Source organism: Malus sylvestris, chromosome 5 (genome assembly GCF_916048215.2).
Source record: "Malus sylvestris chromosome 5, drMalSylv7.2, whole genome shotgun sequence".
Classification (NCBI taxonomy): Eukaryota; Viridiplantae; Streptophyta; class Magnoliopsida; order Rosales; family Rosaceae; genus Malus; species Malus sylvestris.
Genome location: NC_062264.1, coordinates 9,970,928 through 10,035,655, shown reverse-complemented (window position 1 = coordinate 10,035,655; position 64,728 = coordinate 9,970,928). Strand labels below are relative to the sequence as shown.

Sequence of the window (64,728 nt, the reverse complement as noted above, 5' to 3'; positions counted from 1 at the left end):
CGAGACCACAAAATACAACGCTCAAGGCGAAAACCAAATACTGCCATCGTTGCGGTGCGGCGACAACACTCACTAAGTGAGGCAATAGAGCTAGACTAAACTAGCTCAAAGCTAAACTAACCATAAACTAAACTAGGCTAAAATAAACTAATCCGAGAAGGGAACCACAAAACGAACACCATCCGATGGAAGGATTGGACCCTCATGTAAGGAGCATAGTGGTGCCATAAGGCCATCTCCAACCGAAGGGTCCAGAGGGCCAGAGGGCCGAAAATAGCCCTAAAACCGTCTCCAACCGAGGGCTAGGCCAGAGGGCTCTGGAATCTGGGAGGGCCCCACGGGATCGGAGAGGGCTGGAGGGCTGGAGGGCTGGCTGCTTTCGGCCAGCCAGCCAGCTCCGGGCTGGCTATTTTTTTTTTTAATGATTTCCTATTGCTGTCGGTTATAACCGACAACATTAAAGGTATTTTTTTTTAATAGTTCTACTATTAGTGTCGGTTATAACCGACACTAATAGTTTGAAATGCTTTTGAATATAACGGCTAGTAGCCGTTGGATTATTAGGCCTCTTTTTTTTTTTTTTTTAATGAATTTAAACTTCTTTTTTTTTTAATGAATTTAAACTTCTTTTTTTCCCTTTTTAATGAATTTAAACTTCTTTTTTTCCCTTTTTTTTTTCCTTTTCATATGAATCAAATTTTGTTTCATATTTTTTTTCCTATAACTTCTATTTCACAAAATTTGTTTCATATTTTTTTTCAATTCTATTTTTTTCGTATAACTTCCTAGGCCATTTATACAACATTAAATTGTAGTTTTTAAATAATAAATTATGTTTGGCCCTATGGCCCTTTGGCCCTCGGTTGGAGACGGTTTTTTGTGACAGGGCTAAAACGAGCCCTCTGACCCTCTGGCCCTCGGTTGGAGACGAAGGCAAATATGGCACTGTACTGTTCATTAAAATATTAATATCTTGGAGAATCTTGGAGGGCCAGAGGGCTAAAACGAGCCCTTTGGCCAGCCATCGGTTGGAGATGGCCTAATACAAGATGGGTCCGGCTACCACATCCATAAATCCAGCGGAGCAACAACAATGAACCGCAGGCGGCAGAGGTTCTAGATGCGACCACCGACAAGAAGCCCAAACAAAGCCACTGCCAGATTTGCACACCCAAATCGAAGCAGCACCACCAAATAAGCATTGCACTCTAATTCGAGTGTGGATTTCGCAACTTCGCAACACCAAAGCAGAGTGACGAAGCGTGGCTTTAACCCACAAGCAGTCGCAATTCCAAGCCCATATCACGTGTCATACCCCGAGGCAGGGAAGAGGCCTTGAGCAAGGTATAACCCTGATCTGGGGGAGGCGTGAAGCTAAGTCAAAATGGTGGGAGAGAAGACCCATCTGCATTTGCAGACGCACCTAGAGCACAAGCACCATAACAAAGAAAATTTTAAAAGGGCAAGGTCCAGATCTAAAGGTTGGGGGAAAGACACACGAGGGGAGAGGAAGGTGGAGGGCTGAGAAGACTGGGTTGGGGAAGATGGCGTAAAGAAACAGAAGGGGTGGATGGCGAGGTGAGGGAAATCTAGGATGGGAAGGAAGAATAGAGGGGAAAGGGAGGATGGGAAAAAGGGAGGAAGGCTAGGAGGAGAAGGAGAAGCTGCCACTGCCCCCAACCTTAGCCAAAGGCCGGCGGCCATGGAGGAAGGCTAGGGTTTGACGCTAGTTTGAGAAGGTTTCTAGAGAGAGGAATTTTATGGTTTTCTTTATCTTGGAGAGTGAAGATATTTGGTTTTTAAAGGTAGCCGCACAGGCTCTAAATTGGTCATTAGGATGAGTTTAGAAATTACAGTACCAGTTTTGCTTCACAACATCCTGAAATCGAGATACTATAACCACATAGCTTCAAATTTAAATTTAAAGTAGCCATTTCTTCTAATTTTATTTTGACAAAGGGTGAGTTTCACAGACTATGATCAGACCTTTAAATTGGGAAGTTATGAACTTTAAAATCAACAAAAGAACATTTAACCACAAAGAATTAGCAATAACCCTATCCAATTTTCCAAAGATAATAGTATGTTCTTTGTGACCATTAGTCCAAGTAAATGGTACATCAGATGTATGTAGAGAGATTAAGTTACCATTATTTAAAAATTATGCAAAATTCAGCATGAATCTAGTAATAACCTGACTACCACCGACTTTCTCATCTAGATTAGTTATGGCATTAAAACAACCAAATAACAACCAGGGTTTATCAACAGGATTAAAAGCAGTAGTCTCTTGCCAAAGCTGTAATTGGTCCTCTTTCTGAGGATTAGCATAAACAAATGTGGTATACCAAAGATAAATCGTGCTTAATTTCATACACAGACAATGAACAAAACGAGTATGAGAAAATAAAACATTTAACTCTAGCGATATAGACTTCCAAAATAGACAATACCACCAGCTTGGCCAACCGTTGGGGATGCAAAAGATTTATCAAATAAACCATTACAGATATTCTGAGGGACTATAGATAAATTATTTATAGGTTCTACTGAACAAGAAAGGTCTAAATTATGTAAACTACTTAACGATTTATACTGAGCCCCAAAACTAGGCCTTCCAAGGCCTCTGCAATTCCATAACATCAACTTCATCTATCAAATTCTTCTAGATGAGAGTTTACCAATTATTTCTTGAAAAAATCTATTTTTGCGTGCTATATTTAGGAATGGTGGCAAAAAATGGCCAAATTAATGGAGATGGCCTTAGTCCACCTCCCCCTTTTCCTTCAATAATTTCCTCTATCCTTAGTATAATTTGAAGTAGTAATGTCGCTTGTGATAAATGTTGAATTACTTATAATTATGACTTCATGTAAATTAATTCGTTGAAATGTGAAATTCCACAAAGTTATTTTTCCTATTGACTATTATTTTAGTTAGGAGAGTATCCTAATCGGATTGGTTTCACCCCAAAGCATCCAAGCCAATTACATATAATAATTTAATTTGGTTGGATTTTGACAAAAATTTCTAAGAGAACTTGACCAAATCAACGCGGAAAGATTTTGGTTAGGTTTGGTTCGAGCAATTCGGGCCCAGACTCCAACATCAAACCTGCTACATATTTTCATATTCTAGTACATCAAACCATCTTACTCCAACATATCACCAAACTTCAAAGTTTAGCAACTATCGTAACTCAAATTAAGATCAATAACTTCAATGTTCCACCAACCCTAAGTGGCATGTCCTATTTGATTTAGGTCGTTTATGAAAATTCAAAAGCGTAAGCAAACTAATTCATTATTGTTCAGTTAGATCGTTTGACTTCTTTTTTGTCAAAAGCAAACCAAACCGGCCACTAGGATTTGAAACGGCCGATTGGTCGATTCGGTAGCTTATTTGATTTAAAAAAGCTCTGAAAATTAAGATTTCTTTTTCGGTTTTGGATGTTGAAATTCTGAATTTTTTTGGGAATGGAATTGCAAGAGAACTCTCATTCCAAAAAAATCGTATTTTTTGGAATTGGAACCCCTTAACACCGATCCGATTTGTTTGAAAATAAAGCCCTAATAAGCCTTTTATACATTTGTTTGATTTTTTCTTGGTATATGAAAGTTTCAAAGGACAATACTTCATACTTACTAGCAATGGTATACATGCTATGCATGTGCTTATTAATATTTTGAAATTAAAATTTACAAAGAAAGAAAATATAAGATAGTCGCTAAATCTTTTTGATGACGACCTTGAAACGACTTTTAGTCTCTAAAAGTTTATTTTATATGGGAAAAAACGTGGAAGAGAAAATGGGGGCAACTAATATGGTTTTTTTTTTAAATAACAAGAAAATATATTAAATGGAAAACTTCTGACAAAAATCATTCCATACAAAATCAAATTGAAGAGCATAAAGAGCAAAGGAAGGAATACAATGATCCCAAATATGACATCAGTAATAAAAAGGTTTTGGCGAGAGAAGGCATCCACCACATAGTTAGCCTTTCTAAAAATATGTTTCCAATCAATGCAAGAAATTTGGTCACCATCTACTCGATATCTTTAATAATAAGAACCAGATTTCACGGTGTCGCACCCCGGTCAAACAATGACTGAATGACCAACTTAGAGTCTCATTGTACCATAGTCTTTGTATAGCCCTTCCTCCAAGCAAAAAGAAGGCCTTCTGAAAGCCCTAGCCTCCACTTTAGAAATAGTGGCACTGTCAAGATTTAAAGCTCCACCGGCAATGAGGTGCTCATTAGGTTCCTTAAGACAAATCTCATTGCCGCCTTGTCCCCAGCCACTAAGCCGTCAAAATTTAACTTAATATAACTCTAATTCAAAGGGTGCCATTTAATAATCGTGGAAATATCATCAATATTTCTTCTTAAACCTTTACAATTGTCTTTAAGATATTGCTCACCCATAGATGTAGCTAGTAACTTAGATCTCACTGAAATGGGCATAACATTTATGAACACCATATTATTATGGCCATTCCAAATTTGCCAACAAAGGAGCAAACACAAGCTTAATTCACTATGAACTTCTTTATCAATGTGCTGTAAAGAATTAAGCCAGTTTATGACTGCAGCAAAGTTAGCATTGTGAAATTGCTCGGTTTAATTGAACAAAGGTCCTAAATCGATTTGGTGACACTTCAATTAAAGAATAAATGCATTTGATCCTCCTCTTCGAAATTACAAAAAGGACACGTCTTATCACTATTAATCACAATACAACTTAATCTTTTTCTAGTCTGAAGTCTATCACGAATGAACAACCATGCAAACATCTTAACTTTAGGAGGAATATTAAGTTTCCACATCGTATTAATTAACTTATGCTTTGTAGTTTGAGTCAACGTCCCTTTTTGAATCCAAGTAGCCAATTTAACAGAGAACTTACCATTTGTATTTGGATCCCAAACTAGCACATCTTTGGAATCCTATAAGGAAATTGTAATATTATAAATTTTTCTCACAATTTCATTACTAACCACTTATGAAAGCTTTCCCCTATCCCAACAATTATTATCAATAAAGTCACTAACTTTCAACTCCCAATTAATGTTCTGATTGCCAATATTGGGTAAGAGATGGAGCAAAGGGTAAGGAAAAATCCAATTGTGGGACTAGAACAAAATGTCCTTACCATTACCCACTCTCCATCCCATACTCTTAAGAATAACGTCCCTACTTTTCAAGATACCGTTCCAAGCAAAAGAATAATTTTGTCCAATTTATTATCTAGAATATTTTCCTTTCTAAGATACTGTTTGGACCCGATTTTACATCATCGGCCCAAGCAATCGAGGCCGTTGAGTAAACATGGTTCTTAATCGTTGGATAAGAAAGTTAAGATAATTTGCTATTGTTAAGAGATAATATGATGGTTTTTAATCGTAATAATTATCTCTTAATAAATTATCTTAATTTTCTTATACAAAATAAATTATACAAATTCTTGGACTCTTCACATGGCCTAGCATGGATCTGCAAGCCGAATATAAGGGTGAATAGAAAATCCAATAAGGTTAGGTGATGGATGTCAGCTTGGTATCTAGTTGGCTGCATGGGGTTTATGGTTGAATGGGCTTGCGTACAAAGCCATGTGGAACAATGGAAAAGATTTTACACGTGGTGGTGACAAGGTGGCAATATAATTTGATCAGAATTGTTGGGATACGTGGTCTCCATGTATGCATGGGTAACTTGCAGATGGGATGAATTTGAATTGCAAATTGGATAGGCATCTGCAACGTGTGGGGGATACGGATTCTTGAGAAAAGTTGATTGTTTTGGGAAGTGAACTGTCTTTCCAATTAATTATCTTTCCAATTAATATGTTAAGATAATGATACAAATTGGAGCACGGCATTGACACTTTGACTAAGGCGAAGCGATATTATCAAAGGGTTTTTATCACAATATCCGGATGTAGAAGAGTTAGAGTGGAACTGGGAAAATCTATTTCGGCGACTGGGCATTAAGAACTCTATAAATACAAGGCTTTGAACGCTGAGAAAAGCCCCCACAAAATCAATACAAAATTGCCCTGCGCAAACTCTCACAACTTGAGATCTTTTTCTTTTCCTTTTTTCGCTGACACATCTTCCGTTGGCATCAACAGCACTGTGGAAGCAACCGGTGATATCTTAAGTCGGCATAGATAGCTCTGTCACCGTAGAGTCGGTCGGTCTCGCAGTATCTTCCGTTGGCATCAACAGCACTGCGGCGAGAACGGTCGATTACTTATCCAAGTCTCGGTCGAGAAGGGTTTTTCGAATCCTTGTTGGTCGAGGTCATCTCATTAGCCTTCTTGGCGAGGTGAGGTGTCACAGTTATTACATTCGGCACATTGCAAGCCGAATTCGGTTCGTGAACTTTGTAAGAAATAGCAGCCTTGTCTTCAGGCTCGAGAACCCAAGAGGCCGAGACGTGTTCCTTTCTCGGCCGCAATCGCAAGACGCAGAAGTCAGTAGCGCGACCCAACGCAGCATCATCAAATTTACTCCTCGGCCGAGCCTCGGCCGACGAGTTGGCACGCCCCGCAATCACCGAAGGACGTAGTTAGCTTAGAATATACTCGGCCTGCGCGCCACGTAGGCTTTGTAGTTTCTAGGGTCAACATTTTGGCACGCCCGGTGGGATCTAGTGCTAAAACTACGAAGTTCATATGATATATCAAGATTCCGATCTGGCTCAACATAGCCGATTATACGAGCTCCTAGAAGAATTGAAAAAACACAATGAGGAACGTAAAAGATCTTTTGAAGTGGAAAAAATTCTTCGTGGCCATAGAGATATGCAAAAGTCATTCGCTTGCATGTTGAGAATAAAAGCTCCTGTTACCCTGCAAGAGCAATGGGCAAATGAAGACAGGGCTAGATTTAATGCCTGGCTAGATGAAGAACATTTTCCTTACGTTTCTGATTACATATCAATTCCATTTGAAAAATGGTTAGGTTCAAAGGCCGGGGGGCAATTTTTCGCTCCGGCCACAATTAAAATTCGGCCTCGGAAAATTGTCGAGACGGCCGAAGAAGAACATGGGCCACCTGTTTTTTTGGTTGAGACTGAAAGTGTGGTGGGCCTAGAAGAAAAAATTCAAATTACAGAGCCACAAATCAACTCAAAAAATGATTCGCCAGAAAAGTGCTCCAATGACGAACAAGGCCTAGACATTGGTCTAGCCCAAGAAACCACGCCACTTGATATGATTATTGGCGATAAGGCCGATATAGAGAAATTCCATTCGGCCAAGTTATTTGGGTTAAAAGCCGAAATTGGCGAAATTATTATGCCTGGGGGGCATAATAATTGTTCAACACATTCGGCAGCCGAAAGTGGGAAATATTTCGCCAAGTCAAAAATATTTGGAGAAAATTCTTTATTTGACTCAAGGCGAACTCAATTTCAAAATTTCGTTATTACCAGATCTCAGCTTGGAATAAAGCATCGTTGGCCTCCTCCACTTTATGGTTCGGCCACTTTTGTTTTCTTTTGCTAAAAAAAAATAAGAATTTATTTTCTTCACCATTCGGCTATTCAGCCGATGCTTAAGAAGATGGTATAATTGGCGTTGCTGAGCTGCCAGTTTTCTCAATAGACCGAGCTATCATGAATAAGAATATATTTTCTTAACCATTCGGCTGATCGGCCGATGCTCAAGGAAATAAAAGGGGTAACAAGATGGTGCGGCAATTCAAAATATGATGTGTTCGGCTTAAAAGGTTGTTTCTTTAGTCAAGCCGAGAAAAGACGGACGTTTGCAGTTAGGCCTTCGTGTAGCCCGATCTTCACTCGACGAGATTGGCTTTGGAGTCGGCCGAATAAAAGAACTACAAAAAAAAAAGTTGAGGAGATTTGGATGAACACAAGTTTGTTTAAGGTTTTCAGAGGTCGTGCCCTACCCATATTTGAAATAAAGGTCTCGCAACCCCATGCGTGGATGGAGTTGACTGTTCAAAGGTTGGCTTTTCAAAAAGATTGGTAATGGTAAACGGTGGAATAATGCATAGTTAATATATATATATATATATATATATACTAGGAGACAGCAGCATATTGATGAATTATGGGCAGGCCGAGCTCCCTTTTTCTCGGCCCAATGTTTCTCGAGCTCGTTCTAATTTTTCTCAACCTGCCTTTTCTCGACCTCGGCCTAGTATGCTAGTTTCTAAAATGTTTATTTGCTGCGTTGCTGACATTGGGTTTAATATATATATATATATATATATATAGTAGCGCCATCATGCTTCTTTCATGATTGTTGACACTCGGGTCGTCGAAGATGGAGATGATAAGCTGCTCGTGCTCGACTTTAAAGTATTTTTGGCATCCCTTTGAATGATGGAAGACAAGACCCTTCTGGATGTGGCTTTGGGTATCATGGATGACAGAGCATGCAGGCCTCAATGGATGTATGGGTGCAGATCAATTCATGCCATGCGGTGGAGAGTATATATATATATAAGCAGGCCGAGCTCGGCCAAAGGTGGATTATCATTCCATAAAACCTTCTCGGCCACACTTGCTCAACTATGAGTTCTTAATAGCATGATGTGCTTTTCGTTTGCCGAGAAATTTTTCTCTTGTTCGACGATACCACGAGATTTTGGTGGGTACGAGACTTAATTTCCTTAACCATTCGGCTTACGAGCCGAATCTCAAGGAAACTGGGGGGCAATGTTTGGACCCGATTTTACATCATCGGCCCAAGCAATCGAGGCCGTTGAGTAAACATGGTTCTTAATCGTTGGATAAGAAAGTTAAGATAATTTGCTATTGTTAAGAGATAATATGATGGTTTTTAATCGTAATAATTATCTCTTAATAAATTATCTTAATTTTCTTATACAAAATAAATTATACAAATTCTTGGACTCTTCACATGGCCTAGCATGGATCTGCAAGCCGAATATAAGGGTGAATAGAAAATCCAATAAGGTTAGGTGATGGATGTCAGCTTGGTATCTAGTTGGCTGCATGGGGTTTATGGTTGAATGGGCTTGCGTACAAAGCCATGTGGAACAATGGAAAAGATTTTACACGTGGTGGTGACAAGGTGGCAATATAATTTGATCAGAATTGTTGGGATACGTGGTCTCCATGTATGCATGGGTAACTTGCAGATGGGATGAATTTGAATTGCAAATTGGATAGGCATCTGCAACGTGTGGGGGATACGGATTCTTGAGAAAAGTTGATTGTTTTGGGAAGTGAACTGTCTTTCCAATTAATTATCTTTCCAATTAATATGTTAAGATAATGATACAAATTGGAGCACGGCATTGACACTTTGACTAAGGCGAAGCGATATTATCAAAGGGTTTTTATCACAATATCCGGATGTAGAAGAGTTAGAGTGGAACTGGGAAAATCTATTTCGGCGACTGGGCATTAAGAACTCTATAAATACAAGGCTTTGAACGCTGAGAAAAGCCCCCACAAAATCAATACAAAATTGCCCTGCGCAAACTCTCACAACTTGAGATCTTTTTCTTTTCCTTTTTTCGCTGACACATCTTCCGTTGGCATCAACAGCACTGTGGAAGCAACCGGTGATATCTTAAGTCGGCATAGATAGCTCTGTCACCGTAGAGTCGGTCGGTCTCGCAGTATCTTCCGTTGGCATCAACAGCACTGCGGCGAGAACGGTCGATTACTTATCCAAGTCTCGGTCGAGAAGGGTTTTTCGAATCCTTGTTGGTCGAGGTCATCTCATTAGCCTTCTTGGCGAGGTGAGGTGTCACAGTTATTACATTCGGCACATTGCAAGCCGAATTCGGTTCGTGAACTTTGTAAGAAATAGCAGCCTTGTCTTCAGGCTCGAGAACCCAAGAGGCCGAGACGTGTTCCTTTCTCGGCCGCAATCGCAAGACGCAGAAGTCAGTAGCGCGACCCAACGCAGCATCATCAAATTTACTCCTCGGCCGAGCCTCGGCCGACGAGTTGGCACGCCCCGCAATCACCGAAGGACGTAGTTAGCTTAGAATATACTCGGCCTGCGCGCCACGTAGGCTTTGTAGTTTCTAGGGTCAACATTTTGGCACGCCCAGTGGGACCCAGTGCTAAAACTACGAAGTTCATGCCAATTGAAACGCGATCGGTAAAAAAGAAAACAGCTATGGGAAAATCAACAGCCGATTTACCGATTCAGAACGTAGGACAAAGTGTGCCACAGGCGCAGAATCCCCTTAGCGCCGGGACACCTGAGTCCACAAGTGCGACTCGCCGAGAAAGGGAAGTTAATCTCGGCGGTCAACACCGCAGTCTAGAAATCCCTAACAGGAACACTTGTGTTCTCAATGAAGGGATAGTGGAGGATTGCGACGAGGATGGCGGTGAAGGATCTGACCCACCAACAAGGTCGTTTCTTCGAAAGCGACTCGACGAGCAGTCTCGGTCAGTTGAGCAGACGTTTAGCCGAGGTATTGACAAGCTACATGACGTGATACTCAATTCCACTGAGCAGCAAACCAGACTGCTCGAAATGCTGGTTAGTAAATTCAGTGACGGCAGGCCTTTCGATCCTTTCCAACGCTTGCCACCAAGAAATAATCCGTTACCAATGGTACAGGCCGAGCCAATTCCTGCTCGGCCCAAACCAATTGACTTGGAAAAGGTCGGAGGGTCAAATAGTAGGTCGGACGGAATCGACCAGAGGGTCGAAGCAACACCTGTTGATATGACCGAGGTTCAGCGGATGATCGACTCGGCCATGAAGAAAGGGCCGAAGTTTCCTAAGTTTATCCATCCGTACCCGGCCTACATAGAAACGTTCGGATATCCGAAAGGTTTCAAGATTCCAGATTTTAGCCTTTTTGCCGGTGAATCGTCCTTGTCTTCGTTGGAGCACGTGGCTCGTTTCACCGCGCAATGCGGCGATGTTCATAGTGATTTCCATAAATTACGGCTGTTCAACTTCTCGTTGACCGGCTCGGCATTTGCTTGGTATATCAATCTCCCTCCTAATTCCATCCAAAACTGGGAGGAGTTGGTCGAGAAATTCCACGAGCAGTTTTATCGACCAGGGTTGGAGGTGTCGGTTTCTTCATTAGCAAGGATGGCTCAGGCATCAGATGAGTCCCCGATGGATTATCTTACCAGGTTCAAATCAGCCAGGAATTGGTGCCGAGTACCCTTGCCCGAAGTCGAGTTCGTCCGGCTTGCTTTGAACGGCCTCGACGTCGAATACAAAAAGAAATTCTTGGGGGCAAATGTTCGGGATATGTATGAATTAGCCCAACATGTCGAACAGTATGATTATTTGCTCCGCGAGGAAAAGATTTCGAAAACTCCGTCTCGGGGGACGATTTACAAGAATCCTACCGTCAGTTATGCGTCAACCGAGGATGAATGCGTTAGTGTGGATGCGGCTGAGATAGTAATAGATAAGCCATACGTTTGCAAGGCCTTGACTCAAGTTGACTCCAGGGAAGTCAAAAGCCGCTCGGCCACTGAAGGAACATTGAAACCGTCAAAAGTGTATACTTTTGATATTACAAAGGCTGACGCAATTTTTGATCAACTGTTGTCAGCAAGGATCATCAAACTTCGGCCTGGTCACAACATTCCCAAGGCCGAAGAGCTTAAAGGAAAGGTGTATTGCAAATACCATAATTCAAGTAAACATACGACAAACAATTGTGTCGTATTTCGAGACAACGTCCAGAGCTGGATTGATAATGGAAAACTGAAATTTCCAGAGAAGAAGATGAGTATTGATGCTGATCCTTTCCCCACAGCAACCGTGAATATGGTCAATGCATACCTACCTAAGGACAAAGGAAAAGGGAAGGCCGAAGTTGTTGCGACGCAAGACTTTCGCACTCAGAATTCTCGGCCACGTTTCATGGCCGATTTTCGTTCGAACAAACCACCTACAGCTTTAACAGGACCCGCTATTGTTAAACCTATGAGGGATTATAGCACCGATGAAGATAGTGGGACGGCGGTTTTTTGCAGTAAATGTAGAGCGAAGGTCGGCAGTGAGCCAGAGGAGAAACCATCTTCGCCTATCACAGAACGACCTACGGCCGCAATTCAGCAAAAAGCAGCCGGCGTCGGCCGACACCAAGGGGTTTTTGATAGGCTCGGCCCAAAAGTAATCAGGAGGAGACGAGTGAAGGTACTTACAAAGGCCGAGGTAACCTCCTGTGGAGGAATATGGAAGCCTTGGTCTTGGGGATGGACCGGCGATTCCGCCGTAGCCTCGGGTTCCTCGAGCAGCCGTTTGCCCCGGTCGGCTGCCGATGGGCCGACTGGCGCAGCTGCTTCAGAGGAGGCAGGGACGCCCTGGTCCTGAGAAGGAACGAGAGGTTCGGCCACCGGGATCGGTTCCTCGACCGTGCGCTTGCCACGATTAACCGGGGAGGGGCCGGTTTGAACCGCCATCTCGGGTATTGGAGGAGGTTGTCGACGAGTATGAGGACGGTGCGCCAGCGGGACCTCGTCGCTCCCCTCGCTTTCGTCCAACACAAGGACCGAGGGCTTTGGATTCTTGGGAGAAGTTCCCTCGGTCGTAGAAACCGCCTGTTGAGAGACAGGTGCCTTCTCGGCAGAGGGAGGTACAACTGATGCGCCGGCCACAGAGGCAGGCCGCGCTGGGGCCGTCTCTGCGGCCGAGGCCGGCTGTGTCTCGACCCCAGAATGGCCGGCGGCGGGAGAAGAAGCACTGGGAGTCGTCGTGTGACTGGAGATAACGTGGATCTCCCGGGCACCCTTCTTCGCCATTTGTTTGACCCGCTTGGCTGGCGGGGAAGGCTCGACAGCCGGCTCGGCCTCTTGGCGAGGCCGTTTGATCAGCACGGCCCTACCAGCGGGTTTGTCCTTTTGGGCCACGACCGATTTTTTCCCGGTCGTGGCAGCGGCAACTGCCTCCGTCTTTCTCAAAGGCCGACTACCTAAAAAGATAAAGACAACTCAGTAAGGCAACTCAATATGCAAGGTTGATGGAAAGGAAGAAAATGAAACCGGTACCTTGAGGATGAGGGGCCGAGGCCTTCTTAGGCCGGTCACCAAAGAGTCTGCTAAGCACGTCTTCGACCGGCGCACCAAAGAATTCCTGGGTGTATTGCTCCCACCACTCACCAAAGGTGTCGGTGCATTGGGTTTCCGGGGTGGCTGGTCGAAGGCGGAATTTTTGGCAGCGCTCTTGGAACTCCTTCACGGCGATTCTACATTCCTTCTCAGAGGAACGAGGTTCGCGTCCACGGCTTAGAACCGTTCGGGAGAAGAGAAGGGGGATAGGGCAGCCCTGAAGGTAGCCGAGCTGTCGGGCGAGGAAGTTCGGATGATATACTTCCCATCCTGACCGTTTCCCATCGCAGCCGAGAGGGAGGTCGCGGGCAAGCACAAACGACCCCCAGGTCTGACGGAGATCGGCGTCCTCCTCCGTGCTCCATGAGGAGATAGGCAGCCTGATGGAGGAAGGATAGTCTCGACGACGACATATTAGGAACTCGTCGTTGGAGAAGTCGTCGAGGGCGAAGAGGTACCGAAATACCTCTTCGGCTTGATGGGGAGGTGTCGGACGAGAGGCCAATTGAGACCCAAGCGCCTCTGTTGGTGAGAATTCGGCTATGGCCGGCCGAAGGGAGGTGAAGTATACCTGCAACCAGAGTTGGAAGACCCAGAGAGGACCATTCTGGTGCGGGTCGACCTTTTGGAGGGTCGCCTCGGCCAGGCAGCGGAAAAGTTGGGCGAGAATGTTGGAACTCAGCGCCAAGACGTGACCACTGGCCAGGGCTTCGGCTACCGGCATGTTCTCGACCAAACACTTGTTTGACTTGGTACAACAAATGTATTTGTTGTACCAGTAGAAGAGGAAAGCTTCATGCTCTCCCTCTCGCAGGTCCTCTTCTCCTCGGCCGGCGAAGTGAAGATAGAGGGTGTTGTAATTACAGAAGTTCTTGTGGAGCTTCTGAATATCTTCCTTCGACGGGATATGACCGTCACGGCTCAAGGTCTCGAAGGCCCGACGGTCGAAGAGCGTTTTCAGGTCGATATTCGACGGATGCCCAGAGAGGGTCGCGTCGACAGGGATCCCGGTCGCCGAAGTCCCCAGAATGGCAGTAATATCCAGGACGGTGGGACCCATGGGACCCAGAGGAAGGACCATTGTGTTGGTAGCCGAACACCAGAAGCACAGAGCGGCTTGGAGAAGTTCCTTGTCGGGGACGATTTCCATGGACGAAAGGAGGATGGCGTCGTAGATGCCAAGGGCCTTCCATTGCTCGCCGAAGAGTCGTTCCATTCGAACGACCCAGGCTGCCCAGGATGTGGTCGTCGAGGGCCAGGAGCCCTGGGGTTTAGCCGCATCCCATCGCGACCATTCAAACCCTCGAAGCAAGGGTTTTAGGCAGTGCTCCTGTAGAAGGCCGATGATAGTCGGCGGTATTGTAGCCTTGAAGAGAGGACCCAAGATTTGGTACTGGGTGTTCATGTCGTTTTCAAACCGGATGGTCTTGATCGAGCTCCGATCAAGGATCTTCGGATGTTGGTCACATTCCCTGGAAAGCTTGGAGATGAAGGATGCCATTATGAAAAAGAAGCACGGAGTAAAAGGGTTTTTCTGGGTTGGGGATTTAAAGACGAAGACTCGGAATAGGAGAGGCACTAGAAATCAATGGCAGAGAATTTTGGGAAGTTTGAGAGCGTAAAAGTACAAATGAGGAAATTTCGGTATTTATAGAGTTGTGGGGGGAAGAGCAATCGTTCGAAATTCAAAACAAAGGGCAAAATCGACCAAAGGAATTGTTGATCATGATGAACATTTGGGAAATGCGGTTGAGAAGACCGAAGGTTTTAGGGTTTTGGGGGCGCACGATTGCGTGTGACGGCTAAATTAATGACGAAAAGACGGTTCGACGACCGCACGATGACAAATGGGCTCACGGACTGAGGTAGTGGCTCGCGGATTGAGATAGTGGTCATGATAGGCAAGACAGTTCAGGCTGCCGCACGCCTTAGACGTCATTATGTGGGATTGGCCATATTAGAGGACGCCACTTGGTGAGTAGGTTAGCAGGATCAAGATCGTGCGATCGTGCTCAATAAATGCGCCTTGGAACTCGGGTATGAGGATTCTGAGTGGTAGATTCGCTTCTTCAAGGCCGGAACTCGGCCGAAGATTGCAGGCCGAGGACCTCAGAAGCGAGGGGGCAATGTTTGGGCCCAAAATAATAGTTTGGGCCGAGTGTAGAACCATTCTCGGCCCGGAAGGCCTTGCGACAAGAAGACCATGGATCGTTCAGCTTATGGGCTTCCAAACCTAGGCCGGTTAGGTCAAAATGCAATGACAAGCCGAGTCCTGATACAATAGGGATTCTCGGCAGGATTAACAACCTAGAAGCGGATAGGGCTCGAATAAGGACTAGGTTCACAATCCTAATAAAAACAGGACTGGTCGAGGTGATATTGATCCGGAGAGGGAAAACCTAGTCCGAATAGGATTCTATCTCAGATTCGGGGTCCAGTGCTATAAATAGCGGAAGCTGTGCATCAGGAAGGCCCCCACAAAATCAATACAAAATTGCCCTGCGCAAACTCTCACAACTTGAGATCTTTTTCTTTTCCTTTTTTCGCTGACACATCTTCCGTTGGCATCAACAGCACTGTGGAAGCAACCGGTGATATCTTAAGTCGGCATAGATAGCTCTGTCACCGTAGAGTCGGTCGGTCTCGCAGTATCTTCCGTTGGCATCAACAGCACTGCGGCGAGAACGGTCGATTACTTATCCAAGTCTCGGTCGAGAAGGGTTTTTCGAATCCTTGTTGGTCGAGGTCATCTCATTAGCCTTCTTGGCGAGGTGAGGTGTCACAGTTATTACATTCGGCACATTGCAAGCCGAATTCGGTTCGTGAACTTTGTAAGAAATAGCAGCCTTGTCTTCAGGCTCGAGAACCCAAGAGGCCGAGACGTGTTCCTTTCTCGGCCGCAATCGCAAGACGCAGAAGTCAGTAGCGCGACCCAACGCAGCATCATCAAATTTACTCCTCGGCCGAGCCTCGGCCGACGAGTTGGCACGCCCCGCAATCACCGAAGGACGTAGTTAGCTTAGAATATACTCGGCCTGCGCGCCACGTAGGCTTTGTAGTTTCTAGGGTCAACACATACATACACTAATTAGTACTATTTAAATTTCGTTGACTGTCACTTCAAAACTTCATTGTTTTATTTTTCACGATATACATGCTTCTCTGATAAAAATAAGAAAAAAAACAGAAGTTAATATAAATGAAAATTCAAGTGAGCAGGTAAAGAGAAGCATATATATATATATATATAGTATTTACAGTCAGAACATATCAATGGTCCAACTATTGTGGAGCTCGAATTTATATAAGAAATGACCAATCCAATCATAAATTAAAATGAAAACATGTAAGTAATTAAGAATTATTACTTGCTAAAGAAATCCCAGCAGTCAGTTCCTTCTTGTTGCTTCAGGGACTATTCAATTGAACCAAATCTGATCAAATTGCATCACCCAACGAAACAAACAAAAATAAAGTTAAAAAGGAAAATCAGGGGAGCTAAGGAAAAATTTGAAAACTCACCAAGAACCAAAATGATATAGGAGTTCTATCTTTCTATCATTTTCCTTATTCATTTTGAAAGTGAAAAATTCATACTCTTTACTTTACCCAAGCATTGAACTGTTATACATTTAATAACGAAAACTGACCTTGATTGGGACCAATAGAGTGCTTGATCATCACAGTGCTGAGTTTTATAAGATCCTTGGAATGGAATGCAAACTGTGAATCACTATTCACAAAGCACGAAAAAACTGAAAAGAATACGTTAAACAAATAAATCAAACTTTCTAAAGAAGAAAAACAAAAAACACACCTGCAAGTAAAACAACACAAAAGAGAGTGCTCCACCATCACATCTTTTAACATGGATTTCTTTTTACGTTGGTAACCATTGTTCCTACCATCTAACTTCTCCAAATTGTCAACTATTTTCGAAAGAAAAATTCGAGAGTCCAATGACTTATTATCTTTCCATCGTTTTCCTTCTTCATTCCCAAACCAAACAATTTCCACTCTTTACTTTACCCAAGTATTGAACTTTTATAGATTCAATAAGAACACTAACCTCCATTGGAACCAAGAAAGTGCTCAACCATCACATCACTGAGTTTTAAAAGATCCTCCAGGTTGACAGAATGTTCATAACTAAATTCACGTAAAGGCTCAAGGTTCTACATTAGAATACAATGCAACACTATAAATTACAAACAGAACACGAAAAAACTCAAAAGGATACGATAATGCATCATTGACAGCATCCAAATTGACAACTCGATGAAATGGTCAATGCAAACATTATAGACAGATTTAAAAACAAAAATTGAAGCCATGAAAAAACTTAAAAACCCACAAAAATACCAAAATCTTATAGGGGCTTCCTTATATTAATCACACAACGAAATTACGAACAACAAAACATGAAAATTTTGAAAAGGATATGCCAATGCATCGTTGGCAGGATCTAGATTGACAACTACAATTTTCTACAAGCCGAAACGATGAAATGGTCAATGTAAACATTACAGACAGATTTAAAAACAAAAATTGAAGCCAACAAAAAACTTGAAAACCCACAAAAAACCAAAATCTTATAGGAGTCCTATTTTTCCATCATTTTCCTACTTCGAAATAAAAACAGAAAACTCTAATTTGAGTGCCTACACATATAAACATCGGATAAAAATCGAAAAAAAAAATTCAAAACAACTGGAGAGATAACAAAAATGATAATAAAAAAAAAACAACATAAAAAACTTCAATCAAAAGTTTAAGACACTTTAACTCACAGGAAGCTCTGTAACCAGTTGCTAGTGGCTGCATAGTGAAAAGACGACTTTGCTGCAAAATAATTAATGTAAGAAGTAGTTTAGTATAACTTAAAACACTCAGGGAAGATCATGGCTATAATTGTCATATACCAATTGATTCATAAATTGTGCCTATCCATCCAAGAAAAGCACCTATATGCACTGTGGTATGATAGATTTTTCATGTGTTCTAGATTCATCATCTGCAAAATAAGCATCTGTCGAACAACATAAGTCTATAGAACCTTATCTTAATGGAAAAAAGAAACTACAAAATTTGAACTTCGAGCTAAAAGGCATTCATTAATTTCTTTATATCATTTGAATAAAAAATTATTGCATACAATGAATGTATCCAATTCACCACAGATTAGTAACCCATTCTAATTTGGTCAACATGATCGAATATGTGTGTGCGTATATATAGCCATTATATACAAATCCCTAACAGATGGAAGTGATCTCTTAAAACTTGATCTGGAGCTTCGTTCTCTTTCCCTGTTTGTCGTATATATTACATGGTTCCATTTTAAACATTCTGGCCAATGGCTATGGCGGTCCATCAGACAAATTAGATGGTTTAGTACGTGCTCGATCTCTAGTCCTGTATCAATATTGTGTAGTGTGGAAACTTTATCTCAGGAAACCTCAATATGAAGATGAGATATAACATTTGAATCAAGAATTCACAGATACAAAAACTACTTAAAATAATTTTGAAAGTAAGTAATAAAAATCTGTTGTATGCCTATTACCTTTTCCAGACCCAAAAAAGGTTGGAAATGCTTGAAATTGGCCGGAAAAAAAACTCGCATCTTCGTCGGAAAAACCCACCTGCAAGTTGGGCTTATTGAACTCTTCGATCGAGGGGTAGATTCGAGCATGCAAAGCTCGAATGTTGTTGTTAGGACTCTCCTGAGTCGTTGGAGAATAGCAAGGGGAAGAAGAGAGAAGGGATAAGGAGGGATAAAAAACTTTAAAAAAAAATTAATAGTGCATATTAATCTGATCCATGGACAAAATTCGAATAAGGCTAAAACTGTGAGGTTGAGAGGCTCACCCAAAACATAAGAAATACCTGCATAAAAGTATTACCACACACAAATCATCTCATTTGAATCTCATATCATGTGCCGCAAGCCAAAACAAAAAATTTGAAATTCAGACCAACCAAAACAAACAAAAGTTAATTACCATGGAAGATTATCACAAAATCGCAAGACCTAGAAAATCTAAATTGAGCGGGTTCTACGGGGTGGAAGAAAGCACAAAAGCTATTGTCACGGTGGAGAAAATTGCAGACGGCAGGGTAGAGAAGACACCATCGAGAGAACTCAAGAATGGCAAATGTAGGGGATACCCCTCCTGAGATCAGCGAATAGAAACAAATGAGTTTTTTCGACTGATTTCCTCGCTTTTCCATCGCTTTCTTTTCCCCGATGACCAACACGTGTAGACGTTGCAAGATATGGTGAGAGAAAAGCAAAACGAAAGGTAAAGAATGAAACAGCAGAGAAATGGAACAGAAAAGGCCACGATGAAGAATGCATGTCGAGTGAGGACAAAGTCGCCCTTTTCAACGATGATCGACGCGTGGACAGAATGAACGTTATTCCACTGTGCTGAGAAGTAAAAATGGAGAACAACACCGAAGCAAAAGGAAAACGGAAGACGGACTCGTGGGCTAGAAGGGCAAAGGCATCTTTTAGCTGTGTACTAATTCTAATTTGAGTAGTATGGCTGTGAAGCTTGAAAAAAAAAACAATAAAATTATTTTGTCTTTAATTTACTATATTACCCATAACTTTTAGTTTGGTCATTTTACTTTAGTTTTGTTGACAAGGTTAATTTGGTATTTTTACCATCTTTTAGTTGACAAAGAGGGTTTTATTAATAAGTAGTTTAAAAAAGAGAATTTTGTTAATAAGTAATTTAGCTGTCATTTTAGTGATGCATCTTTTTGCTCATTTGCTTGTGGTTAACGAACTTATACTATATACACATGTCCTAATTAAAATCGTTCAATCTTTTAATCATCATTTCAAGGTGACCTGTGAAAAATTGCAATCAGAAATCCACTAAGTGACTCACTCATGTCTATCATACAATCCCACAATTTTGATAGTAATTCAAATTCTCACGAAAATCACCTATGTGTTTGTGAAAATTTTAAGATTTATAATTTAAAGGCACATGTAATGGAAAATATCCTCACAAAAATTCCTCAACTCTCTCTTTTCTCTTTGTTGTCGTACTCTCCTTCTCCTTTCAGTAAACTAGACCACATCATGTTATCAAGCAAGCTTATGACGCTATGCTAAGGAACTGTTGACCCTAAAAACTACCAAGCCTATGTGGCACGCAGGCCGAGTAACTAATGAGCTAACTACATCCTTCGGTTGTATGCGGGTGTGCCAACTCGTCGGTCGAGGTTGGACAAGGAGTAAAATATGTTGATGTTGCATTAGGTGTGATGCTGACTTCTTGATCTTGTGACAGCGACCAAGGAAGGAACACGTCTCGACCTTCGGGTTCTAGAGCCTGAAGATAAGGCTGCTAGTTCTGCGAAATTCAATATCAAATTCGGCTTTCAATGTGTCGAATGTAGTAACTTGTAACACCTCACTTCGCCGAGAAGGCTAATGAGATGACCTCTGCCAATAAGGATTCGAAAATCCTTCTCGACCGAGACTTGGATAGATAACCAGTCGGCCTCGACGCAGTGTTGTTTATCCAAACTGAAGGTGCTCCGTGATCGGATGATTCTACGGCAACAGTGCTGTTTATCCAAACTGAAGATGTTTGTCGGTTGCCTTCACAGTGTTGTTTATCCAAACCGAAGATGTGTTGGCAAAAAATAAAATAAAAATCTCAAGATGTTTGAGAGGTTTCACGCAATCCTTTGGAGTCTGATATGATAAGCCAATTCGAGGGAATGAATTGATGATCACGTCACTTGTTCTCTTATAATCAACCAGTCCTTGATAGCATCATACAACAACAGTAGGTACAGAATGAGATGATGTTTGTCAATTATGTGTTTCAGGGAAGTGGTTGAATCCTTCATATTAGCCATTCTATGCGAATGAAATGTTATAATAAAATAGGATCCCTTCTAGCAACGTTTACGTCTTCGTCGAACTGACTTAAACCTTGTATTTAACACCCACAATTTCTGCATTGGCCGAATTTCTTGACGAAGAATTAGGTTGCCATTAAGCTTTTTCTTTGTTTCCTTGTGGATCATAGTTTGTTTGTATGACTCGCCTAGATTTTCTTTAAATATGAATGCTTGTACTGTTGGACCGTCCAATTCAACAACATAAATTGTATTAGTAGTCATCTACCCTGTCTCCAACAGTGTGTTAGAGAGCTGATCATGCGACATATTAGATGTTGAATTTTGTGAACCCCCCTAACATATTAACACTCATGTCTTCCTGCAGGCTTTGTGGGAAAGGTTTTGGTGGCACATGAACATGGGTAGCACTCGGTTCTGGTGGGATTATAAGATCAACATGTGCTGTTTTCTCCCCTGGACGTGAATGGGTGGCAGATTGCTCTTCAACTCCTACACCAATCTCCTCTTGATCATTAAAGCTCTTCCCATAGTTTAATGCTTGAATCAGAAATCCTTCATTGGTTATTTAAATGTATAAGTCAGTTAATTCCAACAATTTAGAGAGCTTGTCCCCCACTGAAAGCTCTTGTGGCACATTAAGCTGCTCAAAATACTGCCCAAGATGCTCTTTCAAACTTTGAGTGTAGAACTGTGAATGGGGATTATTCCAGTTCCATTTTGAATCGTTTCTCATATATATATATACTCTTGGACATAATCTGGAAAATATTTCCTCTCAGGACATTGCAAAATATCATAGGTCCTTGAATTGCAAAGAGCACAAATTGTAGGCTTAAATCCATAATAACCCTTTTCTGCTAATGACATCCAAAGAAGTGGTCCACCGGGTGTTAGATTGAATTCAGGGGGAACTGCAAATTCCATTGTTGCACTGCTAAAAAAGAAACAACTTGTAACCTACCAAACAAAATCAGCAATTAAATAAAAAGATATATACAAAAATAATTAACTAAGAGTTGATGTGCACAAATTATTTAAAACAATCCCCGGCAACGGCGCCATTTTCTTGATAGGGATTTTACTACTCATGTGAACGGGATAAAAATTCCTATAATACTTGCAAGAATTACAAGGTTGTTGTAGTATAAACGGATCTTGCAAGATCGTTCTCCTAAATAATTCAAAGCAAACCAAATTCCAATTAATTACTGTAAAGTAGAAATTGAGAAGATTGATTTTATAACCTACTTAAATTAAAAACAAATTTAATTAATAAAAGTAAACTAATCTGCAATATTGAAGATGAAAGAAAAGGAAACAGTTTTTGAAAAATCAAATTAAGAAAACACTAGGGTTCCACCATCACCTAGCAATCCTATGAACTTTTACCAATTACTTATGATCTATACATGCCACTTTGAAGGTTAGGTTTTCCTAATTTGTATTATACTTGGAACCTCCAACATAGAATGTATATCTAGCTTGCAACCCGTCCGGACGTTCGGATCAAATCTGAACATGAAAGACTCATTATGCTTTGAAAACCCTTTGAAAACTATGCAATCCTTAAGACGTGGTGTTCATCCTAAGTGAAATTACAATTATTAATCACAAGAAGCCAGCGTCAATTTCAAGGAACCTTCCAACCAAAATTGCATCAAATTACTTTTCTAAAAATCCTAATGGTGATCAGGCATTAAGACAATTAGATAGTTTTTATCCCGGTGATTAACAATTCAAAGTATGCATGCAATCAATCATAAGCAATTAAATAAAAATCACATATTCATGCTAAGGCTCAAGGTTTCGCCCTAGCAAAAAAAATTAGTTACGCATATTCATAATTAAAATCATAGAAAATATATTTAGAAAAGGATTGAAAGCACCTTCAAGTAGAAAATCTCCAAAACCATAGCAATTCTCTGTCTCCAAAATTGCATAAAATAAAGCGTAGAAAAAAATGTAGACGGCCAAGCAATATATTTGCTAAGCCCCCACACAAACCCTAAAAATTGGTCATTTCTTCCCACCAGGAAACTAAAAATAATAATCAAATAAAATAGGAAACATAACCCTAAATTAAATGGTAAAATTCGCCTAAAATCTGAACAGCCACGTTTTGGACCCACAAGCTGCTCCAAAACTGGCCTAATATAGCTGTATTTAATGTTTGAAATATTATGAACACTTCTTCAGAAGGCCACGAACCCATCCGAGGTCATCTTGGGCTCCAAAAATGCAATTTAAGCCCAGAAATGCCATTTTCCAAAATCGCGCATCACTCCTTTATTTTATCGCCAGAAAATAACCGCTTGGTGGAAAAATACCAAATTTTGATATGATCAAGCTAAGTGACTCATGAACGTCCTCCAACTAGAATTACTCCAAAAGTTGTCTATTTGGTCCTGTTTTGCTCCAGAGGAAGTCGAAAGTCCTATATTGAAAATACAATTCAAAGTATCAAAATTCTTCCAAAATATTAACCAAAATATACTAAGATTAGGGTAAAATATATAATATAAAATCTACTCATCATGAGCCATGCAGTTGAGCCAAGCCGTTAGTGTTCAAAAACCCTTCTTCATCGTTTTCTGGTGAACCGACCACCACAAACGACCCGCAGTCGTCTTTCCTGGTGAAATCTAGTCGTCCCAAACGAAAATTTTTGAGCTTCCAATTGAACCCGTCTTACCTGTTTATTTTAACGGATGTTACACGACACGACTCATTAAGATATCGAGTATATCACGAAAACGACCGAACATGAAAAACACGACATGCGAGCCAGGTCTAGCCCCTCTTTTCTCGCTTCACTCGAAAGCTAAGCTCTGTTCTCTACCATTCCATACCGCCGAAGCTTGCCGTCGTCCAAAAAAGCTCATCATCGTGGTAAGTTGTTTTTTCCCTTTTGGTGTTGTTCTTGGTTCTGTTTATGGATGAATTGGAATTTAGTTCTTCCTTGTTTTTCTGCTCCTTTTCATTTTATTTTATTTTGATTTTGTTTGAATTCTTAAACTTTGTATTTTCCTTTTTTCGCAATTTGTCCATTGACTGTTGATACACATAGATTTTCTGACCTTTATTTATTTTTTTGAGCTTATTTGCTTACAACTTCAGGAGTTTTATGTAATAATATAATTTGGGGGAAAGGGTTCTGTAATCCTGGACCTGAAGTTCTGTTCGAACTCCGACAGCCTGATATTGCTTGTATAAAATAAATAATGGTTAAACCAATAGTTGGCCAAGATGAGATTTCGAATAGTATGGTCAATATGGTACTGTTTGGTACGTGGGACGGGACGGAACACACAGTGACAGTGGGACGAGGCTTTACTTTTTCGTATTCTTGATTTTTCCATGGAAAATAGGATGTTTATGAGAAAATAAGTTAGTTTTCTTGGTTTATCTGGTTTAACTTGTGCTTGGGAATTGTATTTGATTAGTGGCATGTTTGTGTTTTGGTTGTAAATCTACAGAGTAAATGACCAGAGTACTGGTATGTTTGTGTTTTGGTTTCTCTGGTTTAACTTCTGCCTTTCCTTTGGTAGTAATGAAAAGCTTGTCCATACCCTACTGGTACAGGGAACCCCAAAAAAAAAAAAAATGGGAATCCAAGCCCTGTTGAAGATCAACACCAGCCCAATTGGTGTTTGTGTTAAAGTGTAATCTTGCCTTGGCTCAAGATGGATCCAGCCCATGGACAAAGAAAGATCCATACACATGCTAGAGAATTCTAGCAAAGTTCAAGTTGGTGGAAGAGTTTAGAAGAATTGTGAGGTTTCCACCAACATGCAAGATTAGTAGTTAGTAAAATTATCTAGATATCTCTAACATGATGATTACATGCTTCTCCAAGGTTCCATCCATGCCTATAAAAGGAGAAGGCATCCACACCATTTGTATCAATCAAGCATCCAATCAACCAACCAACCAAGTGAGAGTGAGAAGTAAGAGTAGTCTTGTGAGGAGTGTGAGTGATCTAGAGTTTGTCTCTAGAAAGTGAGTGAGTGTCATTGCTTCTAAAGTTGTGTCTTTGAGTGTTTTGAGTGTTGTAATATTTTGTGAGTGTAATACAAGTAATTTGTTTACTTGTTTTGTCTCTCCAACACTTGTGTTAGAGTTGTGTACTCTAAGTTTTTCCTCAACAAGCCCTGCTCAGAGGGAACTAGGAAAACAAAGACTTAATAAACACAGACAGATAGCATAGCACATACCTAGGAGTCTGGGGGGGGGGGGGGAACTAGTTCAAGTTCTAGCCCTTATTTTTTGCTCCATTTTTAAATTTAATTTTACTTTTTTCAACAACGGCAGGGCGATAAAGTGGTGGTGGGGTGACAACTGATTGGTATATATTTCTCAAGTCTTGACTCTTGATGTCTGACTGGGCGGGTCTTCCTCGAGAGCTTATCTTCTCTTTAGTTGAACGTATGGGTTCCTTGGAGGAGTTCATTGTTTTTGGTGCAGTTTGTATATCGTGGAGATCAGTTGCGACCAAAGAAAACTAGGACCGAAACATCAATTCCCACTCCTTATTCTTCCACAGGAGAAGGGTGCTGCCACCCGCAAGTGTTACAACCTGAAGAAACGTAAGATTTGCGAACTAAATCTGTCCGAACTTGAGGACAAGCTTTTCCTCTCTTCTTTGGGATGGCTGCTGACCGTATCTAAAAAAGATTTGAAATTTTGTTTGATACATCCTCTAAATCATGCCCGGATTGAGCTGCCACGTCCGGTGCCTAATATGGCACCCAACTTGTTGTCCAATTTTTCCATAAGGAATTTTGTCTTATCAACCAGCCCGTCTTGGACCTCAAATTTCATTGTCATGGTTTATCAGTCTCAAACTGTATCATTTTGCAGACCAGGACACAGTGAACATTGGATAAGAGTATGTCTGCACACACCAGGAACATTAAATGATCTAACTTATTACGAGGCACAACTTTATGCCGTGAACTATTATGGTCATGTTTTTATTTGTGATATTGAAGATCCTAAGCAAGCAGAAGTAAGGATTGTTGCTCCACAATTTCCAAAGGAATATTTGGGTCCTATGATGCAAATTAAAGTAGCTTGTCTGGTGGAATCAGCCGGGGACCTGTTGGTGGTTTTGTCTTTTTTCAACCCGAAGACAAAGTTCCATTCAACTATTGGCTGCAGAGTTTTCAAGGTCCCATTTAGTGACGACAATTCATGGTTGGACTCGGAGGTAAAGAATCTGGGTAATAGATCCCTGTTCTTGTGCAGAAATGCTTCTTCTTTCTCTGTTGTGGCCTCAGACTATTCTGGATGGAAGCCGAATTGCATTTACTTGATGAGTAATGAGCGTGTTCATCTAAGAGTAGATATGGACATGGGTATCTTTCTGCTTCCCAATATTTCTGAAAAAAAATTGTTGATCAAATGGCATCTGTCCCCATCTTTTCACTATTGTTTTTTTTTTTGGTTTCCTGCAGATACGAGATCCCTCTCAAACATGGAACTTTTACTGTGCGGGTAATTGCTATAAATGGTTTCCTGGTTTTGCTTTTAATCATTTGTTGCTACTGGGAAATTTTGGTTGCTAAACAACCATTTATTTATTTGTTTCTGTTACCTGGCACAAATATAATTGACCTCATGCGTATCTGGATGATGAGTATTTTCATCATCAGGATTTTCAATGTCCCTACTATTTAATAGCAGTGTATGGTCCGGCCTTATATTTGCATCTTGTCTACCTTGGCTTGATCCCCGTCGGCATCTTGATCTCTATCAAAGGATTCCGACAATTCTACCTTGGATCCTCCAGTGCATTTGTATCCTTTTGAATTCGGTAAGCTTTTCCTTCTGATTATAAGACTACACATACAATGATGGTAACTTTGTTTCGTTTAGAGTCTTATTAATTTGTACTACGAGTTTCACCATCGAGGGTACCAATGTATCAAAGATGGGTATAAATTTGTTTTACTTGACCAATCAAAGGGTATCCTAGTGGTTATTCTTCTTGATGCTTTTAATTGGTATTTGGCTTTTCAAATGTCTACTTTTTAGCACACATTTGCAGGTATGTCCTTGTCCTAAAGGTTCGATGAGACTTAATTTAAAGATTTGGTGGAAAATAGCAATATGTGATTCCCTTTGCTCTATATCATCTCGCAAAGAAGTTCTCTTTTTTATATTAATACGTTACGAAAATTGAATCAAGTCTAATTGAAACTAAGTTTGCATCTTTTGATTCATCAAGTTATATATCAGTACTCTTGTCAACTTTACTCTCATGATGTTTAAATGGTCAGTGAATTTTTAGTTAACTTTTTAATCTGCTTTTACTTATTGGTATTATTTGTAATGGTTTAGTAGCACTGGATCCTCAATCCTTTTACCAATAGTCGTAAACGAAACGCCCCTGTAAGAGTTACAGTAGAAAGCTTATACGATAGTTCCCAAGCTCAGTCTTCTGTTTTGGAAAGAGCAAAGAAGATCGAAGCAAGTCTAGATCATAAGTTTCCTTCACTACTCAAAGTTATGATGCCGTCAGAAGTTTCAGGAGGATTCTGCCTTGTAAGCCTCACTCACTCTTGTCAACAATTTGTGCAGTTATCTGAATGCATTGACTAATTAGGATGATATACTTATTTGAACCGACTTTGGTTTGGCAGAATCTTGCTAAGAAATTTCGCAGTGAATATATGCCAAAACAAGATTCAATGATTGTTTTGGAAGATGCAAAAGGGAAGGAATTTGGAAGGAAGTATCTTGTGGAGAAGGGGGGACTGAGTGGTGGATGGAGAGGGTTTTCAATTGCTCACAAGATAATGAAGGGAGATGTTGTGATTTTCCATCTAGTCACTCCTTTCAAATTTGAGGTAACTGATGGAACCTTCTTGAAATTTAGGTGCGGAATCTTTGTTCCAAGTTCCATTATGTAACTGTTTGGACCCGATTTTACACCATCGGCCCAAGTAATCGAGGCCGTTGGGTAAGCAATTTTAAAGGATAGTATTATGATTTTTATCGTAATATTTATCCGTTAATATTGCTTACTCTTGGCATATTCTTATTATATTTTCAAGCAAGCAGTACAGTTCGAGTGGGCTTGGAATTCTTGTTATCAGATTGAGATAACATGATGGGTGTGATTAGAATTGTCAAGATGCATGGTTTTCTTCTATGCGTGGGATGCCAAGATGAAATCTCTGATAATGGAGCCGCTCATATCCTAGATGGGATAATTATTAGCATAAAAATATATGCTAATATATGCAAATTGGTTGGCTGACTCCATCAAATCCTACGGCCAAGGACCAATAAGGATGTGGAGATTTTGAATTAAACAAAGTTTTATTTGGTTGGATAACTGCATGATGACCTCATGCGATTATATTTGTTTGATCCCGTCAAACATGGATGCTTTTTCATGGTCTTTTTAAATTGGTAATGATCCAATTTGAGATAAGGGCTGATGGGAGTTTAATCCGCACATGCGAACCACGCCACATATCAAATACAATTCTTTGAAGATCAAGCCACGTCAGGCATGCTCGTTCCTATAAATACAAGGCTACAAACAATGAAAAAAGCCCCCACAAAATCAATACAAAATTGCCCTGCGCAAACTCTCACAACTTGAGATCTTTTTCTTTTCCTTTTTTCGCTGACACATCTTCCGTTGGCATCAACAGCACTGTGGAAGCAACCGGTGATATCTTAAGTCAGCATAGATAGCTCTGTCACCGTAGAGTCGGTCGGTCTCGCAGTATCTTCCGTTGGCATCAACAGCACTGCGGCGAGAACGGTCGATTACTTATCCAAGTCTCGGTCGAGAAGGGTTTTTCGAATCCTTGTTGGTCGAGGTCATCTCATTAGCCTTCTTGGCGAGGTGAGGTGTCACAGTTATTACATTCGGCACATTGCAAGCCGAATTCGGTTCGTGAACTTTGTAAGAAATAGCAGCCTTGTCTTCAGGCTCGAGAACCCAAGAGGCCGAGACGTGTTCCTTTCTCGGCCGCAATCGCAAGACGCAGAAGTCAGTAGCGCGACCCAACGCAGCATCATCAAATTTACTCCTCGGCCGAGCCTCGGCCGACGAGTTGGCACGCCCCGCAATCACCGAAGGACGTAGTTAGCTTAGAATATACTCGGCCTGCGCGCCACGTAGGCTTTGTAGTTTCTAGGGTCAACAGTAACATATAGTTGAACTTGACAAATTTGGAAAAGGGGCAGAATAAGTTGGTAATTGTACATTAAAAAGGGCAGAATAAGTTGGTAACTGTACATTTTTTTGAGTTTGCCAAAATTTTTTTTCTTAAATTTAGATGGGTTTCCTCTGAATGGAAATTTTGAGAAAAAAAAGGATAAGATCTATGACATTTTATTGCTTTCAGGTGCTACTTCTGAATGCGTACGAGACACTCAATTCTTTTGCTACCTACTTGTTGCAGGTGTATATCGTTAGATCAAATGAAGTGGACTGGAGTCTTCCTCTTATGAGGGTAGATCCTCCCATCAGACAGATGGATATCGGTGGTAAGTTGTTTCAAAACTCATCAAGTTATGTGTGGCAAGTGGCATCGCAATCATAAACAACTCTTATCTTTTCTGATCCTTGCATGTGATTTAAATCACGCAGGAGGCTTTACTGCATGTGGAAAGGAAGAACGTGAGAATTTGGAACCTATTCCGCAGGAGAATGCAATAGTCTGTTATACAGACTCTGGTCCAACATCAGATCAGTCTGAAAATGACGGCGAAGATGTTGGTTCTGAATTTCTGGATGGTCTTAGACTTTCAGAGTCTGTTGTCACTTTCAAAGAAGTTCACTGTTTGGACAACTTTCACGTTCAGGTCAATGGTTTAATCATAAACTCTGAATTTTCGAAATACTTCCTGACCTAGTATTATGAGCTCTTCTGCAGTCAGAACTCCTTCCTTCATGAACAACTTGTCGAGGGTCTGAACTGCAAACTGACTGCCGGAGTAATTTCTGAGACAGTCAACATTGCCGATGCCATCAGGGCTTGCAAGATCACTACCCCGGAAGGTTATCTTTCGACTTGGGATAAGACTCTGAAAGCCTTTGATGATTTAGGCATGAATGTCTGTTTCCGGCGTGCCCGCCTGGACCAGCTTACAAGTGTTGCTTCCAAAATAAAAAAGACTTGAGGCAAATGTTTTGGAAGTGAAAGAGGCCATGAATAGCCTTGACTCGGAGATTGAGACTCCGAATACGAGTTTAGAGGAGCGGGAAATTCTGTTCCAAGAAATGGCTAAAGCCCCTTGGTGATGAGAAAACTTGAAAGAATCTGGTTACTCTTTTTGGGTATAACTTAAAAGATATAATGCCAAAGCTAGGTGAGGAAGAAATGCGCATCTTGTGCCGTTATCACTCAGCATTTTGGGTTTTTATATAGATGATTGTTATATGCCAGTGCTGCATAAAAAGGTAAAACTCACAAAACCTCGCTATGGTAAAACCCAAAGTGGGAGAAAAGTGAGAAGTTGCATTAAGTCAAAACTATACGTCTTTTGGACGCAAGTAGAAGAGCTCACAAGGGTATGATCAGCTCAGGATGGGTGCCTCGTTAAAACCTAATTAGGTAGTAAAAACCCAGTGGGAAAAATGCTCCTAATCGTAGGGAAAAAGAGTACATTAAGATCAAGTGAGTATACTTCTAGATACTCCTCCTGAGTTTGACTTAACTTCCAAATGAGAACTACAAGCATTGCATATGATAATTAGGCATACCAATTCCTCGGATAAGCTTCTGGAAAGTTGACTTCGGCGGTGATGTTGTGTAGAGGTCGACAAGGTTGTCTGGGATCGGCTTGCATGACTTCAATCTCTTGATGCTTTGCTATGTAGATGTAGACTCAATATGTCATGGCGTTGACTTCGTTGATGTATCATGGCTTGGTCGGGTTGATACATGCGGCATAATCTTCATGGATCGTCGTCGGGACTCAACGATGGATGAAAACATAGCAAGTACTTCGAAATATGCTTAACAAGAACTCATAAGCATGTCTCACTTGTGGCATAGTGAAGTGAGGTGAGTCTTGGAACGATTCGAAAATTTCACAACTAAGGTCATATCATGGACCTCCAAGATATTGCGATATCCCTAATGGTAAAGACATAATCATTTGGAGATTTTGCCTTTTGCGGGTTTGATAAGTAACATGCGTCATAACAAACAAGGCAAGCATCATTTCGAGGATCAGGAGGGTTGGATCTGCTCGAGATGCGTTGGGATTTGCCCATGTAGCAGCACCTTCATGGTACGTCTTTAATACCAATTCAGTGGTTGTGTGTAGGCGCGGTGCTGCATCTTTACCAAGATCAACAGCGAAGGAGATGTCTTGTCTAAATACAATGGACTAAGTACAACGAAGCGCAAAGTTGAACTTAGATATGGAATTTCGGATTCCATAACCTCTTCAAGGGTCTCATTTGCATATAACGTATGGATGATCAAAGGTATACTCAAAGGTGACACATTCAGGGTGTAGTTCGACTGGTAGACCAAAATACCGTCATAACAATGCTTCAACTTCAGGTCAAGGCATAAACGAGTTTTCCCAAGATCATTCATCTTAAATTCCATCTTCAGGTACGAGGCAGTTTTCTCAAGCACTTCCGGAATCTTAGTGAGATTCGTGATAACGACATAAACTATAACTCTAGCAATTCGGAATAAGACTTCATAATTTAACACGCAAAGGAATAATTCATATCCTTGACTGATCAAATAATCACTTAGATGGGTATACCACTTCCGTCAGATTGTAGTGAACGCCTCAAACAAGTTAAGAGGGTGTTTCGTGGTTTGGAATTATTTGAACCAGTCCATGTAATTCTTCGGGAACTTACATGTCAATCTTCATATCTATATCCATATGGAGAAAACACTAACCACATTTCATTATGCTGCTATCAATCATAAGACGTTTTAAGAGAAACCTTGCGTCGTAAGGCGTGCATCATATTGCATTATTTCATTCATCTCATAACGTTTCATTTCCCACTTGTAACACAATAAGGTTACCTTGGGCAGTGTAGGAACAACAGGACAAAACACACTTTGGTAAGGAATTTAACTTGGATTGTAACTTTAGTTGTCCAATCAGTTCTACGTTGTCACTTAATCAACATAACATGGTTCGATATCGTCGTTTTTCATTTATGTCTGTAACTGCCATATAAGTGAAAACATCATCGATGATATCTCATTTCAATTCCATTTCGCTCATCCAAACTAGTATACTGGACCAAGAACTTTAAGTCTCGGGAGATATCCGGATTAATCTCATGAGATGGAAATGATTTGAGATAGCGATCAAGTGTAAATTCATTTTGTGCTGTGCATTCCTTTTCTAGGGAAGTGAATCCTACGAACCAAGTGATCTGTCGTGCTTCAAGCCAAGATAGATTGATTGGCTATCCGCCGGTGTACCAGACCGTCCAACAAGGGTGGCATACCCTCCAGGGATGTTGACTCGACATCCATTAAGTACGCCCATCCTTGCAGGCATGTTTGCAGTTGGTATATGATCTCGTCACTTCAGCTAGATCAAAGGAATGTTTCTGGAGCAACATTCTGAAAGCTAGAATTCATCGCACTTGCTTATCACACTTGTGCGGTATAGGGATCGAGATGAGACATAGTGGGCAACATCCACGCAAATTCATGTCGTTCTACAGGAACATTGACGTTCTTATCTCCATCTAATAGCGGGAAGACTGTCTCATTAAAGTGACAACCTGCAAATGAGCGGTAAAGATATCGCATGCAAGGGCTCGAAGAGATTTAGTGTGAAAGAGAATCATAATCAACAAAGATTCACATCCTTCTTTGAGGACCCATGTTGGTACGTTGCGACATAACTTGGCACATGGAATGCACACACAAATGCGTAAATACGAAAATCATCAAGTTCGTACCCAGTAACTAACTATAACGTCATATAGGTTGAGTGGCAATGAGCCTCAAGGCAGACCAACATAATTGCGTACAAGATTGCATAACCCTAGGCAGTAACCGAAAACTTGGTACGTTTACCAAAATCCAAGCGATCATTTAAATTGCGCTTTATGATCACTAGGCGAAGCTATTTGGGGTGAACATGGGAATTCGATGTTCAATTATAAACCCAAAATACATGCAATACTTTATCGAAAACTGTTGATGTAAACTCTCCAGTATTATCCAGTCTCCCAGACCTTATGGGATAAGTAGGGTGGTGAACCCTTAATCGGCCAGGGGGTTTAGCAGCAATGTGTGTGGACAAACATGTGACCAGTTTGTCGATTCATTAACCAAAACCATAAGTATTTATATGGTCCGTATTTTGATTGGATTGGTCCATATATATTCCCTTCAATCTACTGTGAAAAAAAAGTGATTTCGTATCTTTGCGAGGGACAATATAGAAAATCGATTTCCCTAATGAGCAGGCTTGACAAAGTGTGCTTGTAGGCACAAGATCCTTACTTCAGGTAAGGAGATGTATTGTAACATCATTGTTCGACCTAAGTGTCCCAAATGGTCATGCCAAAACAGGTAAACTGCTCAATCATCCAGCTCCAGGCCGGCCACATGTGGCGTGTTCCCAGTTGGGAGACAACCCATTGGCCCCAAATCAAAGTTTCGGGCTCATTTTGGGAGATGGTGTAAAGATATTTCACTCTATTTTCTTCAGTGGTTTCATTTATGATCATGGTCATCTCGAATATCCTTAAAAACTCAATGACAAGGATAATTTAAGGTCCCTTAAATGGTGATTCAATACCATTCATACAACAAGGAGCATACCAGTGCTCTTAATTAGATTGGATAAACCTGAAGTCATTGTTAGAGATGTGATTTTGGTGTAAAGTTAGTGTGTGTTGTACGCATTCATCCAGATAACTAACTTCCCCACATTCATACCTAATCATGTGTTTAATTGAATCGGTCACATGTATTAAGAAACATGATTCAATTAACTCATATTCAAGGACAATATCAATAAGATTATCCATAAGTAAAACATACACCAAACTTGAATCCAAGAACATGGAAAAATGTTCACAAAGTAAATAGTTTACTACGGGGATTCGGCCAACAAGGCCATCAATGTCAAAATTCTGCTATTCCAACGGTGTTTGGTGGAGCAAAATTAGTCTCACATATTGACTACTAGAATGGTACTTCTCAACAACATTGGCAGAGGAACAAACATGTGCATAACTAATGATCTATTCTATCAAGACGAAAATAGATTCTGCAGAGTTGAGGTTCGGGAATACTATCCCTTATTCTTGAAGTTTTAGGTCTTAGGTACCAAGAATTACGCTTCAGGCATGATGCCACACCTTGGCAGGCCTTGATTCTACCATATGTTTGTGGTAATAATCAAATCCGAGAATGTGGTAAACTTCTGCTTTCAACAATTGTTGCTTCAGGAGCAAGTTAGAAACAAGGAAGGATGAGAAAAGTATTCTCTAGTCAAAATTCAATCAGATTTATAAACTTCAGAATTGTACTCATTCATGGACATAATCATGGTGTGCTTTAGGCAATGTCTTTCATGATTAAACGGTATGTAGAAGCGAGCCAAAGAGCCATGGAATCCTAATTCATGAGGTACTTCCGTTTGTAATACTTTAGGCATAAGTCTTCGAATGAAGATCATGGTGGAGACTTATTCAGCTCTTCCATGCCATTGTTGGCATCAATGGTTTCTCAGCTTCTTGAAAGTCAAGTGGAGATTCACGTCTTGTACCCCACATGAGGTTGTTTTTATTAGAAACATCCAAATCAGGGAAAATAAAACTTGTGACTGTTCGACAATCCACTAAATTGGAGGGAATAAGACTGTGATTGGTGTTATGGGAATGAATCATCCATAAGCATCAAAGTTAGATCATTCGAGCTCTAAGACATGGTTTTCATGAAAAACATCGAGTTTTCATGGGTGTATTGTTTTATGAAATTTTCGGGTTTCAAAGGCACTAAATTTGAAACTACATGTTCAATTTAGTTTATGAACGTTTAGTTCATAAAAGAGAGGTCCTGCAAGAACACAAAATGCAATATACAACTAAGCGTAGTGGATTTGAGTTTTTTCAGGAACTTAAGTGTGAGAGTTTCGTTACTACGAAAGAAAGTCAACGGTTCAAAGTATAAAAATAAATTATTAAATCGTTAATGTCCAAAAGTGATCTTCAACTCAATAATTTTGGATTCATTATCAGATTAATGGACTGCAGGTCATTTTTAATTAATTCAATAGATCAGGACCATTCGGGGTCGATCGTAGAAGCAAAAAATAATAATAACATTCAAGTTAAAATTATTTAGAATGCCAAAAATTAGCATTGGATTCGAAATACCATAACCCACACACGGTGGGTATGGATGCCATGAGTAGGGCGAGGCCCTATAGGCGTTTTGGGCTCAGGTTAGCTGTTAGGAGTAACCCAAATTATGGCTGCAAGCCACGGGTCAAATTGGGTAAGCCCAGCCACGAAGGCGGGCATGTTGGGCCCAATCAAACACACGGAGCAAGCCCAAATGGCATACGGGTGTGAGCGCATAAGCCCAGCTGTAAGCTAGTTTTAGTTTTGGGCCTAGGGAAGAAGCTCATCATAGCGTGACACGTGTCGACATCAGAAGCCAATCATAGCGCGACACGTGTCAACATCAGAAGCCAATCACAACACGACACGTGTCAATGTCAGAATAAAACTAGAAACTCTCTTCTATAAATAGAGATCATTCTTTCACAATATTTCCTAATGTCATTTGTACTAAATCATTCACTTGTACTCACTAAAGGAGAGCTTGAACCTTGTGTAAACCCTTCACAATTAATGAGAACTCCTCTACTCCGTAGACGTAGCCAATCTGGGTGAACCACGTACATCTTGTGTTTGTTTCCCTGTCTCTATCCATTTACATACTTATCCATACTAGTGACCGGAGTAAGCTAGCGAAGGTCACAAACTTAACATTTTCTGTTGTACCAAAGTCCTCACTGATTTTGTGCATCAACATTTGGCACCGTTTGCGGGAAAGACACTTACTCCCACTCTTTTCAGCTTTGTCAAGCTGGTTTCTACGATTCGTACACTCTTTTTTGACCAGGCATCCCTCTCCAACATGGGGAGCGAAGAAAGCCACAACACAAAGAATGATACCCCTCTTACACCTAGTGCGAAGCAACGAAAGAATGAAGGAAAAATGGTTGCTCTTCAAGCTAAAGTCGATGAGCTAGAAGCTCAAAACAACAAGATAGCAATGAAGAATGAGGTCATCCAGGAGCAGTATGAGAAGCTCTTTGAGACGTTCCACGAAACTATGCGTACTCAAACACGCGAGCTTGTTGCCCCTGTGGATATCAACCATCATCTGGGTGCCCCCAACACGGAGGGTCACCTTCACTCGACACGGGTATCCCTAATGAGGAGCGAGTTAATCATCAAAACATTGATCAACATAAGACTTTTCTCAACCCAGCTGCTTCGACCCGAAGCAGGAGAAGTGGAGGAAGACACCTTCTTGCAGAAGGGTTGGAAGGATCAAAAGCCGTTTATCGTGACTGCCGAGACTTCCTAAAGCAACGTCGAGAGAATCCCCTCCACATATGCTCGAAGATCAATGACCCAAGGGTTTCTGAAAGACCCAATCCCCTCCCATGACCTAGGCCAGCTACCAATCTAGGGAAAGAACGACATGTCTTAGGGGAACATGAAGGTACAATAGACTCTGAGGTATTCCGACAGACTCGCCCTAGAAGTCAGTACGACGAGTCCAAGGAAAAATCACATGCTCTTGCTCAAACTTTCCTACTTCAAAAAGGCGATGGAGACTTACGAAAGAAAATCCCAATGGTACATGACTCCACTCAAGACCCCATTATCCTACAGCTCTTTGAGGAAGTAAACAAGTTGAAGGCCGAACGTCAGGCCGAGATACCTGACTGGAACTAACCCATGCATGGCCCTCTCACAAAGAGGATCCTTGACACCCCCTTCAAGCGAAGACAAAACAAAAGCTTGGTTTACAATTCTATACTGGAAGGAAGGACCTAATTGAACACCTTAACCTCTTTGAGTCCGTCATGGCATATCAGATGCACACCGACGAAGAGTGATGTCTTCTTTTCCCCTCCACCCTCTTTAGCGGAGCTTTAAACTGGTATTATCGTCTTCCACCTGAGACAGTAGACTCATTTGACGAATTGAGGAAACTGTTTGTCTCTTAACACATCTTCCAGACCGATCGCTTGCATTCTGCAGATGACTTGTACACTATTTGCCAGAAGCTGGATGAGTCATTACGAGAGTATGCTGGTCGTTTCAGCCATGAGTATTCTCGCTATGCTGAGGCAGATGATAAGACCGCCCTCAAGGCCTTCACGACAGGCCTACGTGATTGTTTCTTCAAGTACATGATCAATGCCAACACTTGGAAGACTTACTCTGAGGTGATGGCACAAGCTTACAACCATGCCTCCGCCGAGGTAATGACATATCAAGGGAAACCCCCCACAACCACCCATTATCAGCAAGTAGGGGGTGGAAGCCAGATCCAACCAAATGAGAAGACCTCGACCTTCTAAACGGCAGCGGTGCCTCCCCCTGCCTTACTTAATACTTTGCCAAGTTAACAGACATATCAATCTCAAGGCAAAAGGAAAGATTTCCATCCTCACTAGTCTCATTTTAGTAAAAGGAGTAAGGGACACTACCGCGATAACCAAGGGTATCACCATGATAATCCTCGACCCCAAGCAGTCAACACAGTGGGTCAAGCACGTGTCAGAACAGCCCCTACCCCGAGGTATGAGGCATACACACCTTTGAACACCACATGCGTGGCCATTTACCCCAGCATGGCACACTTGATACCGAAGCTAAAGCCGAGGCACCTGGATTACAAGCCCACGAAGAACACGAGCATGTTTTGCTACTACCACGAGCATAACGGTCATGACGACGAGAAGTGTATCACCTTTCGTGATCATATTGAAGCTTTGGCACGTGAAGGAAAAATTGATCAATTCTTCCTTCACCCTCCAAGGGGTAACCGTAACCAACGCCAGGTAAATGTGATATATTCCATAAGTGGTGGCACACCTATATCTAAATTTTCCAACAGGGCCACGAAAAATAGTGAACGAGCTTTAAGGTCTGGCCACCAAGTGTTTCACGTGGAAGACATCAGGGAGGTAAGTATCAAAAGCCTAACTGGGATCCAATATGTTTCTACCTTGAGGAAGAAAGAGGTATCATCTACCCTCACAACGACCCACTGATCGTGGAAGCTCACATAGCCAACTTTGAAGTACGACGAATCCTGGTAGACACGGGGGCTTCGGTCAATATCATGTTTGCTGAAGCTTTCAAGGCACTTAATGTAGCTGAACATGAACACTTGATTGACCGCTTGATTTCCCCTTTGATAAGCTTCTTCGGTGATATCATGCAACCTTTGGGGAGCATACACTTACCTTTCACCATTGGTACATGCCCTTACACAGCTACCATTACCACTAACTTCCTGGTGGTTGATTCCCCAATGGCATACAATGTCATATTCGGACACACATGCATCAATGATATCAAGACCATGATATCCACACATATGTTGTTGATGAAATTTCCAACCCTCTATGGCAATGGTTACATCAGAGAAGATTAACTTAGCGTACGATCATGTTACAACACTTCGGTCAAGCAACAACACCTGCATGTGCCCAAGGAAACCCTTTCTATACATGACTAAGTCATAAAGACCAGCCCAGACGAAGTCAACTTGGATCTTCATGGTGGCAACAGTCAACCCGACGATCCTCAAGATGACTCTTTCACCCAGCAAGCACAACCTGCTGAAGAGTTGGAGAAGGTCTTTATCTCAAACGATTATCCGGATCGCATGGTGAAGATTGGCACCACCTTGTCACCACTCATTCGGTTGGCATTGATCTTTTTTTTGCAAGAGAACACTGAGGTCTTCGCCAGGTCATACGATAACATTCCAGGCATCTCTCCCGATATCATCTGTCATCGCTTAAGTCTTAAGTATTAACCCCAAGACCAAGCCAGTGAGACAGAAGCGAAGATCCTATGACGCTGAACGGTACGAGGCAATGAAGGTAGAAGTTGAAAAACTCAAAGGCATAGGCTTCATCCGCGAAGTCAATTATCCAACGTGGGTAGCAAATGTTGTCCTTGTTAAGAAGAATCCGACCAAGGAAAGTCTCCTGTGGAGAATGTGTGTCGATTACACCGACCTAAACAAAGGATGCTTGAAGGATAGCTTTCCTCTTCCTCTCATAGACAGACTTATAGACTCTACAGCAGGGTATGAACACACAGCCTTCACTACTGACAGGGGACTATATTGCTATAAAGTCAGCCTAAAGAATGCAGGAGGGACTTATCAGAGACTGGTCAATTCAATGTTCACTGAACAAAATGGGAAGAGCATGGAAGTTTACATTGATGATATGCTAGTCAAGAGCAAACATACTGACCAACACATCACCAACTTATCTGAAACTTTCACCATTCTGAAAAGGTATCGAATGAGGTTGAACCCCAACAAATGTGCCTTCGGCGTAGGCTTTAGCAAATTCTTAGGCTTCATGATAAGCCAACGAGGCATTGAGGCTAATCCCGATAAGATCAAAGCAATCCTTGACATGAAGGAACCAGTAACTTCAAAAGACATCCCAAGCCTTACTGGCAAGGTGGCAGCCTTAACTAGGTTCATCTCTAAAGCCACAGATAAATGTGCTCATTTCTTCAAATCACTTAAGGGAAGTAAGAAGTACATTACATGGACTAATGAATGTGCTGAGGCATTCAAGAACCTCAAAGACTACATGAGTAAAGCCCCTCTGCTCGAGGTTGGTGACACTCTCATTATCTATGTGTCGGTATCGGCTTCAGCAGTAAGTTATGTTCTCATTCGAAAGGACGGTAATGTCGAACAACATGTCTACTACGCTAGTAAGGCCTTACAAGATGCGAAGACACGATACTCCAACATTGAGAAATTAGCTCTAGCATTGGTCATGTCTGCTCGGAAACTTCACCCTTACTTCCAAACAGACTCCATCATCGTGCTTACCAATCATCCTCTTCGACAGATACTTCAAAGTCAAGACACTTCCGGGCGAATGATCAAATGGGTGATAGCATTGGGTGAGTTTGACATCTCCTACCAACCAAAGCCAGCTGAGAAGGGCGAAGCAGTAGCAGACTTCATCACCGACTTCACATATCCTGTTGACATTATTTCTACGCCTAAAGAAGTGGTTTCATTACCGTCGAAAGCTCAGAAAACAGAACCAACAGCCCCAACATGGAGCCTATATGTTGATGGCTCGTCCAACCAACAAGGTTGTGGAGCAGGACTAGTCCTTACGACCCCTGACAAAATGACAATAGAGTATGCTCTTCATTTCAAATTCAAGGCGTCGAACAATGAGGCAGAATATGAAGCCCTCTTAGCAGGCTTACGTTTGGCCAAACACCATGGGGTTAAACGAATTGATATCTTCAATGACTCCCAATTTGTGGTTAACCATTAACCAGGTCACCAACAACTTTGACGCTAAGGATAGCTCCATGGCAGCATATCTGGCACAAACACAATTATTACTCAAGCATTTCCACTACCAGATCACCCAAATTCCTTGAGCGGCAAACAGTCATGCAGATGCTTTGGCTCGCCTCGCCTTAGCGGTGGAAGACAAGATTGGGAGAAAAATTCAAGTCGAATTATTGGCAGCACCAAGCACCATGGCTGCAAAAGTATGCAACTTACAATAGGGGGATAGTTGGATTACCCCGATTTACCTTCCAAATGACAAAGTCTAAGCTAAGAAAATTCGATACAAGGCTACCCGTTAATTGATCATTAATGACCAACTCTACAAGTGGGGTTTTAACTTACCATACCTAAGATGCCTTACGCCCGCAGAGGTGGAAACTGTCATTCGGGAAATACATGAAGGAGTCTGCGGAGATCATGCTGGATCTCGATCCCTAGCATACAAGGCTTTTCGCCAAGGATATTACTGGCCAACACTCCACCAAGATGCCATCAGAATCCCGCTCATGTGATAAGTGTCAAGGCTAGATAACTATTCCTCACTCCCTTCCCGAGCCGCTCACTCCTATGATCAGCCATTGGCCCTTCGCCCAATGGGGACTTGATTTGATTGGCCCAATGCCTGCAGGGAAGGGCAAAGTTCGCTATGCAATCGTTGCAGTTGACTACTTCATAAAGTGGGCCGAAGTAGAACCCTTGGCAACCATTACTGAGGCAAAAATAGAAGATTTCGTATGGAAGAACATCCTTTGCAAATTCGGCATTCCCAATACGATAGTCACTAACAACAGGCGACAGTTCGACAACAATAAGTTCAGGATGTTCTGCTATAAGTTCAACATCAACTTATGTTTTACCTCCCTAGCTCATCCCCAGTCTAATGGACAAGTTGAAGCTATCAACAACATAACCAAGCGAACTTTGAAAACCAGCTTAGACAAAGCTAAAGGTTGTTGGCCAGAATTTGTACCTCAAGTTCTTTGGTCATACCGCACTTCGTATCGGACATCAACAGGAGAAACCCCATTCTCACTTGTCTTTGGTATAGAGGCAGTTGTCCCAGTTGAGATTGAGCAAGCAATGTTCCGAGTGCAGAACTACGTGCAAAGTGAAAATGACAAACAACTTACCCTCAACTTAGATCTAGTCGGGGAACACAAAAACCAGGCTCACTTGAGGAATGTGCCTACAAGCAGCGCATCTCCAACTACTATGACTCAAGGGTCAAACCTCATTCTTTTAAAGTGAGGGACTGGGTATTGAAGAAAAGATTACTCTGGGACAGAGTCCCGAGTGAAGGAACACTTAGTCCAAACTGGGATGGACCGTTTGAAGTTGTTGGCATCAGTCGCCCTGGCTCTTACAAGCTTAGAAGCTCCGATGGTAAAACCTTTGGCCATCCAGGGAACGTTGATCACTTGAAGTACTATTACAAGTAAACTCATATTGTACAAGTGTTAAGCTTCAGCCGTTCGGCATCTTATGTAACGAAGACTATTTGGCATGAATTCAATAAAGAGGTGATTTAGACAACTCGATCCTAATCCTATTACATTCCTAGCAATGAAACACTCGGGTTCAAAGCTTCAACATGAATGCTTCCAACATGAAACAAAGTCTAAGTATATGTCAACAAGACTATATAACTAAATGAACAGCTTCACAGTATATTCGTTCAATCATACATTCCAACACGTTCATACATAAGCCAACTGTGCTTTGAAAGGGTTCAACATATTTTGTGTCATTCGACACTTGCTACAATATGCCTAGACACCTTGCCCTTATTCTCACTAACCAAGTGATGAAATATACAACCCGTACTCTCTTTCATGCCACCAACCAGGTGATGAAATGTACAACCCGTACTCTAATATCATTTGGCAACTTGCCACTTATGCCACCAACCAGGTGAAGAAGGAACTCATCTTCATGCCACCAACCAGGTGATGAAATGTACAACCCGTACTCTTCTTCATGCCACCAACTAGGTGATGAAATGTACAATCCGTACTCTAATATCATTTGGCAACTTGTCATTCATGCCACCAACTAGGTGATGAAATGTACAACCCGTACTCTCCTTCATGCCACCAACCAGGTGATGAAATGTACAACCCGTACTCTATATCATTTGCCAACTTGCCACTCATGCTACCAACCAGGTGAAGAAGGAACTCATCTTCATGCCACCAACCAGGTGATGAAATGTACAACCCGTACTCTAATATCATTTGGCAACTTGCCATTCATGCCACCAACCAGGGGAAGAAGGAACTCACCTTTGTACCACCAACCAAGTGATGAAAGCAACTCACCATTCATTCCACCTACCAGAAGACGAATGGTACAACTTGTACATGTGAACTCCTAGCATTCACAAATAATCAAAAACCCTCAAGCTTGACAACTCAACTAGGGGAGCATTTATGGCCAACAAGAGTTATAGTCACCAACAAAGTCTTATTGCAAGCCAACAACAACTTCAGTGCATGGCATACGAAGATCAAGCTATTCAGCCCTCTGACATCTGCTTCAAACATTTCCCCTCTGTAACAATGCAAACACTACAACTAGTAGTTAACTTTACACACTCTTGATCAAGATAGTGTGAATAACCAATTTATAGTGCCAACAATAGCTTTATCAATGAAGGGCAACCACAATTCTCAAAAGCTTCACACACTTTTGATCAAGACAGTGTGAAGCAAAACCAATTTATGGTGCCAACAAGAGCATCATCAAATGAGTTTAACCACAATTCTCAAAAGCTTCACACACTCTTTATCAAGACAGTGTGAAGCAAAACCAATTTATGGTGCCAACAAGAGTTTCATTAAAGGAGTTCAACCACAATTCTCAAAACTTTCACACACTGTTGATCAAAACAGTGTGAAGTAAAATCAATTTATGGTGCCAACAAGAAGAGCTTCATCAATGGAGGGCAACCACAATTCTCAAAACCTTCACACACTCTTGATCAGGACAATGTGAAGCCAAAACCAATTTATGGTGCCAACAAGAGCTTCATCAAAGGAGTTCAACCACAATTCTTAAAAGCTTTACACACTCTTGATCAAGACAGTGTAAAGCAAAATCAATTTATGGTGCCAACAATAGCTTCATCAATGGAGGGCAACCACAATTCTCAAAAGCTTCACACACTCTTGATCAAGACAGTGTGAAGCAAAACCAATTTATGGTGCCAACAAAAGCTTCACCAAAGGAGTTTAACCATAATTCTCAAAAGCTTCACACTCTTGATCAAGATAGTGTGAAGCAAAACCAATTTATGGTGCCAACAAAAGCTTCATTAATGGAGGGCAACTATAATTCTCAGACGTTCGAAGCAAATTCAATTTATATGGTTCATCCAAACCTTCGACTACTACAAGGTGTGGCTTGCATCACAATCTCTTGCTCAACAGTGTGGAAGCAAAATTTGTATATGTTGTCTCTCCCACATTTTCAAATTTCTAGTTTCCCAAAAAAAAAAAAAAAAAAACAAAAAAAACAAAAAAAGGAAATTCAACAAAGCTTCATCAATGGAGGACAACTACAAATTCTCAAAAGCTTCACACTATCTTGATCAAGATAGTGTGAAGCAAAATCAATTCATGGTACCCAACAAAAGCTTCAACTCCAAAGCTTCACTTACAAAGTTTCAACTCCAAAGCTTCACCTACAAAACTTCAACTCCAAAGCTTCACCAACAAAAGCTTCATCAATGAAGGACAACTACAAATTCTCAAAAGCTTCACACTATCTTGATCAAGATAATGTGAAGCAAAATTAATTCATGGTACCCAACAAAAGCTTCAACTTCAAAGCTTCACCTACAAAGCTTCACCTATTAAAGCTTCAACACAAAAGCTTCACCCACAAAAACTTCACCTACAAAAACTTCACCCACAAATGCTTGACCCACAAAAGCTTCACCCACAAAAGCTTCACCCATAAAAGCTTCACCCACAAAAACTTGACCCACCCAACAAAGTTTGACCCACCCACAAATGTTTGACCCACAAAAGCTTCACCTACAAAAGCTTCACCTACAAAAGCTTGACCCACAAAAGCTTGACTCACAAAAGCTTGACCTACAAAAGCTTGACCCACAAAAGCTTGACCCACAAAAGCTTCAACACAAAAGCTTCACACTAACTTGATCCAGATAGTATGAAGTAAAATCAATTCATGGTGTCCAACAAAGCTTCAACCTCAAAGCTTCACCTACAAAGCTTTAAAAAAAAATATATATATATATTTTTTTTTTTCGGAAATTTGAAAATTTGAAAATTCGGAAATTCGGAAATTCGGAAATTCAAAAATTCGAAAATTCAAAAAAAAATCGAAAAAAAAAATTTCGAAAAAAAAAAAAAATTGCCTAGGCCTCCTCTTCTTTGAGCCTAACAACTTTCATAACAAATATATATGAAGAAGGAGTTTTAGGCTACCACTTAGAAAGGAAATGCCTCATTCGTCAACTCCCTCGACCGGAGACTTAGGGGACTCCTACCATATGCTACTACACCTTGATACTCGGAAGTCTCACGATCACTCAGTGACTTGGATTTTTCAAGTCTCCAAACGAGAAGTTTTCCTCACTCGGGAAATTAAGGGAGCACTACCTCAACCTACATGCTTCACTCACAAAGCTTCAACAAAAGGAAAAATTCAAAGAAATTAGTGAAGAAGACCTTGGTGTATTTAACGCAATATGTTGAAATGAAGCAAAGCTTGTTTATTGATATCTCCGATAATTTACAAATATGTACATATACATGAATCAAAAGAAACAAACAAAAGGGAGCCTTCACAAAGGTTGCTCAGGAGAAGTCTCAGCAGTCGGCAGAGCCCCAGAAACAGGAGGCATCAGAGGGTGATTATTCGGAGTCTAAGTACTAGGCAGAACCCTAGAAGGAGGAGGCACCGAAGGTTGATAATTTGGAGCTTCATTACGCTGTACAGCCCTAGAAAACAAAGGCAATAAATGCCTTTGGAACAAACCCATAAACCTCTGATGATCAAGTAAAATCTGACCATCAGATTCTTGCAGCTGGTCAAGCTTCATCTTCATGTTTGTAACATAGTCATGTGCGAGCCTATGCAACTGTTTATTCTCATGCTTGAGCCCTCTGATCTCTTATTTGAGACTTATCACTTCAGCCGCCAATGATTCAACTTGGCGGGTTCGAGGAAATAGGCGTTGGGCCATATTAGACACAGAACCTGCACACTGAACACTGAGAGCCAGATAATCCTTAAGCCAACTCATCAGATCGTTTGGAAAGTAGTCTGTTATCTTTGGGAGTGAGAAGGTTCCTGGCCACCACCGCAGCGGTCATATCATTCTTCATCACAGAGTCCCCAACGGTAAGAGGACCAGTAGGGGATAAGAAGGATGGGCGCCATATGTTGTCTTGAGAAGGCATGGCTGCCTCTTCACCAAAGTTCAAGTCAAAACGACAGTCGGATGGGCCATACATTCTCAGAAATGATGAAGGAGAAATGAGGTGCAATAAATCTCTGAAGTAAGGGGAAAATTCCTACAAGCAATAACTCTCTGAATATACTCCTTGCACACAATTGGTGCCCTTATAAAAGAAAGGGCAACAGGGCCGTTGATTCAAAAATCGAAGAGGCACCATTCTCCGGATTCTAAAGAGGCACCACTCTCCGGATTTTGAAGAAACACCACTTTCCACATGCAACATCAGCTCATCGGCTACCACAGATAACTTTGCCAAAGATCTCTGACAAAGTTTAGACATATAAATTTTGAAGGTCCAGCTACCCTACTATTACCCACAAGGGTAAAGGAACAGCACCACTGCTTGATAACTAAAAAGTCCCAATGTGTGTCAACCTCTGTGCTCTAAGGCAAGGCAGACTGGCAAAAATACCTAACCTTTACTCATATTCGAGAAAACACTCCCAACAAGATTGTTTGCTCAAAAATCAAAGAGGAACCACTCTCCGAATCTCGAGAGCCAGACTCCCAATAGGATTACTTTCTCAAAAATCAAAGAGGCACTGCTATCCGAATCTTAAGAGCCAGATCCCCGACAGGATTGCTTGTTCGAAAACCGAAGAGGCATCGCTCTCTGAACTTCGAGAGCCAGATTTCCTTGGATAAAGCTTGTCTGCAATCTTCACACGCAACATCAACTTTCCAAATACCACATACCACTTTTTCAAAGTGCTCTGACAAAGTTAAAACACGTGAAGCTTGCAGCTCCCACTACATTGCTATGACCAAGAAGGGTAAAGGAATAGCATTATTACTTGCTCAAAAATCAAAGAGGCACCGCCCTCCGAATCTCGAGAGCCAGACTCCCAACAAGATTACTTTCTCAAAAATTGAAGAGGCACGGCTCTCCGAATCTCAAGAGCCAGACTCCCAACAAGATTGCTTTCTCAAAAATCGAAAAGGCACCGTTCTCCGAATCTCGAGAGTCAGATCCCTAACAGGATTGCTTGTTTGAAAACCGAAGAGGCATCGCTCTCCGAACTTCAAGAGCTAGATTTCCTTGGATAAAGCTTGTCTGCAATCTTCACACGCAACATCAGCTTTCCAAATACCACATACCACTTTTTCAAAGTGCTCTGACAAAGTTAAAACACATGAAGCTTGCAGCTCCCACTACATTGCTACGACCAAAAAGGGTAAAGGAATAGCATTTATTACTTGTTGTTAAGGAGACTCCTATATATGTCGACCTCCATTCTCCACGGATAGGCAGACCTGCAAAAATACTCAACCTTTCCTCATATCTGAAAGGGCACTCCCAACGAAGCCTCCCAAAATACTCAGCTTTCTTCCCCCCCCAATAATACCTATACAAACCAGCCACACCAGAGCAAGAGTATCTCATATCATAAGGGTCAAAAGCAAGAGTATCCCATATCATGTTTTTTCCCTATCTTTTCCCTTGCCCTTGTTCTTACCTGCAAGACAATGAGAAAGAAAGCAATCAGTCAGCACTTAGAATCAAGCTTCCAGTCAAGAACTGACTGTCTGGAACCCCTTGCCTGATTACTTACCTGGCATTGCTCTCGAGTACTAATCTTCAACATCTTATGCTTCCAGAAAAGATACCACATCTACCTGAGGAATAGATAGGGCAAGTGAGAAGGATACAAGAAAGCATGTGGAGACAAGTGCAACAGAACACGTGCCGATTCATCTATTACTTCGTCAACAAAAAAAGTATCCCATATCATCAAGGTCGAACACACTCTTGATTTGATGGACTTGTTTTGACCCTCAAATTCTTGAGTTGGCCTTATACTGTGGAGGAAACTAGAAAACCCTCCAACCCAGTTCAAGAATAAGCCTGTGGAAAGTAACTTCTTCAAAAGAAAAGTATCTCATATAATCTCTTCTCCATTTGCTTCTCCTGATCCTTGTTGTTGTTTACGACACAAGGAGGAGGAGAACAATCAACCGAAAGCCGAAGTCGAACCTCTGATCCAGGTTGCTTGCTCGGAAGTCTGATTGCTTACCTTGTCTATTACCTCTTTCGGTAAATTTCCTAGCTTGGTGACTTGGGGGACTCCTACTATAGGGTTTTGTATCGCACTTGACCAAGCCCGAAACTACAAGTAAGCTTCAAGTGAAATTGATACATTACTTTATGCATCTTCATCGGTTAAAGATACCACCCCTGGATGGAGGAAAAGTAATTCCAGAGAAGATGCCACATCTACGTATGAGACAGATAAGGCAAGTGAAAATGATACCACACTTCGGTACTTAGAAGTTTCGTGATTACTCAATGGCTTGGATCTTGTAAGTCCCCAACCGAGGAGTTTCCCTCACTCGGGAACTTAGGGGAGCACTGTTTGTACCATACTTAACCAATCCCGAAACTACTGAGCACCGATCAATGTTATACCGTCAAGGACCCATAAGAGTTTCCTCCAACCAAGAGGCCAATCACAGCGCGACACGTGTCGACATCAGAAGCCAATCATAGCGCAACACGTGTCAACATCAGAAGCCAATCACAACACGACACGTGTCAATGTCAGAATAAAACTAGAAACTCTCTTCTATAAATAGAGATCATTCTCTCACAATATTTCCTAATGTCATTTGTACTAAATCATTCACTTGTACTCATTACAGGAGAGCTTGAACCTATGTACTTGTGTAAACCCTTCACAATTAATGAGAACTCCTCTACTCCGTGGACGTAGCCAATCTGGGTGAACCACGTACATCTTGTGTTTGCTTCCCTGTCTCTATCCATTTACATACTTATCCACACTAGTGACCGGAGCAATCTAGCGAAGGTCACAAACTTAACACTTTCTGTTGTACCAAAGTCCTCACTGATTTTGTGCATCAACACTAATCATAATCTTAGTCAAACACAAGTTGTCGACCTCTTGGTCATTGGATTTACAGGAATGCTTCATTCCTGGTGGGAAAAACACCTCACTAAACAATCAAGAAATGAAATTAAAAAATGCAATTAAAAAGGATGAAGAAGGAATTCCCATTTTTTATGAGCATATAGGACAAGGAGTCCCAGATGCAGTCAACACATTACTCTTTATCATTATTGAACATTTTATAGGAACACCCAGTAAAGTCACCCCTATAATTCATGATCAACTTAGTAATCTACGATGTGCAACTTTAAGCGATTTTAGGTGGTACAAAGATGTTTTCATGTCTAGCGTCATGCTTATAGAAGATAGTAATCAACCATTGTAAAGAAAAATTTATTAATGGATTACCAAACCTTTTTGCCCTTACTTATTGGAATATTATAAATATTATCCAGAAAGAAGGATTGAAAATGTGTATAGATATGAAAATCTCAAAACGAATCAACAAAGACAAGTCAATAGCCAAATATGAATTAGGAACATTTTGTGAACAATATGGATTACCTCATATTGCTCCATCCAATAAAAAGAAAAAAATCAAAAGTCTACAATAGGTATCCAAATAGATACCCAAATAAATATTCCAGTAGGAGACATTCCAAATATAACAAATTCAAAAATAAGAATCTTGAAATAAATAAATTTTTCAAAAAACCCAAGTCCAGTAAGTGGAAGAGGAAACCCTCAGGAAAATTTCACCCCAAAAACCAAGAACAAAAAGGAAATTGCTACAAGTGTGGCAAATTCAGTCATTGTGCAAACAAATGTTTGGTCAAGAAAACAATCAACCAATTGAAGATCTCTGAGGAAGAGAAAACTCAATTAATCCAAGTTCTAGAATTAAAAGATACAGACCATAGTCAATCTGAAAATGATTTAAGTTCTAATTTGTCTTCTTCCAACAAATCCTCAAGTAGTATCATCCCCAGTTATTAGGATAGGATGTACTGATACTTGTTGTAATAAAATTTCAGTCCTCAATAAACATGAAGAACAAGAAGATCTTCTTATTGAATTAATCAGTAAAGTTGATGACCCTAAGTTAAAATCATTTTACTTAAAAAAGCTCAAAAAACTAGCCTCTCAAGAAGAAGCCAGTACTAGTCAACCCCAGTCATCTCAAAAAAATCAGTCTTAGCACAACATTAGAACGGTTCAATAAGCCAAAGAAGGAAATCATAGTGAACGATTTACAAAGAGAAGTTAATAAAATCAAAGAAGAAATTAGGTTCATAAAATCAGAAAACCTAGAAATACGTACACAACTCAGTAGTGTTCAAACGCAAAAGATTACAAATCTTCATGATGAGAAGCATAATCGTTCTTCTTCAAGATATAACTCAGACTCCCAGTCTGAAGAAAAGTCCACAAAAAATTTAATATTAAGTTTATTAGACAAGATAAGAATCCATAAATGGTATTCTAGAATCAAAATAATAATTGAAGACTTCCATATAGACACAATTGCTTTGATTGATTCAGGTGTAGACTTGAATTGTATTAAAGAATGATTAATTCCTACTAAGTATTTTCATAAATCATCAGAAATACTTAGTGCTGCAAACCAGTCACCAATGTAGTTGAAATATGAAATTCCGAAAGCACATGTTTGTCAAAATAATATTTGTTTCAAAACCCCATTTGTCTTGATTAAAAACATTTATGATCCAGTCATTTTAGGTCTCCCATTTCTAGCCCTTCTATATCCTTTTAAGGTTCACCATAATCATATAACCACTAGGATGTTAGGACAAAAAATAACATTTGAATTCTGTACAGAGATATACCTCAGAAAATTAAGACAACTCTAGAAAGATAGTATACCAAAATCCATCAATCTTGTAACAACCTGTTCCAATTTATTGTGCATAATTTTTTCCTCGAGCATGTAAAATGACATTTATGCCCTCGAGGCTCAGTGACGTGGATATATGTATATAGTCTAAATTATTTTCTAGCCAATGTGATTAAGTTGAATTTGACGTCATGATAGTGTGGAGGCAAGTTAGGGTCGAGTTGGGTGTGCAGGATAAATGTTATGAAGAATAGGGGTTGGGTTGGTTCTTTTAGACCCAATTGCATGGATCTTGAATTTGGTAGCCTAATTAGAGCTTGAGGTTGTTTTAGGTGATCAACCCTATAAGCCACACACACACACACACGTGCAACCTTCATCCTTCCTCCCACTTTCTCGAACCCTCTTCCCCATCCGTATAGTCCATACACACACACACCCAACCATCTTCATCTTGCATAGATCAAACTATTAGAGTTCATTTCCGAGTTCCTTGCAAGTTCAGGAACCTAATCATACTATTTTGTTGACATAAGGACCTCGAGAACTCTGGAACTCGTGAGCTCCGGAGTGGTGTTCTGTAGTTCCATGGTAATTGTGGTCATATTATGGAGTTTTAAAGCTTAAGGGAGTCTTAGAACTACTCGATAGACACTTGGGGACAATTTTGGAATGGTTTAGACGTCGAGACACCTAGGTTTATCGAGTTGTAGACTTAGTCAGACTATCGAAGGATTTTCCAATTGTTTCCCATCGGTTTTAGGTCTTCAAAGTGGCAAGAATATGTTCTACTCGTTCAGAGCTTCATTTTGGTATAAATTTCATGAAATTTGGTTTTAGGTCTTCATGATATTAAGGTTTAAAGTTTTTCCAGAAACCGACAACGCAGTGGTGATCGGCGCAGGAGTCCGGCGAATCATCGAAGAAGAAAGAAGAGTCTTCCATCAACTTTGATGGAATATGATAACAGCGTCAAGTAACACCGTTATTTTTTAGACAAAATATGTTGTTATTTAATGGAATATTCCCTAACGCCGTTAGGGATTCCGTCCAACATGCTAGGCATGTGTCTACACTTGGCCGGCGTGTGAGATGTTGGAAATTTTTTCTAAAAATATAGAGATGTTCGTGGTGTTGAGTAGGCCACGATGGTATATTCAAACACCTCAATTGAGCAACGTATGAGAAGTTATTACATAGTTTTGGTTATGTGCTTAAAAATTGATGTTAAAATAGTGGTTTCACATATAGGTGAGACGTTTCCGGATGATGACCGCAGCCAAGCGAGACTAGGGGGTTACGACCCAGCTACATACAAGTAAGTGGGCTTTTGATTTTCTATATATACGCATATATGTTTACGTTTTCCCATAAATTAAATGGTTTTTACGTTTTAAAATGCCATGTCATAATTGCTTTATATTTTAGCATATGATTTAGTATAGATTTGCATAATATTGCATGCTATTGCAGAGGCCAAGGTAAGTTCAGGTAAGTACTCATTGTTGATATGATTACATAGTAGTTAGTGATGAATTGTTGTGCGTAGAACTCATTGTCCTACACCCCAGTGTTAGTGCTCCGCCCGAGGCCAGGGCCTAGCCTTCACGTGATCGTTCACCTCCCACACCACACGCTCACCTTGGATCGAAGGCAGGTGCCAGCCTGTTGTACAAACCACATTAGGTGGTTTTGACTCATAGGTGACTTGCAATACTTCGCACAGCCTTCATGTGATTGTAGCACTGAGCGTATTTATTTACACCTAGTTTGTCGTACATGCCACATTAGGTGGTTCCAACTCGTGTGCAAGACTTGACTAATGAGTTATAGACTCAGCCGTACAGGTCATGTTAGGTGACTCCGACTGATATGTCATTGTATATTGATTCATTTCACTTGACTTACTTATGCATTGTGTAGTTGATTGACATGGCATACATGTGGGTTTTGCTACTCTCGAGCATGGTTCTTATATACGTATAAATTACTATTTTCTGGGAAATTATACGAGTTTTACGGTGAGGGGTTATTATTTTTGGAAAGATAAATTGTTTTGAAAAGCTTTATTTTTGCCCACTCACATTTTCTGTTTTGCACCCCTCCAGGTTCTAAATAGAAGTTCTTGCTAGTGGCTCATTAGGACTCCACGGTGGTTCTGACAAACATCCATCAGTGTAGGGTTTCTTTTATGATCTGTATGATTAGTAATTAGACTTCTAGGTTGCATTCTGATACCTACGTTCTGGTTATGTGTGTATCTACACTCTAAACACTTTCACTCGTACTTATATGCTAGTCTAGTGTAAATTAGTTAGTTGGTTTTTTATTACCCACATTTTTTATATCACGTTCACGTTCGCACAACGCACAAGGCTACGTCACCCTCACGTGACGGCCAGCATGCCTCGATTAGGGTCGGGGTGTGTCAAATCTTATTACCAACAAATCCCAACAAATTAGTTTCTTAAAAGAAGAAATTAATTACAAACGAATTGAAGAACAATTAACAAACAAATCTTTGTTACAAAGCATTGACACTTTTCAAACGAAAATTGTTAATGAAATTTGTTTGAATATTCTCAACGCCTTTTGGCACCGGAAACAACATATTGTTAAACTTCCTTACAATAAGGATTTTGATAAAAAGAAAATACCAACCAAAGCCAGACCAATTCAAATGAGTCAAGAAGTTATGGAATTCTGCAAAAAAAATCAAGAACTCCTTAATAAAAAGATAATTAGGAAAAGTAAATTACCATGATCATGCCCGGCTTTTTATGTTCAGAAGAATGATGAATTAGAAAGAGGAACACCTAGATTAGTCATTAGTTATAAACCTCTTAATGAAGTCTTGGAATGGATACGTTATCCAATTCCCAACAAAAGAGATTTAATTAAGAGACTTAGTCAAGCTGTAATATTTTCAAAATTTGAAGTATGGATTTTGGCAAATTCAAGTTCATGAGGATGATAAATACAAAACAACATTGGTCACTCCTTTTGGTTATTATGAATGGAATGTAATGCCTTTTGGTCTTAAGAATGCACCCAGTGAGTTTCAGAATATCATGAATGAAATATTTAATCAGTATAGTCATTTCTCAATTGTTTACATTGATGATGTTCTCATTTATTCCAAATCGATAAATGAGCATTGGAAACACTTAAACATGTTTGCTAGGATAATTAAGTCAAATGGATTAGTTGTCTCAGCAACTAAAATTAAGTTATTCCAAACCAAAATTAGGTTTTTAGGATACAATATCCACCAGTCAACCATTCAACCAATAAATAGAGTAATTCAATTTGCAGATAAGTTTCCAAATGAAATCACTGACAAAACCCAATTACAGAGATTTCTAGGATCCTTAAATTATGTTGCAGAATTTTATCCACATCTTAGACAACAATGCAAACCCTTGTTTGATCGTTTAAAAGAAACTTCCTCATCATGGTCCAATACTCATACTTCCATAGTCAAACAAATCAAATCACATGTTAAGACTTTGCCCTATCTTGGCATTCCAACTCCTAATTCCTTCAAAATTGTTGAAACTGATGCCTCTGAAATTGGTTACAGAGGTATTCTTAAACAGTCAATTTCTTCCAGATCTCCTGAACAAATTGTTCGTTTCCATGCAGGAGTATGGAATCCAGCACAAAGTAATTATAGTACTATTAAGAAAGAAATACTATCTATAGTATTATGCATTAGCAAATTTCAAGATGATTTATTAAATCAAAAGTTTTTAGTTAGAGTCAATTGCAAGTCTGCAAAACATGTTTTACAAAAAGATGTTCAAAACATTGCATCAAAACAGATTTTTGCATCATGGCAAGCCAGATTAAGTATTTTTTATTTTGACATTGAATATATTAAAGGCAGCCAAAATTGCATCCCTGATTTCCTAACTAGAGAATTTTTGCAAGGGAAGAATGACAGGAAAAAGAACTGATCAGAGAAGGCTTCCTGCCACTCTACCACAACCACCAGTAAAACAAGAATCAAACCTAGATTCTTCATCGGCCTTAGCCATTACCAACCATTTCACTCCCTTAGGTTCCACAATAGGAAACCTCAGCCCAAATTACCAAACACCACGTCCCAATTACCAAACGGCATTAGTCAGTCAATATGACCCTTATTCAACTCAGCTATATCATTCATCATCATCATCTCAATCAGCTAGCTATATCAAAAAATCCCCATATGTTAAGAAAAATCCAGATGAATATATTTCCCATCAACATTCATCAAGAACAAGCCCTAGAAAAATAGCCAAAACAATTTTTCCACCAAATTTTCATTATCAACCTACTGAATCTTACAAAAATCTCAAATATTATCAAGTCATCCTCAATGAAACTGAGTCCATTTCAATCAAATCTTTCTACAGTAAAACCCATGAAAACAAAATCGTTTACCATTCTTTTTACATTGGAAAGTTCTTAATTAAATAAGGATGAGGACTCCCCCTTTATCAAACCAAGTCTCTTCATTCACAGAATGTTCTTATTCCCAATAATCATTATAATTATTTCGATTATATCCAAGCATGGACTAACATCTTTCTCCATCAGACAGAAGACTTTAGTCATTCATGTTTTATTAATTTTGACAAAAGTTTCAGACGAAATTTTCCTGCATGGTTCCCAAAATGGTGGTCAGTTCACGGCTCAACAGCCAGTCTCCTACCAGATGAACTTATGAAAGTCCTCTCAGCTGATTTCCAGCAAAAATTTGACAAAAGCCGATTCAACTACAAGATGACACTTCTCTCATTATTCATGGCTAAGTACAAAGTCTCGTGGATTATGAAATGGAATTATGAAGTCGAAACAAGTGAAGTTTACCGTTCAAGGTCAGTCAAATGGTGGGATAAGTTAAACCATCAGAAGATCATCAATTTGGTCATCTCGGAGTTTCCCATCACTCCAGCTCCAGCTATCCCAGCAACTCCAGTTCCAGCTATTCCGGTTCAATAAAAAATGGCACTGCCAATCATCCCAGAACAATCTATATCAAACATTAGTCATTCATCATCCCTCAAAGGTACAGCCAAGTCATCCAAGTCATTAAGTTCAAAAAAGAAGGAAAAATCCACCCAGCTCAATAACCTAGCCCAACAATTACTTGCAGAAGCAGTGATGCTCCACACAGAAGACTCAGACTCGAAATCTTCAGATGCATCCTCACAGTAACCAGCCAACTCAGCAAATTAGAAAGCTAAGTGGGCAGATTATCAAGATTCCTATGACCCATTTGAATTGTAATCAACCCATGTGAACAAACAGTTACTTGGCATGTGATTCTAATAGGAAATACGTCAAAATCAGCACTGAAAGAAGTAGCAATTATCAGCAATCATTCCAGATAATACACTATTCATGAATAGTAAAATCATTTTTTACTATTCATCCATCATTATGTTCCCCAATTATGGTCGCATGCTCCTACAGTAATCAGCTTTAGCATCTTTCCAACTCACGATGCAGCCGGATTTCCCGCTTTAATCATCAACAATCTTTAGTCTATTTAAGAGAAAGCCTTCTTCTGAAAGAGGGGATTGAACCTTTTGCGTATTCACAAGAACAGAAGACAATTTCAATTATCAATTTCCCAATTAAAAATCATAAACACTTTTAGTTCTAAGATCAAGGATGCCTGCGTGCACCAACATCCTTGCTTTCATTTCAAATTGCTGACTCAATCGTCAGTAAATCAATTGTAAGTCATTGAATAAGTTTTCAATAAAACTTATTTTCAAATATATCTGCATCACTACTTTGAATTCATTATTTTCATTATGAAGAATATTTTCATAACACCTGATTTTGAATGACATAAAATTCTTACCCACAGTCAATTCATTGAATACCTTAAGTTCAAGGTAAACACCGATCAATCATTTGTTCAATTCTTCTTATTCATTTATAACAATTGGTTCCATGGCATATTCAATCCTGGTTATCCTCCACATCAAGTTCCACATAATTCAATGAACAATTTATTTAATAGTTCATTCAATCCTAATCATCATTGTCGTTGGTATAATTGTCCTCATCGTCATTGTTATCACTAGTTCCGCCCCTTTATATTTATTTATTTATTCATACATATTTGTATTGGGTTTTTGTTCTTATTTTGAATCTGCATGTAGTATGATTAAGATTAACCATTTCAAGCAATAAGATTTTTGAAATGTTTTTGGTCAATTTCATAAACATGAGCCTTTTTACAAAGAAATGAAATATGTTTGATGATTTGAATGGAAAAAAAAAAAACTAGTTTGGAAAATAATTTCCACGCACACCTTCGTATTGGATGGAATTTAAAAAACAAATGTTTTTCCATGTTGGGCTGGGGTTCTTGTTTAATTTCTGTACATCTTGGTTGTATGTACTTGAACCGGTGAGCAATTTAGTTTCTTAATTTCTCCACATATTCAAACACGAAATAAATTTTTCGGATACAGGTAGTCAGTTGCAGTAATAACGGTAATCCAAATATGCCTGAAAGGTCAGTCAGTCAGCATATATTTAATATACATTTTTAATCTGCTTTTTATTTGTCGAAATTGTTTGTTTTGATTGAGTGTGAAGTAACACTTGATTCTCAATCTTTTGCCATTAGCCGTAAGCGACTGCGAAAGAGGAAAACAAAAATATGCAGGCATCACAACATAAAACGCAATTACATACAGTTATATTTGCAGTAATTGCCAAAAATTCAAAATTAATCTTCTAAAATAAAATCTCAATTCAACTCCGCATACTCTTTCAAGTTTCAACCTTCAATCTAAAACCTAAACAAGAAATGCTTGCACAAGATGAAGGGTAAATGCCGGAACATGATCTGCCACCTCTCAGTACCTCCTGGGGTAGCGATCCATGAATCTTCCCGAAGGGCACTCGTATGCCAAGTGTCCTCGTCCCCCACAGTTGTGACAGATCATCAAGGGGCCCATGCAATCCCTGCTCATGTGGCCAAGTTGCTGGCAGTTCCTACATACAACGTCACGGTAACTGCCTCCGCGTCCCCCCATTCCACCACCTCCACCTCCTCCACCTCCTCCACCTCCCCGCTCTCCCAAAACATTGGCTCTGGGGCATTGTCTCGCCACATGCCCAGATACATTGCATAAGTTGCAGATGGGTTCATTCGGGCAATCACGTGCCAGGTGACCCGTCTTCCTACAGTTGTTACATGCCTTATCATTTGTGCAGTCAGCTGCAATATGACCCTGCTTGTAGCAGTTGTTGCACAACCTCAAGTCCCCAGGTGGCATTGGGGGAGCTGTGCAGTCCCTGGCGCGATGTCCAGTCTTACTACAAGTGTGGCAGATGCCTTCATTTGGGCAGTTACTGGCCATGTGACCAGGTTCCCGGCAGTTCCAACATAGTGACTTTGTTGTACACTCTGAAGCAATGTGCCTAGTAGAATATTCAAATCACATAATTAGAAATGAAAGGCATTTTCCATTTTTGAAATAAACAGAAAACAAAAAAAATATCTGCAGAGCGCAGGTCCATGATTCCGTGAATAAGAAACTACATAACCTTATAGAAGCAATGACATTACTAGTTTAGCTTAACCATCAATTTCACTACAAGGTGCTGCCAGTCTGGTTTAAAATAAAAAACAGAACATTCTGAATGATCTTTTTAGGTCTAAAGCAATCCTAAGAGCCTGGAGACTGGTGACTGAGTTATTGCTGGGGACCATGCATATTTTTCTGGGATTGTAAGTATTTTCTTAAATACTTTTTGTCAATACTCATAAAACACGGTTAAGAGAGAAAGGGATATGAAAGTGTTAGTGTTGGCCTAAAGTGGTGCAAGGGAAAACATGGATGCAACCGCGTATAAGAGGCAGAGATGACAATAGCTGTGGGATGGTGGGAAATTGGTGAGGTATAAAGTGGCCGCTCTGGTTATCTCAAAATGGTTATAACATCAGTTTAGTGACGGTACTGAATGGTGGCAATATTGTTTTTTAATCATTGAAGACACAAATAGTAGAGGAGAAGATGCTGTTATTACTGAGAACACAAACTGTTTTTTATCATGAAGGTGACAATAATTTGTTAACAGAAAAATAGAGATACAAACATCAGTTTTAACTTATTGGAATAACTCTGATGGAAATGGACCCCTCGGTAGCTGAAGCAGTAACATTTGTCTTGCTTCAGGTATAGACAGAAGAGGGCTGCACTTCAGGTAGAGACAGAAGAGGGGTGTAGATGCGTTAAAAGAAAAATATACATACTCAGGACGTGTATCCCTAGACTATAGTATTAACTAGCTAAATTCTAATGTCTCATTGGATTTTAACTCTAGAAATTCTGGAACCTTGAAACCTTGAAACCCTCTCCCAAAAAACAAAGGTTCAAAAATACAAAGACCATATTTTGATAAACAGTTACCTTTAATAGTAAAATAGAAACACTGTAATGAACAATGGAGATAAAAAAATAATAATGCAACATCATGATGTTATGAGGCAGAACAAGTTTCCGTACCCAGGAAGACCACAATTATGACAAATTGCAACATTGGGGCATTCTCTAGCAAAATGGCCTGGCCGTTTGCAGTTCTTGCACAGATTGTCTCGGCTGGCAAAAAATAACAATGCATTTAGTTCTCAGCAGAAAATAACAGCATTCCAAATTTCAAAACATAACTAGTTAAATGAAAGTCGCTTATTAAATTAACTCCACGATTTTGACTTATCATCAAGAAGAATCAGAGCCACAACCACAGAAAGAAACATTCAAAACCAAAACTTCAAAAACAAGAGTATGCACTCTGAAGGTTTCAAAATTTTCCAACAAATTGCAAAAAAGTGAAGGAGCTGTCACATGTACCAAGCTAAATTTATCTGACAAACAAAAAGTACAATGTCTACAACCTTTGTGCACCACTGGCAGTCCCCCTACAAGCAAAATGACTTACACTGAAGTGTGTCATTAATCAATCAATATGATTTGGCACTTGTATTTGAAAGCTTACAAAGCTCCAAATAATGTACAACAAAGCAAAGAAAATTATTATCCGGAGGCAAAACTATCATATATCAACTTCATAAGGTCTTCACAGGCATTTTCAAGTAGAGGTCTCACTCAACAAATATGGTTAATCGTAACATTCGAGACCATCTCCAATGAAGACACGTTGGAAGATTACTTTCTCCTTACCCCAAATTTATAAAGACAAGAAGAAAAGAAAAATAGTCAAAAGCCATAAAACCTGAAACCCCGACGTCCTCCATCTCTCCTGTAAGGTGCATCACGGTACGAAAAACGATCAGAACGGATCTTCCGATCTGAAGGGCTCCTGCTCCGGCTCCGGCTCCTGCTGTCTGAACTCATGTTAATTAATTCTTATTAAGACCTAGCTCCACTGATTGAATGATAAACACCACCACAACCAACAACCAAACAGCCGTTGCCTCCTTCCTGTCCACATCACAACCACATCCACATTACAACCACACCCAAGATCGTATCCATGAGTCAAAACCAAACCAACTACTTTCCCTTCATAATAGAAAACACCAAATCCCAACAAAGTACAGAAAATTTTCAATAAGCAATCTGTCTCACAAGAATTATTTACTGCCACACTCAGAACCCAGATACTAAATACCCGGTTCCTCAACCACATCCTTCAAAAGAAAGTCAAGCATCCCATCAAACATCAAGCTACATCAACAGTCAGACATTCCCTAAACTCCAACTTTTTGAGACCATCTAAACAGAATGATCATTAGACAGTAAGTTGAACTTGTAACACAGTAAAGCAAGGAAACATGTCTGTTCATTGGACAATATGAGCATGTTCAGCTGCAGGTAGGTATAGAGAGGACACTCAAAGACTAGAAGTGAACCACATGATATAAGCCTGGGAAATTTTCAAGGCCTTTCGAATAGAAGCACAAGGAAAATCAACAAGCTGACAACATATTTCCACTGAAAAAATCTGCAGCCATTACTATTCTAACCCTTTTCTAATCAGAAGCCATCATCTAGACTTTATTACAAGTACAAAATCAAGAGAGATTAAAAGTTCTATGAAAAATTCCCCTTTGAAACAAAACAACCTTTAGCATTGGGGGTTTAGAGTCTCCCCGGAAGAACAAATTTTCTTTGTAAAACATAGGTATGTACAAAAATAACGTTAGCATTACTTATCTGTGTGATCCTAAATATACAATCAATATATGATAGTGCACACTTCAGCTATCTTTCTTTGCCTATCGGTATTCGAGAAGCAAAGTTCCGTGTTCAACCGACTTGTAAGTTGTAACTACCTCTCTCATCCCCCAGCCATAAAAGCCTTCATTTAAAAAAAAAATACCTTCTGCAAATTACAACCCAAGATACTGTTTGAATTTCTTCAACTTCATACTCCCACCCTTGTATCAAACTTACGCTTCTGAATAAATGAAACAACACAAACAAGTTCCCAATACTTGCAAAAATAATTTAGCCAGGGTCATTGTTCATAAGATTTTCCATAACCTAGCCCAGCTCTCGGCCAAATCATCTATTGTTTGGTTCCACCAATTCCCTCTTTCCGAGCATGCATATTCAATTGATACTCTCACACAATTACAATTGCGTGTAACATCAACAATATATGGTCTGAGCGATTCAAAATCAAAGAGAAAATTCACAGCAGAAGAAAATCCAACTCAAATCAAACATTTAACCAAAGTAATTTAAATTAATTCAATTCAACGAATACATAAACAGCGAGATTAGCCCTAACCCTAGAAATGGTAAACAAGGGAAAGTGCAATGAAGAAGAAGAAGGAACCTGGGCCAAAGAGCTACACAGACGGTGGCGCTACTGTCACTTGTGTAGCAGCAACGAAGTGAAGAAATTTGCGGGGAGAGAGAGAGAGAGAGCGCGCGATTCGTAGACGGAAAGCCGCAGAGCTTCGATTGTGATTTTGGGATTGTTGGTTGGGGCTCGACTGGATTTTATGTGATTTTACCTCCAAGCCCGTTCTCAAGTGTTGGGCTAAGGTCACTCTCCTTGGGTCTTATTACCCATCTATGTTTCGGCCTGGTCACTCTGCACTTTGGGTTTCCTTTTTCTTTTTCTTTTTTTTTTATATTTATTTTTAATTTCTTTTTTGCTAGAATATTTTGGAAAATTTGGAAAGAACATAAGTGCCAGTTTGGTAAATCAACTTAAATTTAATTTTTAAAATTCAAAACAAGTGTTGAGACCAAAATCGCATTTTCTTCAATGCTTCTTAGCTTTAAAAGCTACGAGAATTGGACGGCCTAGATCACTTGTCGTTAGTCAAAGGTTTGGCATAAATAATGATGTTGGAAGCATCAGAAACCGGATAGACATGAAGTTGGGAGTGACCCAAATAAAAAAATAGGTGGTTCACTCCACGTGGTTTCCACGTGCATAATAAAAATGTTATGATCTGAAAATAGTACCAAGTAGAATATCCTGCAATAAACTAAAAAATGATGGACTGACTAGTTAAGAAAACTAGTCAAATAGTACAAATTCATTAGTTAAACAAATTCAAGTTCAACGAATAAACTTAGTTCACTATAAGTTAACATATTCGACAACAATACAGTTTTTATCTCATGATAATGCAATACAAACTTGAGCACAAACATATATCAAGTAATGGATCATATAATGCATGAAATATGATAATAAACTATCATGTGGACAAGTTTAACTACAAAGAACGCATGAAGTTTTGACCAGAAAAACTCACCTCTAAATTAAAAAATTGGGGACTCTGCAGAGTCCAATCCAATAGAGCAAATAATATTCATACAAGGTACCACATCAAGTTCATTTCCTAGATCTAATCTATGAAGCAACTTTACTGTTGTGCAACCTTACTTTGCATGAGATGGAGATATCTTCAGTCTTCACAAGAGGGTTGCTCCATTCCTTGAGCTCATCTTCTTGTGGCACCGAGACCAACACGTTCAATGTATTATGGTGTGTAGATGAAGATGTTATGTAATGTGGATTCAAATAACAAATCAATTTCTCCAATCAAAAGATTAAAGGATGAAATTAACGAGAATACAAAAATTAGGTCTAAGTGACGATTTGAAACTTAAAGGTAGACCATGAAAACAAAGCAAACCTATTTCTCAATGATTAGAAGTTTAATGCATGAAATACGGTTTGGCGGCTAGGTTTCATAAATAAGGAAGAAAGGAAGCTCAAGAGCTTTGAATGCACTCTACTTCTCAACAATATAATTTGGACAACCAAATGCAAAATGCAACCTAGTTAGGGTTTTAAACAAAAATAAGTTGTTTGTTTTCAGCGAACAAGGACAAAGACACTTGTCAAGCCAAAAAAACGATATGAGCAAATCAAGGGCTAGAAGCTGGGTTTCAACAAAAAAAGTGTCAGTCAGCCCATGTGGATAGTCTTAATTTGTGTGCCCAACTCGCGTGAAAGAAGCCAACAAAACTGACAAGACAACTAATCTAGTCAAAATGTAACAGGAATTTAGACATGAATGCATATGCATGAAAAAACCTTTAGAGGGATGAGCCATACCCTTCAGCAAGCATTTTCAACAACATCAGCCTTTAATTATAGCATATCCTAAAAACTAAGTAGAGCATGTGTGAAACAATTTAGAATATTGACATGCAAAGCCAAAACACCTAAGTTTAGAGTTTACAAGATTTTTTTTTTTTTAAATAAATCCCATGTCTTTCAGACTAGGTTATAGCTATGTAGTTTCGAGTTTGAAAGTTTTACAAGAGCTGGTTGTGATTTAGAAACTCATACTCAGAAATTTTGATGAACAGGTAGATTTGATATATAAGATTTGGGATTTGAGCTTTATATTTGGTTGTGGTTTGAGATTTAGAGATTGGAGATCTGATATATATATATGATTGGTTGTGATATGAGATCTACAATTGGAAATGTCATGAAAGTAGAGTTGCAGGGCTCAGTGATAGGTCGATTGGAGGTAATGACAAAGCTGAAATTACGGACTGCATGAGTTAAATTTTATCAGGTTATGAGAAAGTGTGTGGTTGGTTGGGAAACGCAATTGCAGATGAAAAATCGACATTATTTGTGAGTAAATATTTTTTTGGGATATATCTAATAATGTGATTGATTACCCCTTTTGTATTGTTAATTTATATTTTATTAAATTGATTGTAAAATATAATGGAGAGTTGAGATGTGGATTTGAATGAAAATGATAAATATGTGTGTAATGTAAATCGGGTTGTGCACAAATTAGCTTCCAAGGTTGAGCAATCTCAATTTCACCAGAGTATATACGAACTGATGCTGAATGGCGTGAGTAGTATGAGGGGAGACCCACACGTACGATTTTTAGGGAGATATCAAGTCGAAAGATCAGCCAGCGCCTACCCATTAGAGGGGCTGAGAAATTAATAGAATACAAAACTTATCTTCAAGCTTACCTTATTATGATCATTCATAGGGTGGTCGTAGAGTCACTGAGTGAAGTTCTTCGTTTCTTTTGGAAGTGCTGACCCGCAGTAAATCAGAGATGACTAAGTGACATATCGAATATGTCCATGACAACATGTTGTAAGAATATTTTACAATTCTAAAGTGGTCCACATGACACGGTCCATGTAATAGATATTGATGCGAGAATTACTTGACACACAAATTTAAACCCTCTTTTTGACAATTGTAGTATAGATGTAAGTAGGGTATCGTTCTAGGCCGGGGATTAGGAGGGATTGCTAATCTATTCTAAATTAATTTAAAAATAGTAAATAAGACTCAAGGACACAAAACTAGGCTAAAAACTCTAATAACTCGAAACACACTTAGAATGACTCAAAATAATGAAAACAATTAAATTAAACACTAGGAACTGAAATGGACGGAAATTAAATTAAAAGACTAACAATAAAGAAAACTAAATAAATAATATAATTTAATAATGGATGGGTGTTTGGTTTTGATGAAAAGTAAATTAAACTTA

The 64,728-nt window shown here is 40.0% G+C and overlaps 3 protein-coding genes and 3 pseudogenes across 12 annotated transcripts; 3 read left to right on the top strand and 3 right to left on the bottom strand.

The window, feature by feature from the left end:
• The first annotated feature begins 5,824 nt into the window (after window positions 1-5,824).
• On the top strand, window positions 5,825-12,315 carry LOC126622538 (uncharacterized). The gene is made up of 2 exons (XM_050291329.1): window positions 5,825-6,656; window positions 10,073-12,315. Exon 2 carries the CDS (start codon window positions 10,096-10,098, stop codon window positions 12,313-12,315), a length of 2,220 nt encoding a protein of 739 aa, XP_050147286.1. The 5' UTR covers window positions 5,825-6,656; window positions 10,073-10,095.
• Window positions 12,316-16,122: 3,807 nt separating this feature from the next.
• On the bottom strand, window positions 16,123-19,314 carry LOC126624695 (uncharacterized). Of its 10 annotated transcripts, XM_050293788.1 has the most exons (8): window positions 19,055-19,314; window positions 18,921-18,938; window positions 18,616-18,775; window positions 17,840-17,891; window positions 17,119-17,198; window positions 16,700-16,804; window positions 16,418-16,483; window positions 16,123-16,211 (listed from the first exon to the last, which is right to left on the bottom strand). In XM_050293788.1, the coding sequence occupies exons 1-7, from the start codon at window positions 19,055-19,057 to the stop codon at window positions 16,458-16,460; spliced, it is 444 nt and encodes a 147-aa protein (XP_050149745.1). In that variant the 5' UTR covers window positions 19,058-19,314; the 3' UTR covers window positions 16,123-16,211; window positions 16,418-16,457. The 10 variants fall into 10 exon arrangements, 3 of the variants coding, with proteins under 3 accessions (XP_050149745.1, XP_050149746.1, XP_050149744.1); XR_007624197.1 differs by lacking the exon at window positions 18,921-18,938 and adding an exon at window positions 18,014-18,078 and having other exon boundaries at window positions 16,418-16,804; window positions 17,119-17,224; window positions 18,616-18,770; XR_007624192.1 differs by lacking the exons at window positions 16,123-16,211; window positions 18,921-18,938 and adding an exon at window positions 18,014-18,078 and having other exon boundaries at window positions 16,242-16,483; window positions 17,119-17,536; window positions 18,616-18,770.
• A 1,935-nt stretch (window positions 19,315-21,249) lies between these two features.
• LOC126622536 (uncharacterized) lies at window positions 21,250-21,867 on the bottom strand (annotated as a pseudogene).
• Window positions 21,868-24,862: 2,995 nt separating this feature from the next.
• On the top strand, window positions 24,863-26,442 carry LOC126622535 (F-box protein SKIP23-like; annotated as a pseudogene).
• Window positions 26,443-26,535: 93 nt separating this feature from the next.
• LOC126624691 (B3 domain-containing protein Os01g0234100-like) lies at window positions 26,536-30,226 on the top strand (annotated as a pseudogene).
• A 27,190-nt stretch (window positions 30,227-57,416) lies between these two features.
• On the bottom strand, window positions 57,417-61,721 carry LOC126624693 (zinc finger protein GIS2-like). Its single transcript, XM_050293784.1, has 4 exons — window positions 61,554-61,721; window positions 59,982-60,190; window positions 59,255-59,347; window positions 57,417-58,166 (listed from the first exon to the last, which is right to left on the bottom strand). The coding sequence occupies exons 2-4, from the start codon at window positions 60,101-60,103 to the stop codon at window positions 57,599-57,601; spliced, it is 783 nt and encodes a 260-aa protein (XP_050149741.1). The 5' UTR covers window positions 60,104-60,190; window positions 61,554-61,721; the 3' UTR covers window positions 57,417-57,598.
• Window positions 61,722-64,728: the final 3,007 nt, after the last annotated feature.

Excerpts from the sequence above, each read along its gene's own strand:
- LOC126622538 (XM_050291329.1), top strand. The coding sequence starts at position 10,096 with ATGCCAATTGAAACGCGATCGGTAAAAAAGAAAACAGCTATGGGAAAA.
- LOC126624695 (XM_050293788.1), bottom strand. Across the intron at positions 17,892-18,615 it reads CTTTTTTGGGTCTGGAAAAG|CAAAGTCGTCTTTTCACTAT; the intron begins GTAATAGGCATA and ends ATTATTTTGCAG. Across the intron at positions 17,199-17,839 it reads AACTGGTTACAGAGCTTCCT|TTATGAACATTCTGTCAACC; the intron begins GTGAGTTAAAGT and ends ACGTGAATTTAG.
- LOC126624693 (XM_050293784.1), bottom strand. The coding sequence starts at position 60,103 with ATGAGTTCAGACAGCAGGAGCCGGAGCCGGAGCAGGAGCCCTTCAGAT. Across the intron at positions 59,348-59,981 it reads GGAGGACGTCGGGGTTTCAG|CCGAGACAATCTGTGCAAGA; the intron begins GTTTTATGGCTT and ends ATTTTTTGCCAG. Across the intron at positions 58,167-59,254 it reads CATAATTGTGGTCTTCCTGG|GCACATTGCTTCAGAGTGTA; the intron begins GTACGGAAACTT and ends ATATTCTACTAG.